This window comes from Protomyctophum parallelum, assembly GCF_964188405.1.
Source record: "Protomyctophum parallelum genome assembly, chromosome: 18".
In the NCBI taxonomy this organism is placed as follows: Eukaryota; Metazoa; Chordata; class Actinopteri; order Myctophiformes; family Myctophidae; genus Protomyctophum; species Protomyctophum parallelum.
The window spans coordinates 25,043,180-25,112,594 of NC_139716.1; the positions used below are offsets into that span (position 1 = coordinate 25,043,180).

General features: G+C 43.8%; 5 protein-coding genes and 1 long non-coding RNA gene across 7 annotated transcripts; 4 read left to right on the top strand and 2 right to left on the bottom strand.

The window, feature by feature from the left end:
• Nucleotides 1-301: 301 nt before the first annotated feature.
• On the bottom strand, nt 302-25,648 carry LOC310875348 (equilibrative nucleoside transporter 2-like). 2 transcript variants are annotated; one of them, XM_083788549.1, is made up of 13 exons: nt 25,387-25,648; nt 14,892-14,948; nt 14,393-14,474; nt 12,399-12,544; nt 10,748-10,893; nt 9,581-9,715; nt 9,334-9,431; nt 7,945-8,014; nt 4,687-4,913; nt 4,063-4,165; nt 3,837-3,922; nt 1,406-1,605; nt 302-766 (listed from the first exon to the last, which is right to left on the bottom strand). In XM_083788549.1, the coding sequence occupies exons 2-13, from the start codon at nt 14,921-14,923 to the stop codon at nt 655-657; spliced, it is 1,437 nt and encodes a 478-aa protein (XP_083644675.1). In that variant the 5' UTR covers nt 14,924-14,948; nt 25,387-25,648; the 3' UTR covers nt 302-654. The 2 variants fall into 2 exon arrangements, with proteins under 2 accessions (XP_083644675.1, XP_083644676.1); XM_083788550.1 differs by lacking the exon at nt 25,387-25,648 and adding an exon at nt 15,758-15,916.
• Nucleotides 25,649-31,884: 6,236 nt separating this feature from the next.
• LOC310876033 (general transcription factor IIE subunit 1-like) lies at nt 31,885-33,024 on the top strand (the record flags this gene model as incomplete). Its single annotated transcript, XM_083789480.1, has 1 exon — nt 31,885-33,024. One exon carries the CDS (start codon nt 31,885-31,887, stop codon nt 33,022-33,024), a length of 1,140 nt encoding a protein of 379 aa, XP_083645606.1.
• A 2,240-nt stretch (nt 33,025-35,264) lies between these two features.
• Nucleotides 35,265-35,906, top strand: LOC310876034 (phosphatidylinositol-glycan biosynthesis class X protein-like; the record flags this gene model as incomplete). The annotated part of the gene is made up of 1 exon (XM_083789481.1): nt 35,265-35,906. The coding sequence occupies one exon, from the start codon at nt 35,265-35,267 to the stop codon at nt 35,904-35,906; it is 642 nt and encodes a 213-aa protein (XP_083645607.1).
• A 13,034-nt stretch (nt 35,907-48,940) lies between these two features.
• Nucleotides 48,941-50,904, top strand: LOC310875708. Its single transcript, XR_014570672.1, has 3 exons — nt 48,941-49,070; nt 49,637-49,755; nt 50,539-50,904. It is a non-coding gene; the product is annotated as an uncharacterized lncRNA (long non-coding RNA).
• A 3,497-nt stretch (nt 50,905-54,401) lies between these two features.
• On the top strand, nt 54,402-56,111 carry LOC310875427 (protein S100-P-like). Its single transcript, XM_083788655.1, has 2 exons — nt 54,402-54,641; nt 55,794-56,111. Exons 1-2 carry the CDS (start codon nt 54,501-54,503, stop codon nt 55,932-55,934), a joined length of 282 nt encoding a protein of 93 aa, XP_083644781.1. The 5' UTR covers nt 54,402-54,500; the 3' UTR covers nt 55,935-56,111.
• A 3,741-nt stretch (nt 56,112-59,852) lies between these two features.
• On the bottom strand, nt 59,853-61,433 carry LOC310876035 (lysine--tRNA ligase-like; the record flags this gene model as incomplete). Its single annotated transcript, XM_083789482.1, has 1 exon — nt 59,853-61,433. One exon carries the CDS (start codon nt 61,431-61,433, stop codon nt 59,853-59,855), a length of 1,581 nt encoding a protein of 526 aa, XP_083645608.1.
• Between the last annotated feature and the right edge of the window lie 7,982 nt (nt 61,434-69,415).

Sequence of the window (69,415 nt, forward strand, 5' to 3'; positions counted from 1 at the left end):
AGGGTGTCATCAGCCAGCCAGGCAAGCATTGTGGTCCCAGCGTTGTATTTCATAAGCAGGCATTCTGTCTTGAAGTGACATGTTGTCGGAGTGAGTGGTGGCGTGAAACAGTACTTGACAGATGAATGAAGTAAGTGGAGAAACACCTTGAGGCGGCGAGCGATGACCACCAAAACATTTATCACCGTGCCCCGTCCCCTTAAAGTGTGTGTGTGTGTGTGTGTGTGTGTGTGTGTACAGTAACTGCGTCCACTGCAGTGGTTCTCAAAGTGGGCTCCGGGGCAGGGGTCCTTGGGTGAGTTCCAGGGGTCCTCCAGGAAAAGTACTTATAATATAGCATCAACAATCATTTTATCCATTTTAATTAAATGATGGCTATTCAAAAGTAGCAGATCTACAAGCTCACAGCGTGTCACTTCGCGCCACTCTTGCGAGCTTGCTTGTACATCTGCCAATTTTAAGAATATTAAATATTGAAATATGTTTGGGAAATGTTGAATAATTGTAGACAACGAGGGGAGGGGTCCCTCCCTGGCACGAAACATTTTCAGATGGCCGGGGGGTGTGTCCGCAGCCAAATACATCTCAGTTTGGGGTTCCTTGACATGAAAAGGTTTGGGTATATATATCACTGTGTATACGTGTGTCGTGTGTCTAAACCAGGGCACGGAGGGGGAAGGACAGAGCTGCTCCTATGGACAGACCCAGGGCCAGGAAGAACGTCATCAGGGCGCCTGCAGTCTCAGCATCCTTAGACTGCACCATCCTGTCGGGAAAACAAGTAAAATATAATCAGCTTGTTGGCTGTTGGCCCGGGTACCAAGTGTAAAATGACTCATACTGGATCTCTTGTCGAAATTGTCGATATATTTAGTCTTAGGTTTTAGTCATCATAGCTTAGTTTTCATTTAGTTTCTATTTAGTTTTCGTCAGTGAAAAAAGGTAGTCGACGGAACATTTTTCGTCATAGTATCAGTCGACGAAAACAACACTAGGTACTAGGGCATGGTCAGACAGACAGACAGACACAGTAAAACAACACTAGGTACTAGGGCATGGTCAGACAGACACAGTAAAACAACACTAGGTACTAGGGCATGGTCAGACAGACACAGTAAAACAACACTAGGTACTAGGGCATGGTCAGACAGACACAGTAAAACAACACTAGGTACTAGGGCATGGTCAGACAGACACAGTAAAACAACACTAGGTACTAGAGCATGGTCAGACAGACAGACAGACACAGTAAAACAACACTAGGTACTAGGGCATGGTCAGACAGACAGACAGACAGACACAGTAAAACAACACTAGGTACTAGGGCATGGTCAGACAGACACAGTAAAACAACACTAGGTACTAGGGCATGGTCAGACAGACAGACAGACACAGTAACACTCACTGTGGCGCGTAGGACATGGACAGACAGACACAGTAGCCGCTGGAGAGCGAGAAGAGGGTCATGATGGCGGCGAAGGCGGCGTCGTGGGGGAAGAACACGGGCAGGTAGGAGCGCTTCTGGACGTTGCACAGCATCAGGAGGGGGATGAACACCACCCGGGAGACGACCAGCGCCGGGAACAGGGCCGACTCCTTCCTCGGCTGGAGGAGAGAAATTATTATTTAATGTCCCTTCTGGTTTGAACGTCGGGAAAATGCTTACTGTCTGGTTTGAACTGGTGGACTAGTCGGTACATAAAACAGCCCAACCACCTGATGCGAGTGTCAGCAATATTCCGCTGGCAATATGAATTGAGTTGGAGTGACTAGAATCTTTAAAAAGCAGTGAAACTCAGACTGTATCATGGATTTGAGTCAGTATTTTGAATTCTGTGTGCATCTAAACGATTATTATTATTAGGCAACGTGCAAGTTTGACTAACAATAGTGTGACAGAGCAGCCTCTGTCAGAGTAATAAAAATTATGTTCAACAATATACATTTATGGTATTTATGCTGTATTTTATGTTATGTAACATTTGGATTCTCAGTCCCACAGAAGGTGCACATTCTGCTGTGACATATGAATTTAAAATGCTTGTGTTTGTCAATGTATGATGTAGATTGAAGCCTGCAGTGTGTAGTGTATTGGGGTGTGGTGCCTGAAGAGCTGATTGATCATGAAACAATTTGAAAAACTAATCAAGTCCGAGCTCGTGGCAAAAACTGAGCGCTTACTGGACCCCCTCCAGTGTGCGTATAGGGGCTGGAAGGCGTGTTCAAGATGCACTTGCCACTTTACTTAATCTCCTGCACAAACACCTTGTAGATGCTGTTATTGGGAAGCCTGCAGTGTGTAGTGTATTGGGGTGTGGTGCCTGAAGAGCTGATTTTTATTGCATTAGCCATGCAGGAGTAGAGTCTGTAGTCTGTTCAGTTGAGAGAGAGAGAGAGAGAGTAGGCTGGCACCTGTGCCTCTCTGTTTATGTTACGCTTGAGTTGCCTTTTCTTTAGTTGTCCAGTTTTGTTGTTGTCTGGAACACATTAAGAACTGGGATCCGCACGTAATTCCGACGGAGCAGTAGTCCGACATGCGGGACATGCACTGATCCGTTGTGACAGGTGTGTGTCTCAAGTGTGTACATTTGTTTTTCATTTTTCACACAGTTAATGTAACACTTGGTAATTCACTGTGCAGACTACATCGTGTGGGAGGGTTGAGCCCTTTTGGCAAAGAAACGGATGCTGCAGACACACTGCGGGAGCTTCTTTTATAGATGGCAAGTTGGCAACGCAGTGAAGAGGACATTATTCACAAAGCCCCGCTTCCTTCTCCTAAAGCCAGGTCCACACTGCCCCAACGATCGGCTGTCTCCAGTCGCGAGACTGTCCGCAGGAGACTCCCCGACGAGAAGCTCCCGTCGCTTGCTGTCCCTAGCGTCTTAGACGCGTCGGAACCCGTTGATGAAGAACCGAACCTGTCCGGTCGGTTGCCGATGTCGGGAGCGACGCTATCCATGTTGTAGTGATGAGGTGGTAAATTACTCTGCTCATCATGTTTCAGGGCTGACTACTGGTGTAGTGTGTGAACTAGATAGCATATTCTCAATATCAACTCTCAATTAACTCTTTCAGCGCCACCTGGTGGTCACCAGTTTAGGCTTTGGTTGCCAATTCGCCCATTATATAATTGTAATTCTATTATGCATGTAATGTGCATGTCATCACCTGTACACCAGATTAGAGGAATTTTCTAAATATGGAAAAATACAAGGGAGCACGTCTTGTCGTCCGTGGCATCCGGTCCATAATTGGCAATAAGACGTCTTGACGTTTATGGCTCTTTAATATATTTAATACTAATCAATCAACAACAAATAATGCTATCTTTGTTTGTTTTGGTGTGAATTCTGTGAGTGAAACAAGCGACCAGGTCTATGAAAACAATTAATCGTGTGATCAAGTAGTATGGCGTTGATTTACGATAACACACACAAAAAAGTTAGAATGTGGTGATAAGAGGTTTCTGCCCGACAACAACGATATGCTAGCTATGGTTCTTAAGCGTCTTTTATGTAGACACATAGCACCCTCGCCTAGCGGTCCGATAGTTGCTGCGAGAGTGAGGTCTAGCCAACACCAGCTCGGGATTCCTGGATCGCTGCCCTCCACAATTTCCTATCCAACATCAGGTTCTTGAGCTCTGCAGTGTTGTCAGCCAAGCTGTCGCGCCGCAGCACGTCTATATAGGTGGTACGCTTCTTTCCCCTCCTGGCTTTGCCCTGGGTTGGCTCCCATAGGGTCAATTTACTTGCCTAATGATCTAGGTGCCTGATGCAGTGCCCTTCCAGCCTCATCCTTCTCTCTCTGACTTAAAGCAGTCAGACACTCACCCATTGGACCCAGGTTGTGACGGTTCTGCCCAGCCAGTCGTTGAGGTTGAAGATTAAGAAGCAGCACACCGAGATGAAGTATCGCTCTGAGGGTAGAGAGAGAGAGAGAGAGAGAGAGGCCAGATTTAGGATGGCTCTACAACAACACTGTGTTGCCATTCCGAGTTTTAGCCAACGAAAACAACACTGCTGGGTAGGAGTGTAAATCAATGACAGGGTCTCTTACCCCAGTTCCCCGGGTACGCCGTCTGGACGTCCACGGTCACAGCGGGGAAGACGGACAGCGTGACGATGAAGACGAACGTCACGCAAAACGCCATCACCCAAATCTGAGGAGAGAGAGACGAACAGGGGTTCAAAACGCCATCACCCAGATCTGAGGAGAGAGAAACGAACAGTGGTTCAAAACGCCATCACCCAGATCTGAGGAGAGAGAGACGAACAGGGGTTCAAAACACCATCACCCAGATCTGAGGAGAGAGAGACAAACAGTGGTTCAAAACACCATCACCCAAATCTGAGGAGAGAGACAAACAGTGGTTCAAAACACCATCACCCAAATCTGAGGAGAGAGACGAACAGTGGTTCAAAACGTTTTCGGTATACCTCACGATGGCCAACACTGAAACGTTGTTTTCTTTACCACTGTGTCATAATAAATTATTCTGGGAGTATTTAAAAAGTAGCCAAAAGTTAAACTTGCCAAAAGTGCCCTTTTTATGCAATTTCAGCCCCTGCCACCAACCCAGCTGCTTCTCATTCAGAATGGGCTCGAGTCTCCTCATAACAGCCCATACGGACGGTCCACCTGTAGTGGTGGTGATCTATGACAGACGATCTACCCTCATACCTTTTTGAAGACCTCCATGACGGAGGCTTTGGCCTCTCCTCCTCCTCCTCCGCTGATGCTTACGTCCACGTTCTCCAGGGACAGGAAGGCCTGCTTGTTCCCGTCCACGCTGCTCATACCGGGCTCTGCCTCGGCGCCATCGCTGGCCTTAACCACGTCCCCGTTGGTCACAGCGGAGCCATTGGGAGTGTGGCCGTTCACCTTGCCGTTCTCCGCGATGCTGCTCTCTGGGTTTGGGGGGAGGGAGGGGGGTATCATTAGCAACCAGTTATTAGCCATGTTAAGGCAGCGGTTTTTAACCTTTTTCATATCAAGTCTCATTATTTATTCGTCATTTAAGCCATTAACCATTTAAAGGAACACTTCACCCTTTTTGCCCAAAAAATATGTTAATGACGTTTAGGAGCTTTAGAACACTTTCCTGGGGGTCTTTATGTGTGTAATATGTGGTTTTAGATATTTTAGATATTAGCAGTGATCCCAGTGTCTCTGATGTCATGGACACTGGGCTCACTTATTTGTGAGCCCAGACTGGACTACATGTTGTCTCAGTAGGACAGCCCTCCCCCTATCCACAAGGAGGAGCAGTGTACTAAAGTATTATGGGAATTGTAGTCCAGGAAGGAAGTGAGCCCAGTGTCAATGACATCAGAGACACTGGGCTCACTGCTACAATCTAAAATATCTAAAACCACATATTACACACATACAGACCCCCAGGAAAATGTTCTAAAGCTTATAAACGTCATTAACATATATGTTTTAGCAAAAAGGTGTCCCTTTAATGATATTTAGCCTCTCAGACACAAAAGTAAAATTTATTTTGTTATCATTTAGTTATCAACAATAATGCAGATGTTTAAATCTTATCTTTCAAATGTAGCACACGGTACAGGCTTACAGCGATAAAATTACTCGGCTGTTAAGTCATTGCAATAACTCGAGTTCATCCTTTGGTTTGGGGCATGTGTCTGCATTCATGGCTAAGCAGCAGCTGAAAGCAGAGTGGGCTAGACTCTGTGTGGTCCCTCAATGTCCCTGACAGACCCCGTCTTTGTCCCTGTGGGCCTTCACCACTCTTAACTGGATAAATCTGGGTAAACAGGACTAATGAGATAATGTCCCGTTGAATCGCATCGATTCAGCCAGAGTGTGGGGGCGGGACAGATCTGCTCGCTTATCGCTGCTGAGTGAGTGTTATGTAATTCATATTGCATTGCATTAATGTCACCCCGGTTTCAGGGACATTACTTTTGAGTTGCTTTGGTGGTGTTCAGTCACTGGCCCAACTTGGCCAGCTGTTGATGGATATTCTATCTAAATAATAATATAGTCCCCACTCCTTGGGGTGTTATTGTCACTCTGCATTTACCCATCTTCTAATCACTATGGTCCTCATTCACAACGGCGTTTACGCTCATAACGTGACGTTACATGAGCAGAGCGTGAGCGGACAGGCATTTACGTGGATTCCCACATTACGTCGGAATTCATGGCCATCTCCGTGAACTTGGCGGTGACGTTGGTTGGTCGGAATCTCCGCACATTGCTCCGTCACCGTATGCCTTCTAAGGCATACGGTCGGACTACCGCTCGAACATGCGCTGCTCCCATGCTTGTGGTTATGGTTAGGTTAGGGATAGAGGTAGGTTGTCGGTCTAATGACCGTCGGACCAAAACACGTGTCGGAACTTAGTACTGGCTTTTTCCTGTCAAGGACCTCCAGAACTTACATGAATTTGTCCACAATGCCTACTGCTTTTTCTTGAAAAGTAACATTTTGGCACACCGGCAGTGATGTAATAATAATGTTGTATGCATATATGTAAATTTATTCAGAAGGCTTTAGTCTTCATGCTGAATCAATAAATTGTTCCCAAATCTCAGATAAAATATGTAGGCATGTGTACCCAACATTGGTCAGCACATAAAAAAATTATAGCCTATATAAAAGCCGAGTATCACTTGTATGCCTAAATGCATGCATTCTAGAGGCAAGTTAGCCTAGAGTCCCATACAGAAACTGCCCCTGCAAGCACGACACCTTTTTATTTATTTATTAGGATATTTCTAGCATGCGCGATTGGGGCTGCTATTATTACCACTGTAACTCGCTGATCAGCATATGTTGACTCAGCCAAGTTTCACGTAGGCCTAAATGCCTTTGCTGCAAGCACCTATATCTGCCTCCATTTGCTTTGTGGTATTAATTTATAATAATGTAGGCTATATTGATCACATGCGGACGCCACACAGAATAGCCAACTCTTACCTGCAGCTGAGGAAACATACAACAAGTTGGATTGGATGAAATATAGCCTTTAGTCCAAAAACAAATTAATCCCACAAGAAAAAAAATAAAGAAAATATGTCCTGTGTCCATGCATGTCCATATATTTGCTTTCCAAATCCGACAGTGCAGGGCAGGGAATCAATCACCGCAGTAGGCTAATCAATAGGGCCTTTTATCATTGCCGAGTTGTAGAATGGGCGTGGATGTTCCATCTTACCAGGCGACACCAGGCGAATCGCTTGGAAAAAATGCGGAAAGGATACACTCGGCGATCCGCACAAATGAAGTGATTACACCAGCTTCTCTGAATAGCACGTCCTCTCAACGTAGCTTGATCGGACGGATTAATACGATATCAATACGCATCTGTTTACGTATCAGTTACACTGTGGCGTATTTCTCCTTTGTGAATGAGTATTGAGCAGCCATTCGCTCTGGGAGCCGGTGCTCGGCCAGCAATTAGGGTTTAAGAGTCTTGCTCAGGGACACGTACATTGCTGGCCTAGCCTGGCATCGAACCTGCAACAACCAGGACCAGTTTGCCCAGGCGCCAGGCGGGCTTCACTAACCAATCAGCTGCGGCCACTCCTGTTACAGTATTTATTTGTAACAACAAATATTGAAATAATTCTCTAAGTTAAGATGCCCCATCGTAACTTATGAAATAATTTGGGGGTCCCCAGATGATTTGCTTAATGTGCAACATTGTTTTGCTTAATTTCTCACAACAATGCTCAGTAGTGCAATGCCTCAACTACTACAGTTCCAAGTGCGTGTCAGGGTGTGGGGGTTCCTAGTTTAAATATGTTTTTTTTATTTGGGGTCGTGGCCTGAAAAGCTTGCGGAAAACTGCCCTAAACATACATTATGTTCCTGCCAGTGTGTGCTGGCTGGTAGCCAGCACACACTGGCAGGAACATAATGTATGTTCAGATATATCAGATATATGCCAAAACCACTAGTACCTTTGAGCAGCTCATCGGTGGTGCCGGCCTCATGCTGGCCCTTTCTCTCCAAGTAGAAGCGTGCAAATTCCTGTAAAAGAACCCATCAGTCAAAACCAAACAAACTAGACAATGTTATCATAAAATACAACAAAGGCTCTGCTAAATAATGTTTACAGCCCATGTCCCCGTTTTTTAAGTCTGGTCAAAAAGTGAATTCACTTGGTATGTAGTCCACGGGGGGGGGGGGGTCACCCTAACTGACCTTACTGCAGCATGAATGAGCACACTTGCCATGATTAAAGCATTTATACCATAAAGCTATGGTTAATGAGTTTGATGCAATGCGACTGCCCGAAGCTGAAGTTATGTGATCGACACTCAACTTAATCCAACGTCAGGCTGCGTGCGTTCTGCTTAGCTGTAAAGTTGAACTTGCCGGCCCCGGACGGTTAGTGCCGATTCATACTCCTATTTTAGAGCCGAATAAAAGTCGGTTCGGCTCTGTAGAGCCTACAATTTGACATAATTTGAGGTTCGGGGGGGGGGGGGGGGCGGGTACCGTCCTAAAGTCGGCTCTTTGGTGCTACTGAAAATTTCTGACGAGCCAAAATCATTTCCGCACTACAGCCCCGAAACAGCGGTAAAATATGAGTATGAATCGGCCCTTAGCTCAACCTAAGCCATTTGCTTATTTCCATCGCTCGAAAATCCACTTTTTGGGTATAAATCCTCTCTTCATAATGTCAACAGTATGTGTAGAGTCACACTTTACTCCAGTAACTTTAACCAGTAACGTTGCTGTGTTCCAGCCGCAAAGCGTGAAGTCTCGTCTAATCGCGATACTTCACAAGCTCCATCCACTTGCATGGAGCTCGCAAAGTCTTGCGATTTCCGAGCGATGGAAATAAGCGAATTAGAACTAAAACCCAGCGCACCATTGAGGGCTTATGGTGGGGTAGGGGAAATAGCCAATAATGCCTTTTTTCACAAAATAACACCCGGACCACTTTGGTGCCGACCTAACGACTACAACAAAAGGTAAGAAAGCCTTTCTAGCATGAAACTCTCCTTTAATGCATACTGGAGGCTGTGGCAGAGGGACAGGAGGATTATGAGAATCGTAGTCGTAATGTGCTGCTGTAGCAGAGGGACAGGAGGATTATGGGAATCGTAGTCGTAATGTGCTGCTGTAGCAGTGGGACAGAAGGATTATGGGAATCGTAGTCGTAATGTGCTGCTGTGGCAGAGGGACAGGAGGATTATGGGAATCGTAGTCGTAATGTGCTGCTGTGGCAGAGGGACAGGAGGATTATGGGAATCGTAGTCGTAATGTGCTGCTGTGGCAGAGGGACAGGAGGATTATGGGAATCGTAGTCGTAATGTGCTGCTGCAGGAGGCACGACTGACCAGGCGAGGTAGAGTCAGGTAACTGAAGAGTGTCAGCAGCGTTCCCACACACGGAGTGATGAAGTAACCCAGCGCAGCCGACTTGGAATCTGCATCACCTGAGAGACGCACACACGCACACACACACGCACACACACACAGGTCAGGCATCCGAAGATCACACTGAAATAATTTTCTTCCTTGTTCCATTTATATTATTTATTTTATGAGGCAACTGGTGCGTCCGTGCGTGCGTGTGTGTTCTTACTGGCTATGGCTAGCAGCATGGCGATAGCAGCGAAGGTGCCAGCGAGGCCCTGGCCGCTCATAAAGATGGCGCTGTACTTCTGGGGCAGCAGACCCACCAGGCCGAACAGACTGCCCTGCATCGTGGCGCCAAACGCTGACAGGAGAGCAGAGAGAGGACCCATTTCATTACAACATCAAAGACAGAACCTGCACACATTCCAAGATTCTAGAATGAAACACTAGACACCGGTGCTGGCTCATAATGCAAATATAGTCTTATTATACAGTACTATTATACAGATCCCTGCCAACATTAAAAACAGCCACTCTCTCGATTTTCGACATGAATCCTAGCCATTTTGGGTTCATGGTCCGGTTGGGAGCGGATGATAATTTACGTCATGTTGTGTGTGTTCTGCATACAGTTCATGGCTGCTGGGGGCGCAAGACAATTTTCAGCGTGAATTGACATATCACATCTGAAGCATCACATCATATCATATCATTGTAGTCTGGTTTGTAGTCATCAGGCCGGAACCCCCAAACCGGAATCAGAATTACCCAAAATTCCCTTCATCATAATTGTAGGGCCTACCCAATAAAAGACTTGATGTGACGTATGAATCCGACACCTTTCTTCAAGTACTTTTTGGAATAGTTAATTTGGTACAGCGTTGCTGTCGGGAGGAAAACTCATAACTCCATTTTTGAGGTTTTTGTTGGCATAAATCAGTGCTATTGAACAGCCTTTACGTCTGTGTGTCGTTTCGAAAATATTGAACCAATGGAAAGTAGTAAAAAGTGCTTTGAACAAAACCTCTTAACTCCATTGGACCCTCAAAATGTCTGCTAAAGCAACTGCCTCCACCACCTCTCCCCGTCTCATGGAAGTAATTGACAATATATAAAGTTACAACACCAACGTTGATGAGGCTGTATTGCTTTGTTTTAAAAATATATGGTTTTATTTTTTTATTTTTCATTTCCTGAAAAATGAACATTTTGGAGTTATGAGGCTTCCTCCCGACAGCAGAGATATCCAAAACCAGTGTTTTTGACGGCCCATCACAGTCCCTTCGCTAGTTCAAACTGTCGGTGGGCACCCCTAAACCCTGAGCTTAGCTAGAACCCTGGCAGGAGAAAGGAAGGAAAAGAGTTGGAGAAGAAAAACAAAACAAATGCTCACAGTTAATGAACCAGATGGTCGCCATGGTGACCGAGAAGAAGGTGTCCGTGTCCATGGTGGGAGGCACCTTCACCAGGATGGCAGTGATGATGAAGAGGATGAGCATGCCCACCAAGCTGCCCGCAATACGCACCGTCTCCGAAATCCTACATGCACACGCACATGCACACACACACACACACACACACACACACACACACACACACACACACACACACACACACACACACACACACACACACATATATGCATACAACATTATTATTACATCACTGCCGGTGTGCCAAAATGTTACTTTTCAAGAAAAAGCAGTAGGCATTGTGGACAAATTCATGTAAGTTCTGGAGGTCCTTGACAGGAAAAAGCCAGTACTAAGTTCCGACACGTGTTTTGGTCCGACGGTCATTAGACAACCTACCTCTATCCCTAACCTAACCATAACCGCAAGCATGGGAGCAGCGCATGTTCGAGCGGTAGTCCGACCGTTGTTCCCGCATGTCGGACTAACCCTACGTTTTAACAGCGGGCGACAGCCAGACAAATTTTCCGTAAGTGCATTATTTGTCAATGGGACCCGGCAACTACTGGCGATAGAGGCGATAGCAGGCGAACAGGCGATGGTCGAAATGTGGGCTGAGGAACGAAAAGATACAAATAATTTTTCCTTTGGGCAACGTCGCCTGACAATAGTGGGCGATTGGGCGATAGCCAATGAAATTCAAGCGACGCTCGCCGTTGGTCTCCAAGGTCTCCCGCTGTTAAAACGTACTGGAGTTAATGAATGTGCTCACTGACCTCTGGTAGAGGAAGGAGTTAATGAATGTGCTCACTGACCTCTGGTAGAGGAAGGAGTTAATGAATGTGCTCACTGACCTCTGGTAGAGGAAGGAGTTAATGAATGTGCTCACTGACCTCTGGTAGAGGAAGGAGTTAATGAATGTGCTCACTGACCTCTGGTAGAGGAAGGAGTTAATGAATGTGCTCACTGACCTCTGGTAGAGGAAGGAGTTAATGAATGTGCTCACTGACCTCTGGTAGAGGAAGGAGTTAATGAATGTGCTCACTGACCTCTGGTAGAGGAAGGAGTTAATGAATGTGCTCACTGACCTCTGGTAGAGGAAGGAGTTAATGAATGTGCTCACTGACCTCTGGTAGAGGAAGGAGTTAATGAATGTGCTCACTGACCTCTGGTAGAGGAAGGAGTTAATGAATGTGCTCATTGACCTCTGGTAGAGGAAGGAGTTAATGAATGTGCTCACTGACCTGGTAGAGGAAGGAGTTAATGAATGTGCTCACTGACCTCTGGTAGAGGAAGGAGTTAATGAATGTGCTCACTGACCTCTGGTAGAGGAAGGAGTTAATGAATGTGCTCACTGACCTCTGGTAGAGGAAGGAGTTAATGAATGTGCTCACTGACCTCTGGTAGAGGAAGGAGTTAATGAATGTGCTTACTGACCTCTGGTAGAGGAAGGAGTTAATGAATGTGCTCACTGACCTCTGGTAGAGGAAGGAGTTAATGAATGTGCTCACTGACCTCTGGTAGAGGAAGGAGTTAATGAATGTGCTTACTGACCTCTGGTAGAGGAAGGAGTTAATGAATGTGCTCACTGACCTCTGGTAGAGGAAGGAGTTAATGAATGTGCTCACTGACCTCTGGTAGAGGAAGGAGTTGAGGAGGGTGAACAGCAGCAGGGGCAGCTGGGAGAGGAGGGTCATCCAGTTGTTGAAGTAGTACTCTTTACGGACCACCACCGTCCCATTGCTCCATTCTGTGGTGTTCAGACGATCCTGGAAATACTGGAGGGAGAAAGAGAGACACTTGTAACCATAGATATTAAAACATATAAATGCCTCAGTGGTCTTGTAACCATAGCTATTAAAACATATAGATGCCTCAGTGGTCTTGTAACCATAGATATTAAAACATATACTGTAGATGCCTCAGTGTTCTTGTAACCATAGATATTAAAACATATACTGTAGATGCCTCAGTGTTCTTGTATACCATAGATATTAAAACATATACTGTAGATGCCTCAGTGTTCTTGTAACCATAGATATTAAAACATATACTGTAGATGCCTCAGTGTTCTTGTAACCATAGATATTAAAACATATACTGTAGATGCCTCAGTGTTCTTGTATACCATAGATATTAAAACATATACTGTAGATGCCTCAGTGTTCTTGTAACCATAGATATTAAAACATATACTGTAGATGCCTCAGTGTTCTTGTATACCATAGATATTAAAACGTATAGATGCCTCATTGGTCGCTGCAATTCGTTGGAGCGACCCGTCTGCAGCGGGAGGAGGAAGTCAAGCGGAAGTGCTGAAGGCACGATGCATCGCTGCCACTCAAGTGACTACTGGCCAATCACAGCGCGTCTTTTCCGGGACTTCCGTTTACACTGCCAGAGCAAGTGCGGCTGGGAAAAGAGGGAGTCGCGCCTCTGATTGGCCAACTGAATGTCCCCTTCCGTTACGTACCCTTTTCTTCTGCTATGTTTCGCAAAGGAATCTCGGGAAAGCTTGCCTCCATGTTGCCTTCCCTCGAGATACAGACGCCCCAGAGTCGGAAGAGGTGTCTACCTTTATATGTCTATGCTAATGCTTGTAACCAAGTAAAGTGCTAATAGAATCAGTCAAATTCAACATTTAAATGGCATTCAAATAGCACACTTGCCCATCGGGCAAGGCAAACTCAATTTTCCTGAATTGTTTTATTTACTTAGATAGACTTTATTACTTACGCCTGCAGAGAAGGTACAGAGAAAGATGGTATTGGCTGTGTAACGGGTGCGTTCTGTCCCTAGCAATAGACTTTCCCCTTCCAAACCTGAGTATCCGGGTCTCATGCATTGATGCCATACTCTCAAGGCGTACCCCAACTATTTTGCTGAATACGTTGATTTTATGGACTTTGTTCTGTTCTTATTAACCAATGATAATGAGCCATACCAGGAAACAAAGCAAAACGTCAATGCACTCTCCACGAAGGACCCTACTTTTGTTAAGTGTAATTTTCTTAATTGCTAGTCAGAGAGAATGCTGATGACGGATATGCCTGAATGACTGAAATCCAGCATGTGCATGTGAAATAGAGGCCTCAGACACATACTGTACTATTACTACATGTACAGAGACGCATATACTAGTGTACACGTGCAAGGACGGAACTATGGCTGCATAACTTTCTCACTAAGAGGACTCAGGAATCATATGATATACTGACCGCAGGGACTTAAACAAGCAAGGATCACAACATCTTATAGTATTATTATCTTAAAGTACATACACATGCAAAAATAAAAAACCAACAACAAAAAACTGTCTTTCTAGTACATAACCTGCTAATCTGCATCTAATCTAAACCTACACAATAACAGCTCTTAATTCCCTCAAAAGGGCAACGCTTAGGTCCAACATGTGATTCCATAAGAAGGCTGAGAGGGTTGTGGAGATTAGTGGGGCATTAATCACATGCTTTAGCTCTTTAGACAAGTAAAACTATCATTTGATCAGTTAAATAACCAATCTTAACAATGATGGTCGGGCATGATGTTGGTCAAGTGATGACCTGATGTAGCACTTCAACATCCAAGCTAGCCACAGTTTGCAGATAGTTGTCTTAATACTTTACCATGGAGGCGGTCATGAAGAAGTTCCATGGTAGCAGAGTTCCCAGGCCCAGGATGAAGAAGATGATTCCCACCAAGAACCCCCTGGAAACGGATGACGATAGACAAGGAGAATGTTAAGAGGAGCGCGTTCAACTTGAAAAGCTGCTTTTTATTTTTTAAAGGTGCTGGGAAACCCACTTAACCCCAAGATATTGACAATACACGGTACAAAATACAGCTTTACATGAAGATAGACCTTTTTCATAACATGATAAAATAATAAACAATCAGGTCTCTTTGTGAATAGATCTGAAGTCTGGCCACACACAATTACAAGGATGTTTTGTTTTTTTTAAACGTGGCTTTGATCACCAGCACAGTTTGAGTTCTGTGTGTGAACACACGCCCAGGTGCATTGAAACTGTGAGGGAGACGGGAAGTGGGATATGACAGTGAGAAGAAATAAGAATAGATTATTTTTCTGTGTTTTCAGCCACGCATTCCAACTGTTGGACTCACCTGTCCTGCGGAGAGTCCGTTCGGTCTTTCATCCTGGTGTAGGAGGTTCTGGCGAAGCTGCAAGGGCAACAGAAGAAAGGGAGACGGGTGAGTGTCAGCATCGTATCAGCACAGGCTTCACTGAGCTTCATATTTACGCTGGCAGTGCAGGCCTCACTGAGCCTCCCGAGTTCTCTAATATCAGTACAGGCCTCACTGAGCCTCAAGAGTTTGCCAATATCAGTACAGGCTTCACTGAAGCCTCAGAGTTCGCTGTCCGGCAAGATCGTCCTCAGTCGGCGCTCCCCTACTTGCGTGTGTAGGAGGAATCCATTCCTGTGCATTCTGGCACAAAGCTGCAAAGGGCGTTCCGCGCAGCCTTCCCAGCGAGCAGTTCATGGAATACGGAGCAGCATGCTATTGCCATCACGATAATTGCCTCCTCCTCCTGAGCCTGACCCTGCCTGAACTTTGCTTTCCAGATAGCTTCCTTCCTAGTTCCTATACGTCCAAGGAAAAAAGCACTGCTGAGAGTTCTAGAATAGAGAATCACGTATTGTGAACCGTGTACTCAAAATGTGAGAGAGAGACAGAGAGAGTAGGCTAACTGAGACTCACGTTGGACTCTCCAAAACCCTCTCTCTCTCTCTTTTTCATCCCATGACATGAATTAGAACTTCAGGCAAGTTCCCATTTAGGTTTTGGCAAAGAGACCAGCCCCAGAGCTCCAAATACCTCTTTTGTGAGTAGATTAGGCAGGAATCTCCCTGAATTCACTCCCTGGACATGTACTACTAACTATACTGTACATTACACAACTGAACTGAAAATCAAACAAACAATTAAAACAACAAACACACACATAACATATAGCTGTGCAAACTCACCAACAGCATAAGGATATTGACCTAGCCGAGAAAGCCGTGTAGTGGGATTGCCAGCATTCAAGTCCTGAAATGGCTTTGACCTAGCATGGGCTCTTACAATGTCAGACCAGGTTACTGGCAGCAAGGGGGATAAAACCGTCCACCCTGTCCAAACCAAACGACCAAAATATGGCGACCGTTTTGTTTTGACTCACAAAGAGAGCAGAGCAGACTGGGGCAAACGGGGGAGGGAGTGGCCTGCACTCCTACCTGTCAGCGCTTGCACCCCGCGTTATCATCACAGCTAAAACCAACTCCTGCCTTACTGAAAGCTTATTTGCTTATCACAAAGACAATGCCTACTGCCAGCGCCTAGGCGTTGAAATACAGCAGTACTGTGGCAATACACAGGACATGCAAGGGTTCTTCTACTGGTGTCATCGGTTCATCGCTGTACACAGGAAAGTCTGACTCCCTGTTTCCAGCCATTATCACAAACCCTAACCCTAACCTCAGTCATAACCGGCCACGCATGTCATAGCCACGGTTGAGTCTTAACCGGCCACGCAGGTCTGACTAACAGGATGTCTGACTTATGGGCAGTCCCCCCATTCCTCCATTTACTAATATTACTAGTATTACTAGTATTTACTACTACTATTACTAGTATTTACTTCCTTGAGTGTTGGTGATACGGTCCCAGATACGGTTACTGACTGTTGGTGGTTACCGAACATCAACACAAAGTGTCCACAAACAAAGAGAGGCGTGATCTCACTCATGCACCACAGGCAAACGCATGCACTCAGTCTCTCTCTCTCTCTCTCTCTCTCTCTCTTACACACACACACACACACACACACACACAAATACAGCTGGTGGACATTCTCACAGTACAGCCATGACAAACAGAACCGAGTGGACAAATCATATTCTGAATATGTACAAAATACTAATTAAAGATGAAAGCAAGCCATTGATTATACATTCAGTTCTTGTGTCTTAATTTCATGGACCACAGAGTTTTCAGGCATGTTTTTTTGGCAGCCTGGCAGGATGGACTACAAGGCGTGCGACAAGGATATCATGAGTTCGTCGTCCCCCCCCCCCACACACAATTCAATTTTCAATTCAAAGGGCTTTATTGGCATGAGAAAACATACGTTTACATTGCCAAAGCAGAAAGAACAGTACAACAATACAGCAATACAATCAAAACAAAAACAAAAATTATGTACTTTGTCAGATTCTTCAATAGATCAACTTCTATGTACCAAGATCACTCGATGCAGGTATAGTGCACTGCACACACACACACACACACACACACATACACACACAGCGCTCTCTACACGCATCAACTCCCTTTGAATGACCCTTAGGCTGCACCAGGCTAAAATGAAAACAAAAGAAAACTCCCACCGCCCGCCTGCTTTCTCTTGGCTCCTGTCCCTGTCTTTATTTGGCATTCTCCTCTCCTCCTCGCAGGATGAAGGAATATTCTCATGAACTTTGGATCTGTGCTTGTTTGCAATGTTGGGTGTATTGGGAATGGGAAGTTGGGAAACTGACTCTCACTTCTGTGGGAGCCACTTGATGTAAGTTGGGCTGCAGTGCAGATGCCCAAAATGTTTAAGCAATAAATAAATTAAGAATTAATCACAGACACTTGAACACTGGCTAAAATCGATTGACTGCTTCTTGAAAGCACCATTTTGATCATTAAAAGAGTAGTCACCCAAAATGACTTATGTTCTATCAATTCACACACTATTTATTTACACGCACATCGACGGTGTCGGTGCATGCTGGGCCAATAAGGCATAACATGAAAGGAGTTAGGGCAGCTTTTGGTATAAAGGAATTACTTTATTATCAGACAACACAACGTTTCGATCTCACAGGACCTTCAACAGGTCAGTATCAATCACACAGACACCCCATGAGGCCTTTGAATTCATGGAGATGTTTTTGTTGTATTCCTGAGCCAAAAATGGAGTGAGTGACATCGACAATGACATCGGTCGGTAGGAGACAAAAATCCTTGAATTCAATAATTCATCCATTCATGAGGTGTGTAATTTATGTAAAATAAGTATTTGTTTTAGGTGAACTACTCCTTCCTCTGATTAGAATCTGAGGTTAACAACAGCAACGTTGGCCCCACCCCCCATGGACGTGTGTGTGTGTGTGTGTGTGTGTGTGTGTGTGTGTGTGTGTGTGTGTGTGTGTGTGTGTGTCTGTGTGTGGTGGGGGCCCTGGGGGGTCAACCAAGGTGAGCCTACATGACAACTGTGCTCGAAATAACAAGTCACATAAGGCCTCGAAAAAGGTACTTTGTCAATAAGCATGCTTGTTTGTATAATCGCATCGCGAGTGTTACTTAATCTGCTTACAATATAGGCTAAGTATGCTCTGTATGATCAGGAATGGAAAAACAGCTAATAATTAACTATCAGAGCGCTAGTAATACAACCAATCTTGACCCAGGGCAAAGAAACTAAATAAACGCTTGCTTGAGTATATAGTTGCAGGGTTAACAACGAACACAGCTACAAAAAAAATTACTTCCTGCTGGAAAAAAACTGCCCTGAAGGGTAAATTCAATATCCAGTGAAGTTAACATAACAAGAGACAAGTATTTTGTTTCAAAGAACCTGACTTGACTGCATGAGAAGAGAATTAGCTCAATTATTTATACGGTTGTTTATTTTCAGCTCGTTTAGGCAGGAGGACAGTAATGGAAGGACAAGAAAGATGAGAGTTGGGGGACAGCCTGCATGCAAGACGAGAGGCCCTCACAGGCAGCTCCCAGGGTGTTCTGGGGTCAATGCACAGAACAGGCACCCCCACCCTCCTTTTCTCAGTATCAACATAGTCTATAGCCAGGCATGGCTGAATGAATAGCTTCATTGTTCGTTCATATTCAAACTTAACTTCCTCCGGGTCTTTATGTCCCTGATGATGATGTTGCAAAGACCAATCTGCACGTAAATGTCTTGTGACTCATTGGCTGTCAGGAAAGGGTCCACCGCTGTTGACTTAGCAGTGATCAAATCAAACACTGTGCAGCCGTTGAATTCCTTAGCCAGCTTACAGCTCACGGCGTGTGTGCCGTATCGGATCCAACAAGAGTCATGCGAACATATACAAGTCACTGTGTGAATGGTGCTCCAGTAATGGAGCCAGGCCCCAGTACGAGGTCATTCAGACAGAGAGGGAATGTATGTGGACTGTGGAGGTGGCGGAGTAGTGGGATTAAACGTCTTTACACATCGGGGGCATGTCAGTCAAATACATTATACAAAAATGTGCCTGCAAATATTTCAGATCAAACTATTCATTAATTAGTTGATGCTTCATTCATACAGGCTGATGCCTTTATTCGGGGTGAAAAATCAACCTTATTCCAAATAGATATTGCATTGCTTTAACGCCTCGTAATATTCACGTTCTGTGCGAATGTACTCATGAATCAATCATTAGACAACCAACAGTTTAAAAAAAAACATTCGGGCGACTATCACACGACTGAGACCGGTGAGATTGACTGTGGCCTCTCAGCTGTGGGCCAAGAGCTTTGGAGTCTTTAGACACAGAAGACTGCGTGCGTGCGTACACGCACGCTGGACAGCATGTGCTTAATGGAAATGCCTCAGGCACAAGGAAACTGTATGGTCGAGAGTCTAGACGAGACGCTACTACAGTCAGCGATTCCCAGCAGGACCTATAATTATGCTCAGTCAGTGTCGAATTCAGTTTACCGTATGTGTACATTTCAGCTCTTTACATACCATTAAAAGAAAATATTTTGGATTCCTCATTCATAAAGGTTGACACAGTAGTATACTAGTAGGCCTGACCTTGATTAGGGATCAATCGAGGGAGTTTTAGTCGACTACCAAACTCTTAGTCGATTAGTCAATGTTTATTTTTCTTTTTTGCATGATTCGACTTAGTGATTGGCCTAATTTGTTATATTAACAAATTGTTTGAGGATATATATATATATATATTATATATATATATATATCATGATTTATTGGCAGAAACCAAACAAGTATATGTTAAATTAGTCACATTAGACACATTAGACACATTAGACATAATGGAATGATTCTCTAGTGCATAATTATTTTCATGTTATGCAATCAGACTGATTAGACTGCCAATCTCTCAGGTTGCCTCTAATAGTCGACTATAGCTAACATCACATTTACCTGCTTTCTTTCTTTCAAATATCTGAACCTGTTCATTAAGTAATGGTCACATGGAGCCCTGAATCAACACCACCCTGTACTCTCCCATTAGGTGGGGTTCTGTTCTGTATAATGCTATCATTTTGATTAGATGCTAATCTCAGATTGCTCAAAGGGGCCTTAAAGGGCGAATATCCAAAGTGTATCCAAAGTGTAAGAAATAGGCCAGGCTAATACTTGTATATGATAATATACGGCCAATAAACTGTACTGTGTGATAAGTGCTCCTCTCTCATAGGAGATGACAAAACAAAATAAAATGCTCCTGCTCGTTACACGCAAATAAGAAAAATATGTTTCCAAATAGACGTGCCAACTTAGTTGGGAAGGTGTAACCATATAATTCTTCCAAGATCAGATAACACAGAACAGACATGCACAATGATATAGATCACACCCATGGCATGCATGCCTCCTTCGCCACACAAACACACACACCTTGCATGCCTCCCCCTTGAACCTCCTTCACTGTTTGATACAATGTCGGGATCATGGGAAATTGGTCAAAAAATGACACGGTTTTGCCAAGCAGAACCCTATTCTGGATGGCAACGCCATGTGACAGAGCCCCGGTGCTACACACATGGAGGTCACAGATGGGTCATGCTTAGCTCACCACACACATGCCTGGCATGCCTCCGCCACCACACACATGCGTGCCTTCGTTCCTAGTGTGACACTGCAAAACCAGACTGCTGAACAGCCACATTAAACCATGCTCGTCTTTGTTGTGTCCAACTGCCACCCTCTATATCCAGGACACCCCTCAATTTCGGGAATCATTTGGTTGGCCTGCTCTGTTTAAAAAGTAGGTCAAATCACTCCAGCACATAAAAGACTTACTGGTCACCAGTCTGACTGTTGGAGATGCTGTGGGGAGACAGTATTGGCAATATCTGGAGTTGCCCTTTAGCTGTGGTTCCATTTTGGACTCTTTGGAGAAGTGTCCAGTGTCCTGGAAGCAGTTTTCAATTTGCTTCAATTTGCAAGGCAGGATCAGTATTTACTGAGGGTATTGCTGGTGGCATCCAAAAAAAAGCCTTAACTAAAAAGTGGCTTACGAATGTTACACCAACTATAAATTAATGGATTGATTCAATCTATAATTTATTATGGAGAGAATTGCATTCAGCTTTAGAGGTTAAACTGAAGTCTTTACAGACAACTAGTTTAATCATGTCTTTACCATAAGACCTGACTATTTAAATTCACTTGTGTTAAATCCATAAGGTGAACAAGTCCATTCCTCCATTATTGGAGGAATGGACTTGTTCACCTGTTGAAGTGAATGCACCTGTTTGAGGTACTTATATATTGAAGTGAGTGACTAAAGAGGCCAATATTTCCCCTTTATTTGTATGTATAAGGAAAAGACTAGGACAATACATACAAACCAAACATACAATATTATTGTATGTATGTTTGTTGTTTAAAATTAAATAAAAAGGAAATAGATCAGTTCATCGACATTGAGTCATTTGAGTGTCAGCTGAGACCCCCTGTTATGTAAACAATAATGATGAGGGGGTTGACCATAGAGTTACGGACCGGAGCGACCCCCGCTATTCATTTCAATGGAAGTTGCTCAGTGGCTTTTGAAGCACTCGGAAGAACGCTCAACCTTTTGATTTGGACACTAGGGGCTCCATTAAGCAATTCATATAATATGACATAATATTACAGTTTTATGAGCTGGGGGCGTGTTGTATGTCATATTGCAATTTTGGGCATGTTAAGAAGCGCTTTCGACACCCCGTGGATTGCGCAAAACGGCCTTGAATTAGTCATGGGTGTGTTTAAGGAGTGTTTGAGACGTACCCAATCAACATGTCCGTACTATTCTCTTTACCAGTCAGCTGATGTCACATACGGAATGCGCACTTTGGGGATCGTGGTATTACATTTCTTCAGGCTGGCCATAGAAGACATGACATGACTTTGTCACATTTGGGTTAATTATTCCTATTGCACTGCATGCTGTCACCTTTATGCCTCAAAATAATTTGTTTCTATTGAAAAACACCAGTAAAATAACGTTTATTATATTTTATTTTATTCAAGTCATGATGAAGGAATGAGTTGAATGCTGCTGCTTAATGCTGTGCCTGTGGCCCCGATGGTATATGGTCTTCGCTCATAGCATTTTATTGAAGAAGACTTGGTGAATCGGGTGTGATACAGCATATGAAAGCAAACCTCCCAAGGATTATGGAGATGTTTTTATTTATTTTTAAGGTTGAGAAATGAAAGAATTATGTCCGTTTCTAATCTCAACATTTTACAAAAAAAAGAAGCAAAAAGAGGCTGTTGCCATGTCTCATAGAAACAAGTAAATAGGTCTATAAAAATAAGCGCATATAACAGGGGTCTGTAACCTAAATGAAGTGCCATGTTTTTATTTTCTAGCCATATCCAGATTAATTTTAATGACACCACATTAAAATAAAAAAACATATTTTGATTGTCCACAAATATAAAGTTCTTCCTTCTTTTTAAATATGTTCTTGCACATTGTTATAATGATCATTATATATATCCCCCTGCAGTCAGAGTTCATAGTTTTAATGAATGAATGTGATGCATTGTGAGCTGGTATAGATCTGCTATTTTCAAAAGTAATCTTGGAAAATTTTAATTTAATTTTTGGATTAGCCGTCCTTAGTTGGGCAAATGCATTCATCTGGGGATCCTTGACATGGGAATGTGCTGTGTGAGGATCACTGGCAGAGCCGAAGAGTTTGATCAATCCTCAAGGGCCCCCCCCCCCCCGCAGCCCTTGATCAGTGTTATTATTGGGCGCGTTCGGAAATAGCGCACTGAGCCCACTGTGCAATGCAAACTAATAGGCGAGTGTGCTCCGGTGTGGTATTTCCGAACGCGCCCTTTATGTCACGCCTCAAGAACAACTACAAAAGAAACCCGATTAGCACTTTTTAACACCTCTTGGACGGCCGGTGTCTCTCAAGACAGACTGTTGCCTGAGGAACAACAGGGGAGGCGCTGTTTTCCCAAATATTTGACGATGGGATTCTCAGATTGCCGGCGGAGAGGTCCAAAATGTTCGGAATTCCCAGAAAATATGTAATGTAAATGTAAAATGTCCACGGAAATCTTCATGGGGGCCGAAAGGGGCCCTAGGATTCTTCATGGGGGCCATGGCCCCGTGGCCCCCACAGACTCTACGTCGCTGATCACTGGTTTAAACAACATTAGGAGAAAAGCCCAAATAACCACTTTAGAAACAAGAAAAGCAACCACAACTAGTAGGCTACAACTACCAATATTTACAAGCAACTTTACAGAAAAAGAAGCCGCTTATAATAAACAGACATGGCAACACTCCAGCAGCCTCCCAGAGCCGCTCAAGTGTAAAATCAAACAGTGCTTTTTGCGTTTATGAGGTGGTCAGACCCACGTCTAATCGTTATGCGCTGAGTGTTTTTAGGTCAAGGGGCTTAATAGCAAATTGCGCAAAGCGAAAATAATTAACATATGGACACTCCCACAATGCTAAAATATTCAGGAACGCCATATGCCATATGTGTGTGCGTTCAACACGGGCCGATATGCCTTTCATAATACGATTGTGCGCAGAGCGAGGGAAATTTATGTATTACCCCATTGTAAAACAGATCTTCAAAATGGCACCCTAGTTGTCCAAAAACTCATCGGGAAAGTATAGGTCATGTTCTACTTGTCCAAAGGTCATGCCCACTTGCCCGGATAGTAAATTATGATAGGTACATTTTGAATTACCCTTCATTTTAACATGTTTTTTCTTTTTTTTTTAAACTTAACTTCTAGGGGTGTGAGTCGAGATATGGACATACCTCAATATTTATGACAAATATCTCAATAGCTATAAATAGCATATTGCATTTTGAATCATGAGCTAATTCCAGGCACCTGCATTTATGTAGGCTACTGGTATATTGAGTTGGCTCCATGTGATTGTGTACATTTTCATACCATTTACTATTTTCTATATTTACTATTTCACATGGCATTTGGTACCATGCTCATTGAGTCTTCATCTGATAGATTTCAAGGATATGACAGTTGGCACTTGGCAGTGCCAGTGCACCTGTATTCAATGGAACCTGATTGTGCACTTCCTGTTATCTTGTCACAACAACTCTGAGGAAGGCAGTCAGTTGTCCAACTTGTCCATCAAGGTAAATAAACCATGTGAAAATGCATTCATTGAGCCTTAGTTGCACCTATAAAACCTTTCTGCTTTTGCAGACATTATTCTCTTATTTTAAATTAAGTCCACGGACATCTTGTGATCAACTAAAGATAGTTATTGCTTCCCCAATCAAACGCAGTTGCCCGTCGAGCAACTTCAAAGCAAACTCCACTTGCCTGAACGTTTTATTTACTATAATTGTCACGGGCCAGCCGTTTTAGTGCACTGTCAAGTGTCAACCCCTTTAAACATTACTGTTGGCTCCCAGAGCTAGTTTGCTTGGTCTGTCTTTGCTACAACTGACAACCAGTTTAGTTTGTGGACAAGATTATGACAAATTATAACCTCGTTTGTGTGTGAGTCACCACCAGAAAGGAGGATTACCAGCCGGGCTAGTAAGTATAATTCGAGGATGAGTCAGAGTCAGACGACACATGTGCTCCTCCTCGCCAGGCCAGATGGCATCATGGCAATCATGGCAGGACAGGTGGGGTGCCATATTGCAGCCAGGTCAGGATGACACACTAGCCTCGGAAACCCAGACGTTTTTATGACACACTGACACGCGCCTTAAATTGCCCGCACTATTTTACTCTATTTAAGGAAATTACAAAAGCATAGAATATAATAGTGGCACATATTTGGCCAGTCAGTGTTCCAGCAAAATGGTGTGGTGGTATGCTATGTATGGCAATTGTGGTGAATGACTTTAAGGCTTAAATATAATAAACCCAAATATGGTACACATCATATAAAACAATCATCTGTATTCTGTAAAAGCAGAAATAATCATTTCAGAATTCAGATGATATAGTGATCCAGGAGAGCGATGCATACATCGCATCATGGGACATTTATTATGGGACAGTTTCAGATGTTAAATGGTAGTGGTACCCGTGGCTAAATTCAGAAAACACTGACATTTATTAGTTTTATTTAAGCCTTTGAAATCGTAACGCAATTTAATTGACACAGCCAGCGCAGGATGGAACAAGAGCGGCATTGTTGTCAGTCGCACCATTCAACCCACGCATGCACGTCGCATGAAGAAGGGAGCCGCTGCTGTCTATCCACAACGAACAACGGCTCATGTAAGGCCGGTTTCGTACAAAAATGAGTCAAATAAATGCATATGATCTCACTGACTTAGTACTACAGCGATCGACAGGCTATATTTTATATTAAGAACACTTATAGCGTACCTTGAAACGATGCCCTGGCCTGGTGCTGTGCTGTCCTGTCACTGGTGGTGGCGTGCGGCTGTTCTCATGTTGTTGTTGCTCCCTGCGGAGAAACTAAACAAAACAGATGTCCTCCCCGATGTCATTAATGAAACGACAATAGCCTAATAGACGAATGTAACGCGATCGCCCTTTTTGTTTCCTCCTCGCTCTGCACATCCACGTGGCGGGAACGCGCGGCGCGTAGTTCACAAATGGCTCCAGTTTACAGTATTTGACTCAGCGAGCTTAGCTACGACAGACAGTGTGTGTGTAATCGTCATTTCCATCTCATCCGTGCAGACCTATGGTATACAGACTGGGTGTGTGTTGTGTGTGTGGGGGGGGACGCCCCTCCCCCCGTGCTCTGCTGTAGAGTGAAACAGAAGTGGTTTTCAACATGCATGCATGGGCCGTTGGGTTCGTTCGTGACAGCCTAGGGGGGTCAGGGCAGGTAATGCTGCCAGCATCTGACTGACAGTTTATCTTCATGACTTCATCACCATTATTATGTCATGTACAGGTTATTTAAATGCTACTACCTAGGCCTATATACATAGACAGACCTAAACCAGGGACAAATTAGCCAGCCGTGGCCCAGGGGCCCTAATTGGCTCTCAGGGCCCCTTGTACTAGGTATGACAAAAGGGCTCCTGGGTGGGGCCCTTCATTGGCTGTTGATTTTGTTAAATTTAGGTGAAAAAGATAAAAACACGGAAAAACACAAATGTTGCGTGCACGGGCGCTATGGGGGACCTGCAAAACTTACCGGCCCAGGGGCCCTCGTGTGGGTTAATCCGTCCCTGACCTAAACTGCAGTGGTCTGTGGACCAAATTACATTGCAGGACACAGGTGTATAGATGCATGTGAGATAGATCCTTCTTTTTATAGGCCTACCTCTATTCATAGATCTATATTCCCTGTTATTTACTTTAAGGTGTATGGAAGCTGACCTGTACCACGCAGCAGTGCTGTTTTGTGCTGAATTGGCACTGCATGGAAGAACCTTGTCGTAACGGCATCAGGCCTCGCATGTGCCTTGGGCAGATAAAGCAGCCCATGGTTGTATAATAACCTTGAACGCAGGGACGTGCAGAGTGTTAGCCGATCTACAAGCTCTCAACGTGTCGCAGCGCTGAGAGCTTGTTGATCTGCCATTTTCCCGGTGTGACCCTGCGGCCCGCACTCGTTGGCTACTGGAGATGCGGCGATGACATGGATTTCTAAACAAACTCTTTCAACGCAAAATGCTGCGTTCAAGATCAGGAGAGTTCAGAAAAAAGCAATTTTCGGGTATGGCATGGAAAGGAGAGGAGGGGCATTTGCATTTCACCATAGTAAATGCTGCATTCATGGTCTGGAGATGGCAGTTTTTTGGTTTCGTTTTTGAGTGGTGCAACCACTCCTACAACCAGCAATGTCCGTGCCTACCTATGTGGCCATGAGCACGAGACCTATGCTCATGGCACCTATACTCTGAGCACGAGTATATGACTTATTAGTACCAGTAGGGGGCGCCAGAAACAGAGAGAGATAGTGCTGCTCTGTTGCCTGCTAATGAGAGAGAGAGAGGGGAGGGGGGGGGAATTGCACCACTCAGTTCACACAGGTGTGATGTTTTACAGGCGGGTAAAAGGGCAGGGGCTGAACATGTGCATGTGCCTGCTAGAAATGTTTATAATCTATTATGTTTCTGTTTTTCAGGTCCAAGCCTGGCTTTCATGGCATCTCTGGTAGAAGAGGTAGGCTCCTGATTTTAGTATCAATAAACTATATTGAAATACTCTGTTAAAGATTAACCTAATAGAGCCCCAGGTGTGGTTATAATATTCAAATATGTCTTCCCTCATTATGCAGTATGTCCCATTTCACAAGTTCAATAGTCCTGAGTAAAGCCCTAACCACACCAAAGGGTCACCATGCATCTCCTTGGGACCAAACGGTTGCAAGGAGTTGGTGATTGTAACGAAGACTCTCACTTCCAGTCATGTTGTTGTATCTGAGTAGTTGCTCATATATATATTTAGTCCCCATATATGGGGATATCCGACTAGGACGTTGGGCTATATGACATATGACATGTCTAGTATGACAATCCCTATATTTGGCCCGAGCTGACCTAGTGCTGATATCATATAGATTTGGTAGAAACATACATGGATAGATCTAACTGGTTTAGTCATCGTGACAAGCATAGTCGGAGAATATATAACAAGGGTCGGCTTCAGAAGTCGAAGCATCCTGGTTTAAGTTCTAATTGGACACCACTGTGGGGGTCCTAACCTAAGTAATCAGCAATAGAGCCTTGAGCTATTTTATAGTGACCACTGACCCTTTGGTGTGGTTTGGGCCATTGAATTCCATGCGTTGAATCACTTCTTGGGACGACGCGCGTCAACAACAGGACATATCACACCGCTGGGACAACACTAAAGCCGTCTTGACCCTCTGGTGGTTAGGGCTTCGGGCCCTAACCACACCATTGCAACTCCTTGCAACAAAACAGTTTTAAGGACATGTCACACCAATGAAACTGCCATTGGTAGTTGATTGCATTCAACTACATGCAAGGAGTTGCACTAGTGTGGTTTGGGCCTAAAAAGTACACTATTTGCCTCTGAGATGCAGTGGAGTAGAAGCAAAAGTATTGAAATTTGGACAGTGCAGTACTTGAGTTCTTACGTTCCACCACTGCATTGCATAGAATACCGGAAGACTCGACCCGGTGCTTGCCCGTTTTTCCTCCCGGAATTGTCACCAGTGAGGGGGATAACTTTGTAATATGCTATTGGCTGTTTGTATTCTTTTTGGAAAAATATAAAAAGATACTCCTGTAGAAAGGCTATATTATTGTACTTATATTGACCCTATAAACAATTTAGTATTATTTAGTATATGTAAGGTTTTGCACACTCAAATGGTACCTCGTCAGATAATCCCCACATATCCTACAACAACTTCTGTGAACAGACTTCAATGTAGTAGATTTTCATAAATTATATTTGTACTTAGGCTGTCTGCTGTCATGAAAGTTTATAGTTAGAGAAATTCAAAGTCCAGCCGTCTGCTGTCCAGCCTCTCCCACCCCTCACATTGGGGTTACCATTGCATACCCCCAGGCAATATGCCCCCTATACCTGTCTGCTTCGTTCTCCATAATCATTCTCTTTGGTCTGGATTCGCAGATGAGATCTACAAACTGAACTAAATTTCACATTTTGATACTGAAATATATTTGGGGTAATAATAGTGGTTGTTGTGAAATAATTGTCAAAACAGAACTGCCACAATGCATATTGTGGTTTTGGGGATAGTGACCAACTGTTGTTTGTTTTTGTGAATGCACCTTTTATGGTATCGTGTGTGGCCACCACTCCACTGCACTCCGAAGCATGGGAGCCGAGGTTAATGTAGCTGTAGCCTACCCTAGAGGCCTACTTGTGCATCATTATTTTAATAGCCTGGTGCAATCATTTAACGGTTTGACTTTTTGTTTGTCCCACTGTTTCCCATAGACCGATTATTACACTAGCAGAAACAATGTGGTCACTGACTTGCTCTACACATCTGGCAAAGCTAGGCACCAACAATACATGATGCACTCATTTTACAGATAGAGAAATTTGGGAGTTTTGTGTATTTTGTTGTTGTACATTTAAGAGATTAATGATCAAAATCTTAGATATGTTTACTCATCCTTCAGCCATGTTAACTAGTTCAAAAGTGACATGCTGCTGAGAGATAAAATATCAGAAATATTTTTTTTGTGTTTGTGTGTGTTTAGTCAAGGTGGGCTTGAATGTATAGTACTTAGTACCAGTGTTGGGGAGTATTAAGCTACATGTAGCTGAGCTACGTAGCTGAGCTACATTTTGCTGTAGCTTGTGGTATTTTAGCTACATTCATATTTGTGTACCTCGTCAAGTAGCTCAGCTACCTTTTGGGTCATTTTTTGTAGCTTAGCTACTCAAGTTACAAGCTACAATTTTGGGCAATAACATGAAAGAAATATATTAATTTTGACCATTGGTTGCTGTGTTAATTCTTGTACTAGAACCCCCTTTGAAAAATCAAGGACTGTTCCTTTTTCTGATTGCTTTGAGGGCATATCAGCACTTGACAGCTGCCTCTAATTGGCCTCTGATTGGCCCTGGTATCACAGGGTGGGAGGGGTCTCCCAGGGGGGAGCAGGGGTCTCCTAGAGGGGAGGAGGGGTCTCCCAGAGGGGAGCAGGGTGGGGGGGTCTCCCAGAGGGGAGCAGGGGGAGGAGGGGTCTCCCAGAGGGGAGCAGGGTGAGGAGGGGTCTCCCAGAGGGGAGCAGGGTGGGAGGAGGGGTCTCCCAGAGGGGAGCAGGGTGAGGAGGGGTCTCCCAGAGGGGAGCAGGGTGAGGAGGGGTCTCCCAGAGGGGAGCAGGGGGAGGAGGGGTCTCCCAGAGGGGAGCAGGGTGGGAGGGGTCTCCCAGAGGGGAGCAGGCTGGGAGGGGTCTCCCAGAGGGGAGCAGTCTGGGAGGGGTCTCCCAGAGGGGAGCAGGGGGAGGAGGGGTCTCCCCGAGGGGAGCAGGGTGGGAGGGGTCTCCCAGAGGGGAGGAGGGGTCTCCCAGAGGGGAGGGGTCTCCCAGAGGGGAGGAGGGGTCTCCCGCATGTACATTCTCAATTTAACGCTGAAAAATAAAAAGTAGCTGAGCTACTTTGAGCTACTTTTTCCATGTAGCTGTAGCTTTACAAGCTACATCTCTCCAGGGGTAGCTATGTAGCTTGATCAAGCTACTGCCATGGTGAGCTACTTGTAGCTTTACAAGCTACGCTTTCAAAGTAACTTGCCCAACACTGCTTAGTACATGATGTACTACCATCCACTATGAATGTAAACAGTTTGAAATGTAAATGATAAATTGCCATGGCTTTGATCATGCTGAAAATGTGCTACTTCTTTCTATATGATACCTGCAGGTTTTGTTGACCCCATGGTCTTTCCTATAGCACCACCCTCAGGCCGAAAGGTTCACTTGTACACAAGATATTTCAAACTCTAATATAGCCATGAGCACATGCTCCCCAGAGGAAGAACTATTTAGATTTTGGTGACCCCATCACCTACAGCAGGGGTTCCCAGACTGTGGTGTGTGCACCCCTTGTGGTGCGCGAACACCCTCTAGTGGGTGCGTGACATGAAAAGGGTAATGGCGGTTTTATGGCGTTATTTAGCACAAACGGCAAAATCCATATAGAGCATTATAGAGCAGCTGCGGGAGTATACAGCAGCTGTGTGTCTCTCAGTGCAGTGACATTCTGTTATTATTTGTCATAATCATAATTTTCGGCCAAATTCAACGAGACTTGGCGTTGGGGGGTGCGTCAGCTAGGTCAGGATCGAGGTAACATGGGGTGCACGGCAAAAGATGTTTAGGGACCGCTGACCTACAGTACTCAGTCTCTAGTAGTAGTGACACCACTGTCACCCTCAGGTCAACCTTTACATTTTAGCCCTCCTAGAATAGAAATGTCATTTGGTCAGTTGTGGTGGCCAGAGCCATACATAGAGAAATGTCATTTGGTCAGTTGTGGTGGCCAGAGCCATACAAAGAGTAAGACAGAGTTACGACAACTCTGTTCACCTCATGGGGCCAATCCATTGGTGGCTCTTAGCGAAGAGTGACAATGTCCTGGACCGGAAATTATCTTAAATCCCTTTAGATCGTTTTTAGTAATAGTACAACATAAACATTACAGAGACTTTAGTTGTCACTCTACAATACTTTAAAACAGTTGTCATGTTGTACACATGCCTAGAATTTCTGATATTTGCGCTGCCCTCGTTGTAAACAATGTATTTCAAACTCCAGCTCGTCACTCTCCAGGCTGCATGAACAGCGCTCGAGTGCTCAGTTTCCTGCCCCCTTTAATGTCATAAATCAGTTGTCACTGATTTGTTGTCACCGATTTGTTGTCACTTGTGAGTTGTGACATCACTGGGTTGAAAATATACCAGACAGTCAGTATATAAAGAATCACAGTCTTTCTGAAATGGCACAAATCTCTGCTTACTCTGAGCAAGGGTTTTGATCTATGATGTTGCAGTGATGTCGTGGGTGTTAATGCATTTGGTCCATAAAAGGCACCCCACAGCCTCACGTCCTCAGTCTTGCAAGTGAACCACAGAAACCCCTTTACATCTTCCCAATTAATTCTCCTTGGTTTATGGTGCTGTAAACTATTTGAAATCCTGTATGTTTCATCAAACATCCATAATAGAAAGAGAGAGAATAACTTATTGCACCTGAACAAATCCCCCTTACACCTACCTTGAACAAATGTCCTTAGACTCTTTAATTTGACTCATCTTTGAGGCTTGTACTCTGAGCTTCATCCTTGCTACAGACGGCAATCCTTTACTCCTTTAACCTCATGTGATTCATCCACTGTATTCCCACCCCCAACCAACCAAGCGATAGCAAACCTCTTTGTGTGACTAACTGGCTCATGATGGAACCAGAGCAACAGACTGAGGTCCCTGCAGCGCTCAAACAGCTTGCCAAGCTGGTGGTGCGGGGCTTCTACGGGCCTGAGCATGCCCTGGCAATGGACATGCTCATCCGCAGCCCTAGCTTGCGCGAGGAGGACATGCTGGAACTTCTCAAGTTTGGCCCCAAGCAACTGCACTCGGTACTCACCTTGCTGAAAACTGACAAGTTTGTGAAGTGTCACACGGAGGTGGTTCCCGCGCCGGACGGCAAGAAGACTCGGCACAACTACTATTTCATCAACTCTAGAATGCTGGTGAACGTGATCAAGTTCAAGCTGGACAACATGCGGCAGCGATTAGAGGCGGAGGAGCAAGAATCCACCAATCGCGCCTCCTTCCGCTGTCCGTGCTGCTACTCCACCTTCACCGACCTCGATGCTGGCCAGTTGTTTGACTCTAAAAAAGGGACATTCCACTGTACGTGCTGTCAGACGGAGGTGGAGGACAATGTGTCCGTGTCGCCCAGGAAAGATGCCAGGAATCTGGTCGTTCGTTTCAACGAGCAGATCGCACCCATCTACTTGCAGCTCCGCGAGGCGGAAAGCGGCAAATGCACTGCAGCTGCGCCGGGGGCTTCAGGCCGCACGTTCCGTGGGCCCACCAAGGGCCCGTCCTATGCTGACCTCTACACACAGAATGTGGTGATCAGCATGGGAGATCAGGACCCACACGGGCGGGCGAGCAAGGCTGAGGCCGAGGCTCCCAAGGAGCAGCCCATCTGGCTTACCCAGAGCACCATACAGGGATCCTATTGCGAGCCTGACGCACTCGACTCCGCGGCGGACGTGGCTCCCGGAGCCCTCGACAGTGGGGCGGCTCGCGGCAAGTCGCACGAGAACGAGATAATACGCCTCCTCTTCCACGAGAAGAGGAGCGACGCAGACGGTGGTGGCGGAGGGGAGGAGGAAGAGGAAGAGGATGATGATGATGAGTTTGAGGAGGTGGGGGAAGAGTACGTGGTGATGGTTGGGGGCAGGGCTCTCTCCTACCAGGAGGTCAGTCAGAAGCCAGAGCTGGTGGGGCAAATGAGCGCGCAGGAGAAAGAAGCCTACATCAAAATGGGGCAGGGTATTTACGAGGCCACGCATGATGACTGAACACATACGCGGCTGTATTTACGAGGCCACGCATGATGAATGAACACACACGCGGCTGATGGTCAGCGGTGAGACAAATTCACAATCTCAATTCTCCCTCTTATCTCTTTGTCTTGGTCCCACCTGCTCCTGGACATGCTCCTCATCAATAAGAAAACGAAATTGTACCCAGTCATGTATGCCACCATATTTTAAGGCATATCAGACAGTGTTTTGTGATTCACGTGGTATTTGGTTTAAGGTATCAAGTATTTTTTTCAAGTCTGCAGACTCTGCGCATCTGAAAGGAAGGAGTTAGATTTGTACAATATGCCATTTCCAATTATCTGTCTTTCATCCATTAGTTTTATCCTTGTTGTTTCAACTATTATTCCAGAAATTACGCGTTCTAATTCGTGGGAATCGCTGCAAATCTCATTTGGCGGAATGCAAATTCTAAGCGTGTGCATGGGGTTCGTCTATTCGTATGGTGTCTCTCACGTGTGCTTCAGAGATGAAATACGCTTGCTATGGATGACAAAGCAGACATTATACTGACGTCATCAGGTCTAAAACCTCATTCTGAATTTAAGTAAGGATGTGACAAAAGGTTTTATATTTGTATAAGACGAGTATAAACAGAGTATCTTCCTGGAACAGTTTGTCCAACTGTTAGATTCTAACAGACACATCCTGCTTTCCAGGGAAACCCTACTAAACCTGCCACCACTCTTTCTGAAATGTACGTCTTGGGTAGTTGGAACACCTGGGTTATAATCCACATTCCTCCACACTGTTCAACTTTGCCGGGCTCGGTGGGTATCATACATGATAACATTCAAATTATAATGACCGCCTTGACTGTCAGTCACAGTCATCTGTGAGAGGGGTCACTCCCTATTTGAGGGAGTTCTGAGGTGAGTTCTTAAAGGCAAGCCTGTTTGTGCTGGCCAGAGGTTTCCCCCCTCACCAACCGAGTTGTGAGCAAAACGTCTTTCCAGATTGAGTGAGCCAGTGGCTCTCAAATCTATTCATTTCATAATGCTGAAAGTATGTACATCTGCACAGGTCTGTAACGTTCAGCATTGTGACACCTTCAATTTACCCTGAATGTGACTATACCCACATTTGAACCACTGGAGTGAGCTAGGCCTGAATCCAAATAGTAATCTTTCTTTAATCTCTAATCATTTGTAATCACAAGAGTGGTAGGCCAGCGGTGTGTGCGCGCAGTGCACACACAGCTGGCCAACATTTAGCCACACATTAATTTATTTATGTGATGCATTTTTTGTGCTCTTTACTACTGTATCTCTTGAATCCATGTTGACCACATCAGTGATTGTTCTTCAGATCACATTTTGCCAATTTGTTCAGCATCTATCTCCACATTGGATACGATGCGATATTACTTTATTATCAGATCACACTGAAATGTGTCTTGTGACAGCAGCTATGTATGTAATTTGTTTCCGATCCGGTGGTAGACGTGGCTTGCGTTGCGTGGCTTGATCGTGTCACTCAGGGACGTGCACACATCTGTAAAACAACTGCCCTCTCCAGACCACGGATGTAGCATTTACTATGGTGAAAGAAATGCAAATGCCACTCCTTTCCATGCCATGCCAGAAGGCAACAGAATTGCTTTTCCCCCCCGAAGTCTCCTGAACTTGGACGCAGCAATTTGTGTTGAACAAATTTGTTTAGAAATCCATGTCGTTACACCGCATCTCCACTAGCTAAAAGAGTTCTGGGTTGTGCACCGACAATAGCTGCGCTGCGACACATTGAGAGCTTGTAGATCTGCTATTTTTGTCCAAGTGTCCTCCCTCTTAATGGGATTTCAGTCCCTGCCTCTCTAACACTTTCTGCATGTCCCTGGTGTCACTGGCAGCACACATGAACACATACAGAAATGTGCGGCCACTGGAGGTCATATCTCCGCCAGCTCAGGTGCAGCTTTCTATTTGGGCAAGACTGAGGTTATTATTTATGACATCAGTGTGGAAGTCCATATTTGGGCCAAGACCCTGTCATACTGATATGCATACACGCCTCCATTGTAAAGATTTTTCAAGAGGTTATGTATGTCATTACTAAATTGAATCGATTTCTCCAGGAAAACTACTATTTGGTTAACTATTGGGACTCTCATGTATTTTGTACTCTTAACTGCATTAACTTATTTAGCCACGTGTTCAGCCGGAAAGGATGAAATCCGTGGTATTCTTAAGCCGTGGCTTTTGACGGCATCCATTTCAATGGAGATCAATAAAAAGGGCTTTCACAGGGAGCTGGTAACCACTGTCCGGTTTGGTCGCGACGTTCCCGCCGGCCTCAAAGTTCTGCTGATCCACCGATGGCCCAGAGGCGTTTATGTCGATCCATATGAACTGTCATCCCTGAGGAGTCACGGTGACTTGGACGTACTCCTAGATTCAACCGTTGACCCGGAAGCCCCCGCTCACAAGTCTGTGGGCTTTGTTGCGCTCGTGTATCCGCCTCTGGGCGAACAGAATCGCACGCTTGTTCAAGTAGTCGTTCCAATCCATGGCCGCTACCACAAGCCCTCTTATGACGGTGGACAGTTTGTTCGAGTACATTTAGAACTCCCGGAGCTGCTGCTGCGTACGTCGCCGCCGGACACGTGTGCACTTAGCGATGTATTATTGCCGCCTCATGCTATCATGGAGGCCCCGTGCACTGCGGACAACGCCAGCACATGTCAGTGGGTTAAGATCCAACACCAGGGGCACTCCCATGGTCACGCAGGCCTCCAGATTCCAGTTGGCGATGGTGCTTTGATGACGTGTGTATGTGCTGGAACCCTTGTAGTTACACTGACGTGCTGTGTGGCACTCTCGAAATCCATCTGGCAACATGGGATTTCTAAAAGCGGATAGATAGTATGCATGCTGTGCTCAGTGTGCTGTATGTTTCCCGTAGTGGGGAAGGTTCCTGCTCTGAAGGCGTGGAAGACGAGAAGAAACAGAAAGGATGAGGGAGGAAGAGGCCAGTTTAAAAAGAAAGGGAAGAGTGTGTAACAGTTACAATAGTGAAAACCCCAAGGGCCAAGAAGAAATAGGTCACATGTGGTCTGTAATGGATTTTGAAGATGAGAATACTAACTGTCTTGACTGCATTCACATGAGTCATCACAGATCACCTGTTGGTCGTCTGTCGGATGACCTATTCTCACATAGACCCTTGTTTGGCCATGTCCACTGACCACACCTCCAATGTATTTTTGCTCTGTCATTGTGTATAAGAGGGACGCATGTGAACAGCTCTGGAGGCTTACATTCGTGCTTCCTCCCTGGATTTGGTCTGGACCACTGCCATTGTGTCAGTCCACTCTCTACCTTGATTATTTCTTAAAGACTCTGATGTGAGTTCTAAATAATCCACTACAGGTCGTGGTGTCAACATTTGACATGGGATTATAGAAGAGGCACAGAGATTCTTTGGCCAGAACTTCTCATGTGGTGCCTCAGTTACAGTACAAGATGAAATACTTATTCGCATTAATTATTATTGTTCAAGAGAAGCAATGATGATTTGGGAGAAATCAAGAAAGTGAAGACGATAATATTGTGCTGTGTCTGTCTTTCTTTTTCCCCCCATATATGGCGATAGATGCCCAATAGGAGATGCCTGAAGCCCCAGTAATGACATCATAGTACTTGCATCATTATGACTGATGTCATAGACTGGAGTCCAAGTACTCTGATAACATTTTTGAGGGGCGCTAGCCCCTCCTATGTCCAGCTTTGAGGGTTTGTGTAAACACAAACATTGTGTTAACACAAACATTGAATGCCATTGACAATGAATGGCTGGCCAGCTTTGAGTGTTCGTGTAAACACAAACATTGTGTAAACACAAAAATTTAAGACTATTTTCACTACGGCAGAATATATTATATATATATATATATATATATATATATATATATATGGATGTGCATGAGTCCCTTTTTTGTCTCATATATTGCCCATATATTGCCCATATATTTTTTTATTGCAATTTCAAATACAAAATACATCAAATTCAAGTCAATCTGTCGCCGCCACACAACTGGGGTTAAAGGAGGAAACTGGATTGAAGAAAATCAGGAAATAAGGATGCTGAAGGCGAGAACTACATAGCAAAAACGTACATGGGAATTATTTTATAATATGGAACCTGATACAACTCAATGTATTGAGCTGTAGCAGGTCTGGTGTGGAGTAGGTGTACCCTTAAGATGCTTTGTACACAGTCGTTTAGTGAAAAACACAGATAGAAATAGCTGCTGCTGGTGTGAGGGATTTAGAATGGTCTGCAATATCGAGCTACTGTCAGGGTGGCAAGTCCATCAGAGCTTTAAAAGTAAAAAACATATATATATATATATATACAGTATCTAAAATGAATAGTAGTACTAGTAAAACAGTGCAAGGATGCTATAATCTGTGAGATAAGCTTTTGTTTTTTAGTGGCAGTTAAAACATTTTCAGCTGCATTCCTCTAGGGCAGAGGTTCCTAACCACTGGTTCTAGTAGGCCTCCACTGGTTGGGAACCAATGCTCTAGGCTAGCGCTGTGGTTTTCAACCATTTTCACATCGAGGCCTATTATTTATTCAGTATTTGAGCCACGGACCACCATTTGATGACATTTAGCCTCCCAGACCCAAAAGTAAATAATATTTTGTTGTCGTTGGATTCGTTGGATTTGGGCCACAATTACTGTGTTGTATTGATTTTGTGTTGGTGTTAGGAGAGATAATTCTTCTACATTCTCTAATTGTGTAGACTTCTTGTAAATGTAGTAATGCAGGTGTTTAACAATAATTTCACTCCTCTTATGGGTCTATTTGGTTTCATTTTACACTCAAGAGTTTCATGTTTGAAAATTAAATTATAACTTTTAGGTATACGGTGGTATAGATACTTTTACTCAAGTAAAACATGTAAGTACTAAGGATACTTGATGCTTCCATAGCACACTTGATATGAACCAGCACAGTGTAAGAGGGCGCCATCTAGTGGCTGAATTATGAATTATGAATAGAATGTCCGTGTTTCATCATGTTGGTAACTTTTGTCTTGGTATTATTATAGTTGCAGGTTGTCCATAAACCAATGTATTTGAAATGTTTTTGAAAGAGTTTTTAAGCCTAACCATGTCATATTAGGTTTGATTATAATCCTTTATCTCTTCAACCAATCAACAGTCTTACTGGAACCCCGTGACCGGAAGACATTACCCAGCATGCTATGCGTGCAGTATTTTAAAGAAAAAAAACAAGCTTATGTATTATTTCTACACGCGTTTGAGTGACAGCGCCACAGATAAATAATAATAATAAATAACAAAAAAACAAAACAAAAAAATGTAAAATGCATCCGTGTCAGCAGCAACCGTGAATCTGTGTGGTGTTGCAGTGAGTCTAGACGTCCAGCAGGGAGCGTTGCTTCTTCAGTACACTCTTGTTTCTCTTCAGATCGTATAAATCTTTCGCCTTTTACTAAAGATTTCCGTGGAGAGGAACATTATGAGTATCAACAAATTTTTTGATGCCCTGCCTCACGGCGGGGCTTCCTTTGTTGTAAAATGAAAAACGTAACTAAACTATCCCAAGCCCACGGCAGGGTTATTTTTTTTGGACTATAATCTTTCACCTCCTCAATCTTCTAGCAGTGGTTTTCATTTAAATCCTTTTCATTTCAAGGCCCATTATTTATTCTGCATTTGATCCACGGACCACAATTTGAGGACATTTAGCCTCCCAGACCCAAAACTAAAGAATGATGTTTTCGTTGGATAAGATTCTGTCCACAATTGATGTTGGTACCATTAGGAGAGCTAACAGGCAAACCTTTATCAAAATAACAGTTCGGCCTATTTTACATTCTCTAATTGTGTAGACTTCTTGTGAAGTAATTAAATAATGAAGGTGTTTAACAATTTAATTTTAGTGTAAAATGAAACCAAATCGACTCATAAGGGTCCATTTGGTTTCATTTTACACTCTCAAGAGTTAAAGATCAAATAAGGCTCCATTTGGTTGCCATTTAGCTGACCACTGGTGGTCCACGGACTGACGGACCAATGGTTGAAATTGAAAACCACTGCTCTAGGGCAATGTAAAGAATATCCACCAGAGAGCAGAATGGCCCTGGAAACACCCTGGATTTGTGGATCTTTTTTCACTCCTACAACCAGCAAACCATGTCCATATCTACAGTATGTGTATCTGAGCACCAGTAGATGACTAATTAGTACCAGTAGGGGGTGCCAGAAACAGAGACAGATAGTGCTGCTCTGTTGCCTGATAATGAGAGAGAGAGAGAGGGGGGGGGGGGGGGGTGCGCCGGGTTGCGCCACTCAGTTCACACGGGTGATACATGCAGTATCACCTAAAAGGTGTTTTAGGCTCTCAGAGATCAACTAAGGCTCAGGATTGCTTTTGTGTAGTCCAAGGCTCCATGCTAAATAAATATAATTGTTTTCATCGTAATTGATCAGTGGAGGAGGTCACTACTCATTTCGAACCAATGTAGTACCCCATCTGTTGTCTTTGAAAGGAAGTGTTTGAGAACCACTGGTTTTAGAACAACATTATGAAGCAAGCCTCATTGTACATTTTACCAACAAGCCAATAATTTACAACTTAAGCAGCGACACCGAGTGGTGGTCTTCCTGTTTCTGTTGCATAGATCAGCCCTTAGAAGAAAATAGGCCACAACAATGCCACACAGCCACTTCCTCTGCACATGAGCTGAAAAATCCCCTGAAAGCAGTATTTATGAAATAGGGGGTCTCTAAAATGTAGGATTAACACTATAGTATACACCCTAACCTAAAACTGAAAACCCAACAAGTTTCAAGTTTTATTTAACCCTGCTGCACAAATAATCATTTTAACTCTACGCTAACTGATCATTTAATGATCAGTTAGGTAAATGACTGTGCTTGATTGCAAGGTGGGGCAGGCGCCTGCCTTTCCCTTTCTTCTACCGTATGTACACAAACAGAAATGGCTCCCTCATCCAGATTCTTTCATTTCACAATGACAGTGCAAAAATCACTTGTGATATAAAGTTTGATTTGAGAAAGTGAATTAGCCACCTGAGCTCTATTTCAAATAGTGAAAATAGCAGATCTACAAGCTCACAATGCATACTGATGTGACCCGTTGTGAGCTTTCCACAATTACTGATGTTTCTTTTAACAATTCTGGAAAATCGTACGATTTTTCTGGAAAATGTAGGAATTTATACTTTTGAATACATGAATATTTATTATATTAAAAGCGAGTAGCCTACTGCTATACAAATCGATCAAGTACAAATTTGGCAGTTGGGTAACATTTGACCAGGAGGAGCCATGGGAGCATGACTCAAATACTGGGGTTGAGTAGCCTACTTTTATTTGTCCACCACTGATCGTGACCCACTTGTGAGTCCAGAAGTCACTGTTTGCTCACTCTAATTCTTATCACGATGCCGTTTTGTTCATGATTTATGCTTAGTCACAACAAGTGTATATTTTAAGTGGTTCTTATCTCCCCGTTTGCCCACACATAGCAGAATATGAAGGCTGGGAACTGAATGGGCAGTTGCCTCAGATAGCAGAGCATTTGTTTGCATCTGTGATCGCACGCATGCACGCACGCTTTTTTGGGGGCTTCTAACAACAATGGAATCTCTTGATTAGCAAAGAAAACACCTGACAGCACTGTAACTTGTAGATCGTCTATTTTCGCCGTGCAACAGTGTTATACTGAGCATACATTAGGCGTAGAGTCAGGAGTTTGCCATCTGGGATGTTTTTTAGTATTGTTAGGTTGTAATTTCAACAGAACATTGCGCAAAATGTTACCTTGACGTAAAGATCATGTAATGTTTTACTGGTCCATTTGAGCATGATACCGTTTGCGCATCATATGGAACTGTAATGAAATCTATAATCCTTGTTCAGCTTTGTGTGTGTGTGTATGTATGAGCACGGAATGTGCATGATGTATGATTATAAGAGCGCCGCTCACTTCACACAAGTGTGATTGTTTTTTTGTCGACGCATGTACCACAAACAAACCCACTCACACTGTTCTGGTTTTCAGTCCAGCTCATGGCCCGTGAAAAACATCACCTATCCCCCACCCACCCCACCAACGCTCTCTACACCGCACAAACGACAACCTCAACAACAACACAGAGATGCCTCTATGCTCACACCAGTCATAATAGCCTTCCTTCCATTGCCTTAGTAGGCTGTCTAAGACAAATTTCTTCATCAGGAGACTAATAAAGTATATCTCTATCTCTCTGTTGTAAGATATCCGATGTATAGGGCCTCTTTGCACACAAGCAATGCACCTGTATCCTACTTGGTTTCTGCAGAAGTTTTGAGAAGAATGATTTAAAGAAAACAACCTTTAATAGTTAATATTTATTTTTGTTTGGTTGTTTTGGGGGGTATTGTATGAATGTTTCTCTGAAGAAGTTCAGTGTTGAATGGCTAATGATTTATTAAATGAATAATCCATCTTTAATGTGTGTGCTATCTAGTGTTCTGATTTACTATGTAGTACAATGTGTAGCTTGCCCACAAGAACGGATCTTAAAGCTAACAACGCGACATCACTGTGTGATGAAGTATATTATAATCTTTTACACCTCCACTCTTCTCAGTTATTTGCTGACACCTTGCAGTCATGCAGGTGCGATGTCGCACTTTCCTCAAGATGTCCGCTTTGAGATGTGACCTCCCAGCAGAAGTTGTGGTTAACATTTCGCAGTACGTGTTCAAAAACATTGTTTTGTGTGTGTGTGTGTGTGTGTGTGTGTGTGTGTGTGTGTGTGTGTGTGTGTGTGTGTGTGTGTGTGTGTGTGTGTGTGTGTGTGTGTGTGTGTGTGTGTGTGTGTGTGTGTGTGTGTGTGTGTGTGGGGGGATATCTTTAAAGAAATGAGAGGTAAACTCAAGTTTGAAGTGTTGATGAAGAATGATGAAGCTTCTCCTGAGAAGTCTGCTCCTCTCCTCTCTCTGTTCTTGGGGTAGGTTAAATAAATACTCAGAATATACATGCAGCTTTTATTCTACCTTTAGCAAGACGTCTGAGTCACATATTTAGTACATTGTCTTTTTTTGGATTTGAACATGAAAATGTGTGCTTGGATTTATCAAGAAATATACTATAGCTACATATGCTGAAATGCAGTGATGTTCTATTGTTTAATATGTATTTGAAAAGTGTCGCAACCATTGTTTGCATGTTTGTTTTGGACAACTACAGTAGTTTCATATTCCTATCCAGAAGATCTAGTGCATAAATATGAAATATGTAGCACCATGAGCATAAGTTTATATCGTGATTCACTGATGCGCCCTAACTGATGCCTAACATACAGTACTTGTAGATTGGCTATTTTCGGTGTGTGGCAGTGTCATACTGAGCATAAATTAGGCGTAGAGTCAGGAGTTTGCCATCTGGGATGTTTTCTTTGTATTGTTAGTTTGTAATTTCAACAGAACAAAAACACCTTGATGTAAAGATCATATATGTTTTACTGAACTTACTGGTCCATTTGAGCATGATACAGTTTTCAAATCATATGGAACTGTAATGAATCATAATGCAATCTATAATAATACTGATACACGATGTTTTTTTTTAAAGGTGTTTCATCTGGAAATGAGTTTCCTGTGACCCAGACAACTGATGTCACAGCCATGGAGGGAGAGACTGTCCACATCCACTGCTGCTGGAATAGAAGCGTTCAAAGAGGGAGAGTTAACTGGCTGAAAAATGCAAAAGAGTTTAATAAACAATCAACTGTTCACACTTTAATTATAGAGAAATATCTATGTCAAACTGATAAAGGAAACGTGGCCTGTAACTGTTCAACGTTGACTTTGTCAAATGTAGCAAGAAATGATTCAGCCACATATATCTGCAAAGTCACTATAGAGTTACCGTTGTTTTGTCAGACTGAAGGGAATGGAACTAAGATCACTGTTACAGCCAGACCCAACACAAGCACTGGTGAGTACCAAAGCACCAAGGGTTCACAAGTGGTTCATATAACGTTTGACTCTGAACATTGTTTAGTAAACCTAATGACAAAATGGGACAAATAACACAGTATGCTGAAATGCAGTGATGTTCTATTGTTTAATATGTATTTGAAAAGTGTCGCAACCATTGTTTGCATGTTTGTTTTGGACAACTACAGTAGTTTCATATTCCTATCCAGAAGATCTAGTGCATAAATATGAAATATGTAGCACCATGAGCATAAGTTTATATTGTGATTCACTGATGCGCCCTAACTGATGCCTAACATACAGTACTTGTAGATTGGCTATTTTCGGTGTGTGGCAGTGTCATATACTGAGCATAAATTAGGCGTAGAGTCAGGAGTTTGCCATCTGGGATGTTTTCTTTGTATTGTTAGTTTGTAATTTCAACAGAACAAAAACACCTTGATGTAAAGATCATGTATGTTTTACTGAACTTACTGGTCCATTTGAGCATGATACAGTTTGCAAATCATATGGAACTGTAATGAATCATAATGCAATCTATAATAATACTGATACACGATGTTTTTTTTTTTAAAGGTGTTTCATCTGTAAATGAGTTTCCTGTGACCCAGACTCCAAATCTGGTGATCTTTGTCGTGAGATGCCTGATCTCAGCTGTGATCCTGGGGGCCGTGATGGGCTATTACAAATGGAAGCTGAACAAACTCATAGGTGAAACTCCTGTTTATTCAAGTTGAACGCATTCAAACATCAGAGTAAAAGCTGACTCACCATTCATTGTTTCTCTACTGTGGGCCTCATTTCTTCAATACATTTTGTTTTTCTACCTTTTAATAGAGGAGATGTCCTGCCCAGGACAGACTGAGACCAGTGTGTGACTCCCTAATGCATTGCCTTTAGCAGGAGGACCCCCTTGGTATGCATTAGTTCAGGCCACATGCCCCCATAGACCTGGGAGTATACAGATTGTACAAAAGGAGCTGTAAGGGTCCATTTAAAGAATTGCAGGGTCCATTTGGATCATAACTATCAATGATTTAGCTCGGGACTACCTGGAACCCCCCACACACCCCACTTTGAAAACCACTGTCCCTAACAATTGATGCACATTTTAAACTCATGTCCTATGAATTGAACAAGGTGGACCCTCTAGTAAACAAGTCTAGTGCTTTATTGGTCGTCCACTCAATTTTTTGTATTGAGTTGTGCTTGAAATGTATTGTAATTCTGCAAACTGTTAATAAATACTTCAATCAATCAATCCTAGCCTGCCGATGCATGTATCACAATTAAACACACTCACACTGTTCTGGTTTTGAGTCGATCTCATGGCCTCTGAAAAACATCACCTATCCCCGGCCTATACCCACCCCACCAACGCTTTCTACACCGCACAAACGACAACAACACAGAAATGCCTCTATGCTAACACCAGTCATAATAGCCTTCCATTACCTTAGTAGGTACTAGGTAGGCTGTTGTAAGATATCTGAATAATCTGATGTATGCATGCATTCACCTGCAGCCTACATGGTTGGTGCACAGTCTGAATGGATTAATTCTGCAGACATTTTGAGAAGAATATTTCTTTTAAACAACCTTTCATAATAATAAAAGACAAAGTGTATATTTCTTCTCTTTGTTTGGTTGTTTTGGGAGGTCTTATATGAATGTTTCTCTGAAGAAGTTCTGTGTTGAATTGGTAATTATTTATTCAATGAATCATTTATCTTTTAATGTGTGTGTGTTATCTGTGTTCTGATTTACTATGTAGTGCGATGTGTAGCTTGCCCACAATAACTGATCTTCAAGCTAATAACTTGACACCACAGTATATTATACCTCCACTATTCCTTTAACATTTTCTTTTTCTTTTCCTTGTTGTGACAGAAAATATACATATACATTTGACTGTATCCGGCATGTTATTATCCCCCCACCCCCATTAAGGTCACGACAAAACAAAAACGGGACAAAAACAATACAAGACAGCAAAAATGACTAATCAAACAAATAATGAAAAACAACAAAACAAAAAGTAAAAGACAGATAAACAGAACAATAGAATTTCCATCAGGGTATATTGAGAATCCAGGCCACATTATATCCAACACTAAAAGTACCTTCTCTGCAGGCTATATAGGGCTTCGAGAGTGATTGTTCCCATAAGTAGGACTTTAATATGAACCATCTCAGTTCTGTGCATGAAATGTAATGCATAGACTTTTGTTTTGAGAGGACCTGTTAAGTATCGTCAATGTATTATGTGATCTGTTTGTATTGTGTACAGTGTATATGTGGTGGTGTTTATTGTATCCTGATGACTGCTTGGCTTTCCGCAAGAACAAATAAAGAATCTATCCAAGTTGAGTAGTGAAGTGCTCTATATCCAACTGACTTACTGTGGGCCTCCAACCAGAGGTTGCCCAGTATCAGATTCGTGAGTGTCGTCAAACTATACAAGGGAAAATAAGTATTCAAGTGAAAGGTATACTTCCAACAAACTCTATAAAAGGGGTCCAAGTCTTAATGTATATATATATATATAATATCTTTGGAGCCACTGCGGTTGTACCTTAATTGAAATCTCCCGTCATTGAGAAAACAATTGCATTTAAGTCAGGAAGCTAAGAATTGGGGGTTATCCCAGTTAGGGCCTTATAGATTAACTATAGTAGAACTGAGTTACCATATAGTTTCTGATACAATAATGAATCTCACCTCCACTCTTTAAGTTATTTGCTGTCACCTTGCAGTCATGCAAGGGGACATAATACCTTCTCTGCAGTCTATTTTGTTCTGATGTCACGTGCATTTTCTCACAAACAAGTGATAGTCAGAACAATGCGTTGGTGCACTTTCCTCAAGATGTCCGTTTATCTCTGCTCAAGCGGTTGAGTGTGGCGCTTTGAGATGTGACCTTCCAGCAGAAGTTGTGGTTAACATTTTGCTAACACTTCCCTTTGCAAAGTGACGTGTTCAAAACGTGACGTGTATTGTGGGAGGGGGATAGCTTTAAAGAAATGAGAGGTAAACTCAAGTTTGAAGTGTTTAGAATGATGAAGCTTCTCCTGAGAAGTCTGCTCCTCTCCTCTCTCTGCTCTCTCTGTTCTTGGGGTAGGTAAAATAAATACGCAGCATATACATGCATCTTTTATTCCACCTTTAGCAAGACGTCACATATCATATGAAGCATTGTCATAAAGGTGGACATTAGTACATAGTGAAACGGTCATGATGCTGTTAATAATCATTGGTTATTAATCATTGGTTATTTAGGATTTGAACATATAGCAAATGTGTGGTTGCATTTATCAAGCAAGATACTACACACTACAGTATATAGCTATGCTGAAATGCAGTGATGTAATAATGTTTGTAATATTTATTTGAAAAGTGTCGCAACCGTTGTTTCATGTTTGAAATTCATTTTGGGTATCGTCAGTTTCATCAGTCTTGACTGATGAAGGCTGGGTAGCCGAAACGTTTGTCATGTGATGTGGAAAATAAACCTTTTGATATTCTTAATTGGGGTGTGCGACCTCTTCACCTATTCTACAATGTTGATTTAAGCTGATGATGCACCATAAGTCAGAGTGCGGTGGTCACAAGAAAGCTATCCAATATTATTATAAAGAAAATGTAGTGCATAAATTGAAATTGGCAGCACCATGAACATAAAGCTTGAGTGTGATTCACTGATGCCTGACAGTACTTTGCATACATTGTGAACTTGTAGATCGGCTAGTTTTGGCATGTGACAGTGTCACACTGAGCATAAATTAGTTTGCGCATCATATGGAATTGTAATGATTTCAATAATACTTTCTTTCTAAGGTGTTTCATCTGGAAATGAGTTTCCTGTGACCCAGACAACTGATGTCACAGCCATGGAGGGAGAGACTGTCCACATCCACTGCTGCTGGAATAGAAGCGTTCAAAGAGGGAGAGTTAACTGGCTGAAAAATGCAAAAGAGATTAATAATCAATCAACTGTTCACACTTTATTTATAAAGAAATATCTATGTCAAACTGATAAAGGAAACGTGGCCTGTAACTGTTCAACGTTGACTTTGTCAAATGTAGCAAGAAATGATTCAGCCACATATATCTGCAAAGTCACTATAGAGTTACCGTTGTTTTGTCAGACTGAAGGGAATGGAACTAAGATCACTGTTACAGCCAGACCCAACACAAGCACTGGTGAGTACCAAAGCACCAAGGGTTCACAAGTGGTTCATATAACGTTTGACTCTGAACATTGTTTAGTAAACCTAATGACAAAATGGGACAAATAACACAGTTTTAGGGCTTTTATCACTTAATATCTGTTATTTTTATATTATTATTAAAATGTATAATATTAATAATTTTATTCTAGCTGCATCAGGTATATTGCAACATTGGCTGATTGAGAATAGACAAATGGGCAAATAAATATGTTTCAGAGCCAGAATGCAATTTACAATTTACAATTTAGGCATTTAGCAGACGCTCTTAATCCAGAGCGATTTACAATAATCAAGAACAAAAGCATGGGAATACATCACAAAAGCATTTATCATAAAACATGCGTAAGCTAAGAAAGTAACAGTGGAATATCTATATTATGAGACTATACATATAAACTATATATATATACTACTATGCTATACATATGTACTATGGCGTGCTATGACTATATACAATGCAATTATAGTGCCGTCTACATAACATGCTATAAGTCTGTATCAGATGCTATCTAAGTCTACAGAAATGCTATCTAAGGGGGTAGGGTAAGTGCTATGGGCCATGATGGAGTCTAAAAAGGTGGGTTTTCAGACTACGGCGGAAGATTGGGAGTGATGCTGCAGTTCTGACTGCAGTGGGAAGTGCATTCCACAGTTTTGGAGCCAGAAGGGAGAAGAGTTTGGGACGTGTGGAGCGTTGTCCCGGCGTTTTTAGTGAGGGTACTTCCAGCAGTGTTGGCTGATCTGAGTGCGCGGGAGGGTTTGTAGGGTTCAATCATACTTGCAAGATATGGGGGAGCCATACCTTTGGTTGCCTTGAATGCCAGCATCAGAGTTTTGTATTCTGTGCGGGCAGCGACCGGGAGCCAGTGGACTGGAGGGAGCGGAGCAGGGGGGAGACATGTGATAATTTTGGCTGGTTGAAGACCAAGCGAGCTGCGGCATTTTGGATCAGCTGGAGAGGCTTAAGTGCACATGCTGGTAGGCCAGTAAGGAGGGAGTTACAATAGTCGAGTTTTGACAAGACTGTTGTCTGGATTAGGAGCTGGGCTGATTCCTGAGTGAGGAACGGTCTAATTCGTCGTATATTATAGTGTGAACCTACAGGATCGAGTGACAGCTGTGATGTGAGCTTTGAACGAGAGCTGACTGTCCAGGACAACACCGAGGTTCCTGGCTGTTTGGACAGACGTTACCAGGGCGTTGTCTACGGAGATAGTTAGCTCCCACATAGGGCAGGACTTAGCTGGGAAGAAGAGAAGCTCAGTCTTGTCTGGGTTCAGCTTGAGGTGATTGGAGGACATCCACTGTGAGATGTCAGCCAGGCATGCAGTGATGCGCTCTTCCACCTGAGTGGCAGAGGGGGGGAAGGATAGAAACAGTTGTGTGTCATCGGCGTAGCAGTGATAGGATATATTGTGAGCAGAGATGATAGTGCCAAGGGATTTAGTGTACAGTGAGAAAAGGAGAGGACCAAGTACAGATCCCTGTGGGACCCCAGTTTGGAGGGTTCGGGGGGATGATAACAGACCTTTCCAGGAAACCTGGTAGGTCCGGTCAATGAAACCGTATAACCACCAGCAATGTTAAGTATTGTACTATAGACAATTATACAAAACTACCTAATTGTTTTAGTTTTAGAATGCGTTTTTCTGTCTTTCATTCACAGATGTAATTGATTCTAATATCGACGAAGCGGACGAACGGTCTCTGCCACTGACATCTGTCCTGATTCCCGTGGCTATCGTGTGTCCACTGCTCTTCATCACTTTCATCTGCCTCTGTTGTCTGCAGAGTAGACAAGGTACCCAATTAAAAGAGAAGTATTGTCATTAGGCCTACATAACGGTGTCTATTCACAGTTTCTGAAATAAGATCCAAAAGGGAAGTACAGAAATAAGGTAGGATGTCCCCACACCGTTCTAGAGCTCCCAGTAGTATTTTTATTTAGAAGGATTCATGAATCCTTCTAAATAAGGATTATATTACCTTTAGAAGGATTCATGAATCCTACCTTCTTTCTATTCACAGTTTCTGCCATATCATAAACAGAGTCATTTAAAACATTACCAAACGAACCTGAATAATAACCTGAATAAACAGCTACTTTGCAAATCAATCAAATTTAAATGCATTCAAAAGCAGCAATGCACCAAAATCGGTAAAGATACATTGAGCGGATGGATCAGCAGGCTATAGGGTGAATGGTGTGGGTTCTGATGCTATAATCATGGTACAGAATTATCTTTCACCTGTCTATAGTTAGTGTTCTGTGTCTGGTCATCTGAACAACAATCTCAATCCCTATCTGATTCACTTTCCCTCTATATGTGTGGATGTGTAACGCGTGTGCATGTGTGTCTGTCTCAGGGAAAGCAGCTAGGGTTATCTATGAGGTCCCCCATGACCGTGATTCTACAGAGGTGCCGATGGCAGATTTGGGGGTGGATGGAAGCAGCACAACCTCCTCCCATGGTTCCTCACATTGGGTGAGTCTATAGGCAACAAGTTCACCTGTTTGGCAGAATAAAGTTAGACCTTTAAAGGTAGACTTGGTTGAGCTGATACTAGCTGAGTGGTTAAGGCACGTAGGGCCCTATTGTCGTCAGTGCTAAACCCTTCATGCCTAAACTTATTTGCCTTTTTGACTATTTAGAAAAACTCGCACTTACTGTAGCTCTGAAATTATATTCCTAATCTATCTTTAAATGTACCACGTCTCTGTACGTCTGTCTGTCTGTACGTGTGTACGGCTGTAATTCACGTAACTCCAGAACCATTCGCCCCACCGACTTTGTCACACTCGTTCCACACCCCCACAGAGAGTGCAGTGTCTGGTGTTGAGTCGGTCAGACCCACGGTTAATTGTCCAGAACCGCCACAAAAGGCCTCTGCCCGGGCTCTGTACAGGGCCCCAGGGCCCATATGTGGAGCTGGCCTGTTCTGACATCACAACACTCCATATTTGGGCATGCCTGACACAGAACTCCATATATAGGAATAAAGAGACACAGAGAGACAGATACAGAAATCTCCATATATGGGCATAAAAGGGCACTGACAGATGGATGGAACGGGTACTCTGACACGATACCGACTCAGTGCTCTACAGCCGGGCACCGGTCTAGAGTAATTAAAGGCAGGGATGTATTCTTTAATCGCAGATATGCAAGCTCACAACGTGTCGCGATTAGACTTAATAGATATACAGTATATGATGGGTTTTCCTATCTCTCTCTCTCTCTCTCTGTCTCTCTCTGTCGTTCTCACAGTGTCAGGTGACGTTGTACGAGTCCATTGACTACTTTGAACGCGTGGAGCCGGAGGACAAAGCCAGGAGGAGGAGCAGCACAGTGGTGGACACTTAACTCACAGTATTTGCCATTAGCATTTCATCTGCATGTACAGTATACTGCATATACATTTCCTCACATTATTGTATAGAACGGTGGAAAGAGATGGGGTGATGGTAGTCTTGCGTGTGCCAGACTATTGCCTCCCACAATTCTCAAATGCTCCCGGTCATACAGTTATGTGGACAGAATGCCATTTGTTTTTCTATCATTGTTTTCTACATGTATGCAATATAGTAAATGACTGTATAGCAATGTAAATATTTTTCTATAAAGTCTCAGTATTATCCAGCTTTCATGGTGTGCACTTGTTTCTTCAAGGAGTATAGATAGATGTATATGAGGCAGGCATAGCTCTGGTCCATAGCCTTAATGCACTTGTTGCCTTGCATTAAGGCTACTATGGAACTGATTGGCTTCCTGCCTCGCATGAAATACAGACCAGCCTCTCCTCCTCTCCTGTAGCGAAAATGAAAATAATGTTTGACCTACTCACCAATACAAAGACAGGTTGTGTAATTAAAGCCTGCTTTCCTTAGTGGACACACTTTGAGCCCCCTACCACACGTATAAATGCACGTTTTGGCCAGAAGAGCATTAAGGCTATGGACCAGAGCTAAGGCAGGCACATCATACAGTATATCGTTACACAAAAATATCACTTTGTGTGATAATTTCACACTTGTGTGATAAAAGGTCTGATTTCTTGGCGACTAGTGGGGGTGCTTGTGTATTTTATTGCATTTTCATATTACAAAACACATTTGTGGTGGCAGTATTTTTGCAGTAATTCTGACCCGTTTAGTGTATTTATTTGTGTCAAAATACATTTTTGATCATTATTATTTTGTCACACCGATGTGTTTTCATGAATACAATAGTGTGGTCATAATCTTGATTACGCAACAAAAGACGAGGTTTCACAATGACTTGTGTGACGAGGATGAAACTGGGTGTAAACCGTGGTGGCGAGGGGCTCTACGCTGTAAGCCAAGAGCGAGAGACCGTCAGAGACCATGTTTCCATTTCCTGTCATTGACCTACAGTAGGCCTGAGGTCAGTGACAGCCGGAAATGGAAACGTCGTCTCTTGATTGTTTTGCACATCCTCTGCTTGGCTTCCTAGACATGTGAATGTGACATGTATAAACTCCAACACGCAACAACGCATACCGGTAAACACACAAACCAATGCAAATGCACACACACGTGCACACAAACGCACATGCATGCACACACAGAAAAACACAGAATATAACTACTCATATAAAGATTCCCAATTGCCCACAATTCAAGCGTATGGATTGACAGTTACTCCTCTGGTGCGCAATTCCTGCCACTGAAAAAATAATAAAAGTGACTGCTAACATTTTCATTTCAAGGACAACTTTGACATCTGTCATGCAGAGATTAAGTTTCCACACAGTGCAGTGATGAAATAAACCTCACACATCCTGCATGCAGAACGTTGTGTCCAAACTTGAACAGCATTAGAGAAAACACACTTCCGCTTAACGGCCAAATACACCGTGAGAATCCTCAGTGTTCATATCCATCCGTATCTCAGTGCAGAGTGCACAAATGTGTCGAAATGGACCCTTTTTGATTACAGTTGCACTCTCTAATATAAATGATTGTCACAAGAATTTCCGAACCTGGTGAGTCAGAAACTTTGCAGACCGTGTAAAGCTGCAAGACACACCCACAGTAAGTTGACCTAAGGTGGGTAGATTAATTTTGGAGGATTAGAGCTATTTTCACAATGTGTATCTGTGGAACAGAGTCGAACAAAATCGAATGCCTCAACTCCTACATTCCATTAAGTGCTTTTGTCACGGCCTGACAAGGGTGAGAACCACTGACATACACTCTCAGAGTTGAATTGTTCTTACTCACTCACTCATCATGTGAGTGGTAAAAGTGTCATGCATCTTTCCTGGTGCCCAGTTAAGGCTTAAAATACATTTAAGACAATATCTAGTCATTAGGCATATCACAATATTATTTCCAGTCACAGTGTTATTGTTTAGTGACCTTTCAAAATGTACATAGGGACACACATAGTAGTTATTAAAAACATTAAAACATGATTCAGCTGTTTACAAGAAAACAACTTACTGTGTACGAGTAGCTCAGTCAGTAGAGCCCTAGCTCGCTTTCGCTCTTCGATGAATTGCATTATAATGCAGGGCTACAATAACAACAAAAAGGTGTTAACCACCACGCATCCTGCTGCGTTTTCTCACACTCTCTCACACGTTTTCATGTGAATCATGTATTCACTCATGGGTTGAATAAAGGATATTTACCAGAGCAAAACTAGTACAGTAGGTAACAAACTTAAGTTAAATGCACTTGTACAGTCTACTTCAAGTACTTCTGTAGATCGAATATTCACCTAATGTTTGCCTGTCTTTCACCTATTATGATGACATGCCCAGCCAGAACGGGGATGGGTTGATGTGGTGATGGTAGGTGCATAGCCTAAGGCTATGCGTGCCTGTTGGCCTTTGCTGTACCTACAATACCCTCAACCATGAACGAGCGAACACGTGGCCATCTTATAGATTACACTGCTGCTGTGCTGCTTTGCGTCTCTCCCCCACAATTAATTTGTTTGGGGAAATACGATAAATGACTGCCCTTCCAGAGTTGGGTGTCTTCTATAATTATATGCAACCAGATTAAAAACTACAGTGTGTCTCTTGGAAACCACACCTCACTGGGGACTAGAGAAATCTCTCTCTCACACTTGACAATCATTGGAATAGTTGAGGCATTAAGTTCTGTTTTATCGGTTCCACAGATGAAAATAACAATAGCTGATCTACATGATCACAATGCCTCGTACGTGTTGCAAGGCACTGTGAGCTTGTAGATCAGCTATCTTAGTTAGAGTGTGTGTGTGTGTGTGTGTGTGTGTGTCTGTGTGTGTGTGTGTGTGTGTGTGTGTGTGTGTGTGTGTGTGTGTGTGTGTGTGTGTGTGTGTGTGTGTGTGCGCGCAGTGGAATGGGGTGTGGCCTAAACTGAAATGTTGCGCAATAACATCAAGCAAATGCAAACTGTAATTATGACAGTTGCATGGATGCAAAGTAGTGCGTTATGTCTGGACTGGCATGCCGGTGGTGTTGTGCATGGTGAGATGTGGGCAAACGGTGTGGTTTGGTAGGAGAAGGCGGAAAAAGGCAGCCGGATAAACACTGCGTGGGTTTTAATTAGGGTGGCAGGATAAGGACATCAGAGAGAGCATAAAGCAGATGACTAATTAAGCAATATTACACGAGAGGGTGTGGTTTAACGTGATTATTGCCACGACAGTGATGCGGTCAGGAACGAGACGTAGTCGAGTTTCGCAAGCATCACTCAAGTGGCAATAATCACGTTAAACCACACCCTCAAGTGTAATATTGCAATTATACAACAGTTACCCTTAAAACTAAGAAAATCGCTGAAAAAACTTTTTTTTTAATGACCGATGTAGTCACTACGACCACAAATGTCCCAAGAAACTAGCTAGCCTAGCCACCTTGTTAGCTGCGCTCTGGGAGTGGTGCTCGTTTGATCCACGGCTAGAAGGCTGTTTCAACCAATCAGATTGGTTCCCGCGAAACGACCTGTTGTATAATGCTCAATCATCTGTGGTGATGTGTACATTGGGCGTTGTGTGGGATTAAGATGTTGTTGTCATAGTGTGTGGCACCCCTTGGCAGCCCTTAGCCACACACTTACGCTGTAATATATACACCTTTTATCCCATTGTTATAGGCAAGCATAAAAAGGAGACTCCGCTCCGTCCGACTCTCATTCACTTCTCTTTCTGTGGACGGTGATTTAACTCTCTTTGTCGTTTTGTTCTAACATCTCCAGCTCTAAACAGCCATCATGGACTGCAAGCCAACAGGCCTAGAGGCATGCATGTGCGGCCTCATGAAGACCTTCGACCAGTACGCTGGCGCCGACGGCACCCTGAGCAAGGCTGAGGTGAAGACCCTGCTGGAGAAGGAGCTGCCATGCATGATGAAGGTATTGTAGTGTACCGTTGTAGATCAGGGGATCTGGAGAGCGGCCCCCTCACTCCAGAGGGCCACATTGCATACTTAGCATAAATAGCCGATCTACAAGCTCAAACAGCGTCGCAGTTAGACACGCTTTGAACTTGAATTCATTTGAATTCAAATCCTGAATGTTTTTTGTTTTTTTTATGGAATCCTGAAAAGTTAATTTTTTATTGAATTTCAAATGCAATTAGTTATAGTTATGTTAATTTTATGAACTAAATACAAATACATTGGACATAAATATATATACTCCAACAAGCTATACATATAGAGACTGAAGTAATCAAAGCTGGTCATGTTTGCAATTTGGAATTGAAACAGCAGAAAATAATACTATATCAGTATTCTGATATGAACCTGGTGGGGGCCGCATGTGGCGGTTAGGTGTGCGCTTGCAAGGACGCTGTTTCAGGGATTGTTCTGGTGCCACAGCACCCTTGGAAAATTCAAAGCACCCTTGGCTAGACTAGTCCAGTGCCGTTCAGGTGAGAGAGTTGTGACAACTCCGTTCACTTCAGGGGCCAGTCCAATGGCGGAGAGTGACAAGGTCCTGGGCCGGTAGTTGACAGAATGCATTGGATTCGGGCAGACAGGCAACAGCCCAGCTTTAATGATCCCTTTATTTTAAATTGTTTTTTAGTAATAATATAAAACATAAACATTACAGAGACTTTAGTTGTCACTGTACAATACTTTAAAACAGTTGGCATGTTACACACATGCCTAAAATTGCTGATATTTGCGCCGCCCTCATTGAAAACAACGCATTTAAAACTCCAGCTTGTCACACTCCAGGGCTGCATGAACAGCCCTCAAGCGCTGTTTTCTGCCCCCTCAATGACACCCCCCAGCACCCCCACATACGCACGATTTACGTTCAGCATTTACCTTCATTGGAAGTAAGGTCAATTCTTCTGCACCTTTCTCTCATTCATATTTCCACAGCTGTGAGGCTTGAATTATAACTGACACAAAAAAGAAAGTCTTGATTATTTTGAAATAGAAGCATTCATCAGTACATCCTTTTATTATTTATTTAAGTTTAATTTTAATTATTTTTTTTACAAATACCCCAACAATGCTCTTATGTATGTATGTTTTTGTGTCCCTTACGCAGGCGTGTAAGAACCCAGCGCAGCTGGACTCACTCATGAAGGCACTTGACCACAACGGGGACTCCAAGGTTGACTTCCAGGAGTTCGTGATCCTGGTTACTTCTCTGGCCTGTGCATGCCATGACCGCGGCTGCAAGAAGTGATTGTTCCGCATCCCAACCCTTCCCTGCACCACGGTCCACACGACCACAGCCCACGAGCATGCAGGTCCGCGCTGCCATCCTAGCCATCCTTTACTTTAGCTTGTTCACAACTTTGTCTATAGTTTGATGTAATAGTGAGTTTCTAAAAAATAAAAACCTTAGAAGAAAATCTGAAAATCTCCTGTTGTGTTCTTCAGACTGTGATTTGCTTGTCTGTGGGAAGTTGTATGTCTGTCTGTCTGTCTGTCTGTCTGTCTGTCTGTACAGCTCCCCCCTCCCCCCCCCCCCCACTCACAGGCAAGACATAACTTCAAATTTACATTGTGAACTTGTAGATCATCTACTTTCATTAACCATTCCCTATTCCGAGGAGAACTTTACCAAAAATAGCCAATCCCCATACAATTAAGCTCACAGCGAGAGATTGTAGTCCTCCTCAGAATACTAGGGAATATGGTTAATGTAAAAGGATATATCCTAACACACAAAGATTTGACGGCCCACCTATAGTAACTCTGAGGACCCCCTAGGGGACCCGGACCCCCTGTTGAAGACCCCCCCCCCCCTTAAACCCTATATACAGTATATGCCGGGGCCCCCCAAGGCCCTATAATATGTGCACTAGAATGTCCTTGTAGATCTGCTATGTGCACCTTAATGTTTGCCCCCAGAAAAGGGATTTATGTGGTTATTATAATATAATGTTGAAAAAGTGCATGTTCTGTCCTGACTGAAAATCCCACTCCTCTGGTAGAGATGCAAGACCTCAAAGCCACCAACCTCGCAGTGGTGTAAAACAGTGGTTCCCAAACGTATTCACGTCAAGGACCCCCAAATTGACACTAATTCGCCCGCGGACCCCCATTGGAAAAGATATGCCTGGGACCCCCATAAGAGAAGACTCTAGCAGTGATTCTCAACCCGTTTAATTTCAAGGACCACCAGTTTGACATGCATCAGTCTACAGGCCCCCCATTTAATGGCATTTCTATCTCTGATATCAAAGTTAGTTTAACTCTGAGAGTGTACAAATGGAACCAAATGCCATTTACTAGCTCTAAATCAACTCGGATATGGATTAAAAGTGTTGGACCCTAAATTGGGCCTTTGCCGAATATACTAAATCAGCTGCAAGGAATTTCTTGAACAAAAACTTTACAGATTGAAAGAGGATAATTCAAGCTTTCCCTACAGCTGCAATGTTGGTGATTTTGATGTTGTTTAATATAGAGAGGACTTTTCTGTTTGGATGAATGGGCTGCCTATGGGAAGTGTCACCTATAGGTATCACCTTGCTGGCGCTCTGAATATGGAGAATGGGTCCGTAACTCAGCGAGTGCACAAATGGAACCACACACCTAAATTTGGTTCCATTTGTACACACTCTGAGTTAAATTAACTGATTGATTAATTTATTTTACTATATAAAGCAATATAAATGCATGTCAAACTTCGGGTCGTTGAAATGAAAATGGTTGAAAATCACTAGAGCCATAAAAATCTTTTAAAATGGTGGTCCGTGGGCTAATAAGTGTCAATTTGGGGGTCCTTGACATCAACCACTGGTCTGACCCAGCTAGGACAGACACACACTGAATCTATACTGAATGTATACTGCCCTCTAGTGGCATGCAGATGTCATCTCCCTTTTCACCTTCTACAAAGGTGCACGTCTAAATCACTTTGATTGACGATGCTGCTGTTGTTGTGTTGTTGAGTCGACTGTTTATTTTGAGGCCTCTCCATGTTGTACCACAGGCAGCGACGTTTAACTGTCAAAGTCACAGGGAGGGAGCTGTCTTCTGGGTGTTTCTTTCGAAAGTTATTGTGAAACCAAACGTGCCAGGCCTGTAATCGCCTTGGAAGGTCAGCCTCTCCTCTCACATTCTCTCTCTCTCTCTCTCTCTCTCTCTCTCTCTCTCTCTCTCTCTCTCTCTCTCTCTCTCTCCCTCTTCTCTCCCTCTTCTCTCCCTCTCTCTCTCTCTCTCTCTCTCTCTCTCTCTGTCTCTCTGCATTAAGAGGCTTATCTGGGATTAGGCGTCCAGACTAGTGGGTGGGAGGGAGGCCGCACAGGTGGTGTTAGAGAGGTGGAGATGAGGAGGAAACAGACACATTTTTGGGGTTGGCACAATCTTGAGTGGAACACACTTTACTGGTTTACTCAGTAATTTGATGAGTAAACCGCACACACGTACGCACACTTTCTCTTGCGTGTGCGTGCGTGCTTGCGTGCTTGCATGCTTGCGTGCGTCTGTGCGTGTGTGCGTGCGTCCGTGCGTCCGTGCGTGTGGGGGTCACTGGGGCCATGCATGCATAGTGTTACGGGTTCATTGGGTCCCATACAACACGTGCTCGCAGAGGACATCAGAGTGTTTGTTGTCTGGCTTCTGTGGCAGGTCATCATGCAAAGACTAGGACAGGATCTATTCCACTTAAAGAGGACAAGAGGAAATCCTGGCCATATTTCTGCTCTGCTGGAATGCTCGTGTAATAAGCTAGGCCTATTATAGGCCTACGGACAGACCTGTGCAGACTGTGCACCATTGCAACAGCAGGCCTATGTGGGAAGTGGGCTTGTGAAATAATGTTTCGAAATAATAATCAATGATAATAAGACAGACAGAAGAACGGACGGACGGACAGGTAGATAGATAAAAATAGCAGTGTCCGGCAAACTGTGTTCTTCTGGGAAAATATAGTTACTGTCATGCATGCAGATGTCTTCCTATATGGTTTCAGAGCCTTCCTATAGCCTTCCTTGGCTTTTCCCTCTGACCTGCCAGAATGACTGATGGATTTGTTTCCTGCATCTTTCGGCATTATTACCAGCTTCCTCCCCGTGCCAGATTTATAGGACTTGAGGCCCCCGGTGCCCAGGGGGGCCACCGGGGGCTGCTCCAGCTGTTTGTAGGGGTGCTCCGATCAGGTTTTTTAGGACCGATCCCGATCACAGATTTTTTTTCTTTCACGATACCGATCTAGTGCGTAAGGGGAAAATACTTCCAGAATTATTATATGTCAAAACCCACATGAAAACTGTTCCTGTGTGTGTGGGGAGGAAGGGAAGAATGTTTAGGCCTGTCACAAAGCGATATTATACTACTATACATCTGATTGACTTGTATGCCACTTAAATGGTACCAGTAAGACGCCCTGAAGGCGAGAAGCGACCTTGCCCTAAAGGGGCCCTAAAGGGCGAGGTTGCGCTGAAACAACAGAGCATAAAAAGGATTGTATTAATGTGGGTGGCCTAACAGGGCATCGTCTGGGAATGCCCATATATGGAAACATTTTTAAATAGACGTTTTCTGGACAGGTAGGCCGTAAAAATTGTGCTAATCTGTAAAGCCAGACGGGGCCTTGGGGCCATTTCAATCGGAGCGCCTCTAGCTCTTTGTTTGCTTATAATTCATGAGTTTCAAATGGAGTCCTACACCTGCCAAGTTGTGGACAAACACAGGTGTTTCAATTTGTCCTATAGATTGGCATAAAACTAATGTTCAAGAATCTAAGCCAATCTGATTCTGTCAACAAATATTTAAATATTTATTCTATTGTACTTTTTTTGCACATACCTTAACTCTGATTATGTATGAATTCATGTGTAGGGTATCTGAGTCAGTAAATGACATCATTAATGTCATCACTAACCCGATACGTAGTTCTGTCAGGTTCTCCTCCAGACTGTGGAACCATTGGCGAACTTGTCTGTATGTTTGAAACTGAATATGGTGGAACTCTTTTTATTGTATATTTCTTTCTATTTTATTATTCTTTTTATCTATTGTGTTGCTGTTCTGTACTGTGATATGGATTCCCCTGAGTCTGCAATAAAGAATCAATCAATCAATCAATCTGACAACTCTTGCCCCGGGGGGGCTGAGCTCAGAGGTCCTGTCATTTAGACAGAGGTGTCCTCTATACGGGTGCTGCTGCCTTGTTGTCATCAGGCTTCATGATTGGAAAGAGCAGCACCTCCTTGATGTTGTTAGAGTTTGTGAGGAACATGGTGAGACGATCAATGCCCATACCCCAACCGGCAGTTGGTGGCAGACCATACTCTAGAGCTGTGCAGAAGGTTTCGTCGATGAACATAGCCTCATCATCACCCTCAGCTTTGGCCTTGGCCTGCTGCTCAAAGAGCTCTCTCTGCCTGATAGGATCGTTCAACTCCGTGTAGGCATTGCAGAGCTCCTTCTTCATCACAAAGAGCTCAAAACGCTCAGTCAGGCCTTTATCGCTTCTGTGTCCTTTTGCAAGAGGGCTCATGATTTGAGGATGGTCACAGATAAAGGTGGGGTCGATGCATGTGACTTCAAGGAATTCTCCCACCAACTTGTCAAGGAGGCGGGCCGTGGTTCTGGGGGGAGGACATTGCACTCCCCTTTGGGAACACAACTCGTCAAAGAACTTACGAGTCTCGTCACTGTCATAGGTTTCAGGAGGAGGGAACGTAACGTCCATTACCTTTGCCAGGTCACGTGTCATGCTCACTCTCCTGAATGGTGGAGTGAAGTCAATCTCACATGCCTTTCCCTCTGGGCCATCGGGATGATATGTTATCTTGTACCCACCTTTGATGTACTTCACCATCCCCGACAGAAGTTCCTCTGTGATTTTCATCAAGTCGTTGTAATCGGCATAGGCCATGTAGAATTCACAAGTGGTGAACTCTGGATTATGAGTGAGATCAATGCCCTCATTTCTGAACTGACGACCAATCTCGTACACTCTGTCTAAACCGCCGACCACAAGCATCTTGTGGTAGAGCTCGGGTGCAATCCTCATGAAGAGCTTCAGGTCCAGCTCATTGTGCCGAGTAACAAAAGGACGAGCCACCGCTCCACCGGGAATTTGGCTCATCATTGGCGTCTCGACCTCCAGAAATCCCTGCTGGTCCAGGAAGCTGCGCAGGTAGGTGATGACCTTACAACGCGTCACAAATTTCTGCCTCACGTAGTCGTTGAGAATCAGATCCAGGTAGCGCTGACGGAATCTGGTCTCCTTGACTTTTAGCCCACTGTGAAGATGTGGCAACATATGCAAACATGGGGAAAGTAGAGTCATCTCTATTGGAATGATGCTCAGCTCTCCTTTCTTGGTCTTCCCTGGATTACCACGGACACCGGCGATATCACCGCGACGCAGCTTGCTGTTGATGGCCTCAAATCCCTTCGCAGACGTGTAAAACTTTGAGCTCGCCATAACCTGCAACTTGACACCTTCCCCTCGCAAGTCGTAAAATAGCAATTTAGCGCTGTTTGCCCTCTTGGCATGGATGCGACCCGACACATTAAGAACAACATCCGTCAGATGTTCTTCAGGCTGAAGGCGGCTGTATATCCCAATGAATTCTGTGAGTGACATATCCACGTGATATTTATGCGGGTAAGGGTCCTCGCCCATGTCCTTCAGAGCTTGGACGGCCTGGGTACGGATCTTGAAGTACTGATTAGGCTCCAGAGTCTCCTCGTCCACCCGAAGGTCATAATGAGCCATCCTGTTGCTGGGATTGCGACTGAAAAATAGCTTTGAACTGAAAGGTATGTCTTGTCGCTAACGCTAATGAAGAATGGATAAACACTGCTTGGCTGGATGCTCGTAACATTGCACGATGAGTCAGCTATATATATATAGTTTTATAGCATGATGTCAGCACTAGATGTCTCTGCCGGCTCCATCTATGGAGCTCCAGATCAGTGGTTTTCAACCAGTGGTCCGGGGACCACCAGTGGTCCTTGAGGGGGTTCCAGGTGCGCAACATACTAGTGTTATGTCCAGGGGGTGTATTTGTACATCAAAGCTGCCTCACGCTACAGAAACAGGAGATAGGCTCCTGCCCTATGGGCCTCATGACATCATGGCTCGGCAAGGCTTACTTACTTACACATTTAGAGAATGTAGAAGAATTGCTATTTTGCTAAACGTTTGCCTGTTAGCTCTCCTAATAATACCAACATCAATACAGCATGAAATTAGAAAAACAAAATATACTTTAGTCTTAGGTCCGAGAGGCTAACTGTCATCAAATGGTGTTCCGTGGCTCAAATGACTAATACATAATGGACCTGGACATGGAAAGGGTTGAAACGAAACCCACTGCTCTAGATCAACCACACCCACATATGGAGTTTGTAATGTCTGACTTAGATAGGTTACTATTTAGATACGTCGGATAGCTCCACATATACTGTATATTCAGTGGGTAACTATGGCAACCTTTCAGATACCCATATGGCGTGGAAGTGAGTGGAGGCATTTGTTACAACCGTCCCCAGATTTCCCATTGAAATCCTCTCCATCAGGAAGGATTGAATTGAGTCCATCAGCCATTCGGGCCACCCCATGAAAGCGTATTTAGGCACACAGCTAGGACTCTTGGCTTGTTAATGGGCTGGAGTTGGTCGCCCCATACGGGTACAGACAGACAGACCAGACCAGACAGAAAATACTGAAAATTTCTGACGGGCCGAAATCATTTCGGCACTACAGCGCCGAAACAGCGGTAAAATTGGAGTATGTATCGGCCCTAACAAGCTGTAAAAAGCCCCTTCCCTGTGCATGTGACGCTGCACTTACACTCATCAAACACCTTTCATTTCCAATGGAAGTGTTACGGACCACGGTCCTTTTGATTATTTGTTATTTGTTTAAGTATAATTATTATTTATGGTGGCTATTAAATTAGGATAATAATTATAAGTTTGGTATTTGTTATGATGTTTTATGGCATGTAACAAGTTGTATTTCTTTTGCTACAGTACTCAAGTGAATTGACAGACATGGCTCTGAGTGACAGGTCCCTGATTGGACCTTGAACTCTTGCTCTGGAGGGGACGACAGCATTCAGCAGCAGAGACTCGATCCCTCTAGTATTTCGTTTGTTCTTGTTTCTGGTTCGTTATGCCGTAAGTTATGATTTGTTTTGTTTAGCCCAGTTTTGTTTGAAGTTGTCTTTAATTTGTCTTTGAGTTTGTAAACCAATTATTTATCCTTGTTACTAAGAAGCCCGGTTCCTACTTTCTCCATGTAGGGGTACCAGGTCTTTTCTTTTGTTAACTTGTTGTAATTTTGACGAAGGTCCATAACAGGAAGTCACATGGTTTGACCAAACAAAAATATTTGGTCAAACCATGTGACTTAGTTTGAAAATGCATTGGAGCAGTCATTAAAACACATTTAGTACAGGAAATGCATAAAAAAAGAAGCTCCGGGGTGCCAGAGTTGTCTGATCGCTTTTACTTTGAAAGCCATGAACCGGAAACACTTTCCTAAAAAAGTTGACTTTACAAAGAGACTTCAGATCCCCGATCATCTTAATATATTTTTTTACGCTCCAAAAAGAGTTCATATTTTGCGGGAGAGACGGATGAGGAGCAGAAATGAAGCGCCAGCATATCGATCCATTCATCACCACGGAGAGCGCCCTGGATTAGGAGATACGAGTCATTCTTTCCGCCGCGCTAACATGGGAGTCAATGACAAGCTAATAGTTGCACTGAGCGTTAGCATACGGCAAGCGAAAAGCGAAATGCCAAAAAAAAAAATAGGAAAAATTCTGAATATTCTTATCTCGCCCCGCGTCGCTGGGACGTCGCTAGGACGTCCTCACACGTCAATGGTACTAATATTTCGGGATCCTTATGACGTTTCCAGACGTCCTACGTATTAGATGTGTTAAACACAAGACACCAGACAGACACAAGACAGGTGTCTGATACTACATGTGTGAGTGCAGCCACAGACTGTGCGGGTGAGCAGCACTTACTTTTTAGTCCACAAGAACACACTACACATGCTCAATTTGCTCATGCATTTCCTTTTTTCCAGACACTCATGATAGTGACTGTAGCTAAAAGGCACATCGTGATCATCGCGTGTATGTGTTCTATTGTTAGCCCACAGATAAGAGGCCCGTTTACTTCAGCTGTCGCTGGTGCTGTGCTGAATAACAGTAGCTAAAGCTGCACAGGGCGTCGACTCTTGTTTTGCCAAGTGAGTCACCATTATCTGCATGGCTGGCTGCTGTCAATTGTGCACTGCAAGTGTCAGTCATTAGTAAATCAAATTCAAGTTAGAGACTCTGTTAGTTTATTATCCTTAAAAAACGTATACCAACACCAGCCTGTTGTTGTCTGTCTACATCTTTCTCTCTGTCTGTGGAGGTAGTTGTGTATACATTCTTATAAGAGCATGCAGGGGGATTACATAAGTCAGTAAAGTCACCATGACATGGCAGACAAACAAAGTTCCACCCATACCATACATTCCATTCAAGAGGGTGTCAACACGGCCATCGCTGTTAAACAGGCTCCTATGTGTGTGTGCGTGCGTGCCTAAGTGTGTGTTATCATCAATTTGGCTTGTAGCCCATACACGTCTCTTTGGTCTAATAATGACGAAAAATAAGCACGACAGCCCCGTCATGCATCACCTTTGACCCACATCACATGAATGGGATTACAGTGCAACCAACTAAAGGCTGTAGATAATTCACTGTTTTAGATGTAGAAATTGTTTGCCTTTTCCCATATATATAATAGCCTACATGATGTAACATAATTCTAGAAGTCTATACTGTGTGAGTGTGTGTAGTGTAATCAGTAATGTGTATCGTTCATTATGCCATGCCCATTTTTGTTCCAGGATCAAAACAATTATAATTGTGGATTTGTGATAGATATATCTACTGCTAAATGTTGCACAAGAGGCACATTCTACCAAATTGTATATCCTACCATGCGGCACCTCATGTATATTTATTTTGTCATTGTATATTTGTCATTGTTGTCTCCACCAGGCCGAAAAATCATGAACGCAGTGTGCAATTTACTTGAAATCTTTCACAGACTTTCCTACTAGGCTGAGGAATATATCCCACCCTTTTCACATTGGCCTGTTATAGCGCCACCAACAGGTGGACTTTTGCAAAACACATTTTTGGAACAAAATGCCTCAAATCATCTTTTGCCATCAATGTTGTATGGCCTATTATAGCGCCACCAGGAGGCCACAACCTGACCTGGCCTGGTGGAGACCTGTGCCCAGAGGGGCACTTTTTCTCTCTTTTAAACCTGAATCTGAGTATGCTAGACATGATCTCCAACGCAGCTGGGTTGTTTAGTATATTTATTATGAGGAAATGTGTGGGTGCACTGCTATGTCCATTATATGTTCTGCTCAGTCTGAAGGGTGACCTTGCCATGTTGTGTGTCCGTCTTGTTTTGTCGTTGTGTGTCTGTCTTGTTTGTTTTGTTTTCAAAAACTTGATTCAGGATATGCTGTCAATTCCCTGCTAGTATAGGACTACGGTATACATATATATATGTATATATGTATATATATATATATATATATATATATATATATATATATATATATATATATTTATATATATATGACCACCGGAGAGACGGGTGGTGGCAGCCGGAAATTAGACGGCACCCGGGAGCAGTATGGGTTAGCGCCCCAGCCTGTGTCTTCCGTGAGGAAGAAGCCCAACAAACCCACGTGAGGCCTTTAGGAGGGCCATGCAAGCCTCAAGCGGAGCCGGTGGCACCACCAAGGGCAAGGTGGGGCCTGCGGAACCGTTGCGGCTTGAGAATCCACCATTCCTGAATAAAGTGCCTGGTGCTGGGAGTCTGGTGCAACGCACAGGGCCTGACCTGGTGAGAGCAGGAGTGGACCTGGTGAGACGTAGGAGGGGCCCGGACAGGTGTCAACCCACAGAGCCTAGTCCTTCCATGTGCCAGAATGGTACCTCCCAGTCCCGGCAGAGTAGTTCATGAGGAATGGATTGTGTGGCCCTGGTTTTTCCCTAATGGGACTTATCGAGGGTAGCTACTGGGACGTAAGTCAGGACTTGATCACTCCCGGCTGGGTCACCTGAGTGAGGGGTATGACGTTGCGAGACCCGAAACCCCGATGACCTTGGGATACATCACTGAGGATACGTCCCAGGTGCATCCATTTATGTATGTATTTTGTTATATATATATATATATATATTATATATATATATTATATATATATATATATATACTACCACACTATTTTGCATATGGTGGTCATATGGCATTTATATGTAAATATGAGGCATATTGGTCCCATTTTTACAGTCTTTGGTATGACCCAGGTGGGGATCAAACCCCCAACCTCCCAGTTTCAGGGCGGACACTCTAACCACAAGGCCACTGTCTGGTCAGTAAGATACAACAGCAGTGATGACACATAAATGTGTATGGGGAGGAATCAATTGTCATAGGACTAAATTGGGGAGAAAAATGGGAGGGAATTGGCTACTCAACATTTTTGAGAAATGTTGTAAAAAATAAATAAACCCAAAGGTTTTATGTTGACTTGCTGATGAATGCAAGAATCTGGAAGGTATAGCTGCAGCCCTAATCTAAAAGTGCAAACTTTTTAATCATGTTTAAACCCTGTGTAAACCAGTTGAGCTTAAACAATCAACCACACTCCTTTGATCCTCTTTGAACTGCAAGCAGGTCGATAGAGAGGAAGAGGCCTGGTAATATTTGCATTGAGATTAATGCTGGAGCTTGTCATGCAATAACAACAGTGTTACTGTAGCCTATACAGTAAGTAGCTATGATGACTCCATGTAAGCAAGACCACATGTGGCGTGGGAGGCATACTATCATCCGACAGAGCATTGCTCCGAAGGAGCAATGCTCCGAGGTGCGCTGCGAGTCGGGAGAGGGTTGCGGTTAGGTTTAGGTGTCTTGTTCGGGGGAGGTTAGGGTTAGGGTGAGGGAGGAGGTAGGTTGTCGTTCGGACCAATGCTCCGTCGGATGAAAGTACTGCACTCATGTGGCGTGTGGAGGACAAGTAGCAGACAGTCTCTATCTGTGTCTCACCCCTCCCCCACGCTCACAAATTAACACTGACACTAACTAACATTTGCGTGCCATGCATCCACACACGCACACGCACACGCATGCACGCACGCACACACTCACTGTAACATCAGAGAACCCCATGACCCCAAGTAGACTTTGTCCTCCTTTATCACCAAAAGAATCCTCAGAGGGCCTCCAGTATTAACAGACACGTTCATTTACATTGCAGAGAGATAACACACACCATTACATCACAAACACATAGCCTGAAATACTGAACGTCAGCCACCGCCACACCCAAAGACTGAAGTCAGCGTTAAACAATCACAAGGGTTTCACCCATTTCTGTATAGAGGGTATATGCGCGCGTCACGCGTGACATCATCATCATACCCAAGAAACCAACCCTTGACCCCTCAGATGTCAAGAACTACAGACCGGTATCACTCCTTTCATTTATTTCTAAAACCATCGAACGTGTTGTCTCCAACCAGCTCTCTCTCCATCTCTCACAGAACAACCTGCTGGATCCCAACCAGTCCGGATTTAAGAAGGCCCACTCCACAGAAACTGCCCTGCTGGCAGTCACAGAAGCACTATACATGCTGCCCAAGCTGCTTCCCACTCTGCAGTACTGATCCTCCTAGACCTATCGGCAGCATTTGACACAGTGAACCACCAGCTGCTCCTAGACACCCTAGCGGATCTATAGGCATCGGTGGAACGGCACTAAAGTGGTTCTCCTCCTACCTCACCGACCGGACCTACCAGGTTTCTTGGAAAGGTCTGTTATCATCCCCCCGAACCCTCCAAACTGGGGTCCCACAGGGATCTGTACTTGGTCCCCTCCTTTTCTCACTGTACACTAAATCCCTTGGCACTATCATCTCTGCTCACAATATATCCTATCACTGCTACGCCGATGACACACAACTGTTTCTATCCTTCCCCCCCTCTGCCACTCAGGTGGAAGAGCGCATCACCGCATGCCTGGCTGACATCTCACAGTGGATGTCCTCCAACCACCTCAAACTGAACCCAGACAAGACTGAGCTTCTCTTCTTCCCAGCTAAGTCCTGCCCTATGCGGGAGCTAACTATTTCCGTAGACAACGCCCTGGTAACGTCTGTCCCAACAGCCAGGAATCTTGGTGTTGTCCTGGACAGTCAGCTCTCGTTCAAAACTCACATCACAGCTGTCACTCGATCCTGTAGGTTCACACTCTATAACATACGACGAATTAGACCGTTCCTCACCCAGGACTCAGCCCAGCTCCTAATCCAGACAACAGTCTTGTCAAAACTCGACTATTGTAACTCCCTCCTTACTGGCCTAGCATGTGCACTTAAGCCTCTCCAGCTGATCCAAAATGCCGCAGCTCGCTTGGTCTTCAACCAGCCAAAATTCTCACATGTCTCCCCCCTTCTCCGCTCCCTCCACTGGCTCCCGGTCGCTGCCCGCACAGAATACAAAACTCTGATGCTGGCATTCAAAGCAACCAAAGGTATGGCTCCCCCATATCTTGCAAGTATGATCGAACCCTACAAACCCTTGCGCGCACTCAGATCAGCCAATGCAGGGAAGCTGGAAGTACCCTCACTAAAAACGCCGGGACAACGCTCCACACGTCCCAAACTCTTCTCCCTTCTGGCTCCAAAACTGTGGAATGCACTTCCCATTGCAGTCAGAACTGCAGCATCACTCCCAATCTTCCGCCGTAGTCTGAAAACCCACCTTTTCAGACTCCATCATGGCCCATAGCACTTACCCCACCCCCTTAGATAGCATTTCTGTAGACTTAGATAGCATTTGATACAGACTTATAGCATGTTATGTAGACAGCACTATAGTTGCATTGTATGTCATAGCACGTCATAGTACATATGTATAGCATAGTAGTATAGAGGTATAGTTTATATGTATAGCTTCATTATATAGATATTCCACTGTTACTTTCTTAGCTTACGCATGTTTCTTGATAAATGTTTTTATGTGATCTATTCCCATGCTTTTTTTGTTCTTGCTTAATGTAAATCGCTCTGGATTAAGAGCGTCTGCTAAATGCCTAAATTGTATAAATTGTAATACCCGGACGTTATGCGGGAACGCCTAATGAGTTTCTGGCCTTGACAGCCCATGCATCCAAACAGACCAAACATCTGATTCTGATTGCATTAAAGGTATATTCAGTGATTTCACTTAATTCAAATATCACTTTTTTGTTTTGTTTTGTTGTGATAATCCTCCCTACTATAGAGTGTGCTGACCATATAAGAGGTTCATCCCTGTCCCCCAAAAAAAACCTTAGGTTTCGTTTTTGGCTAGGTGACCCAACCTTCATCCAATCAGGATAGAGAGGGGCCTTCCACCAATCATGATTGAGCGGGGGCGGGCGTTGGTGTGTGTGCTGTTGGCCTGTCGGACCGGGGGGGTTTCCAAATCACCCAAATCAATGAATGCTCTTTTAAACAACGTTAAACTCACTTTGCCCTCTCGATTTGCCAATCACTTTATGCATGCGCATACCAGACTGGTCTCAAACCTGCGGTAGAAGAATGATTAGGAAATGTAGGCGTAATGACTCATTGCGCAGGACCGTGTGGGCAGTCTTTTCCCATTCAT

What these genes read in the sequence shown, in the direction of transcription:
- LOC310875348 (XM_083788549.1), bottom strand. Translation starts at nt 14,923, where the DNA reads ATGAAAGACCGAACGGACTCTCCGCAGGACAG. An exon ending in CACCGATGAGCTGCTCAAAG is followed by an intron (nt 4,914 to 7,944) that starts GTACTAGTGGTT and finishes CCCCAAACCCAG; the next exon opens with AGAGCAGCATCGCGGAGAAC. An exon ending in TCATGGAGGTCTTCAAAAAG is followed by an intron (nt 4,166 to 4,686) that starts GTATGAGGGTAG and finishes CTCTCTCCTCAG; the next exon opens with ATTTGGGTGATGGCGTTTTG.
- LOC310875427 (XM_083788655.1), top strand. Translation starts at nt 54,501, where the DNA reads ATGGACTGCAAGCCAACAGGCCTAGAGGCATGCATGTGCGGCCTCATG. An exon ending in AGCTGCCATGCATGATGAAG is followed by an intron (nt 54,642 to 55,793) that starts GTATTGTAGTGT and finishes TCCCTTACGCAG; the next exon opens with GCGTGTAAGAACCCAGCGCA.